This window comes from Alexandromys fortis, unplaced genomic scaffold (assembly GCF_014885135.2).
Source record: "Alexandromys fortis isolate MF-2015 unplaced genomic scaffold, M_Fortis_MF-2015_v1.1 scaffold_18, whole genome shotgun sequence".
Lineage (NCBI taxonomy): Eukaryota > Metazoa > Chordata > Mammalia > Rodentia > Cricetidae > Alexandromys > Alexandromys fortis.
In genome coordinates this window covers 8,773,499-8,845,587 of record NW_026067897.1, presented here as the reverse complement: position 1 = coordinate 8,845,587, position 72,089 = coordinate 8,773,499, and the positions used below count along the sequence as shown (strand labels likewise).

The 72,089-nt window shown below is 41.9% G+C and overlaps 2 protein-coding genes across 3 annotated transcripts in view; one reads left to right on the top strand and one right to left on the bottom strand.

The window, feature by feature from the left end:
- Ubxn2b (UBX domain protein 2B) overlaps nucleotides 1–10,994 on the top strand; it is a 31,881-nt gene extending 20,887 nt beyond the window's left edge. Inside the window, exons 6-8 of one of the 2 annotated variants that reach the window (XM_050164440.1) lie at nucleotides 619–756; nucleotides 4,372–4,533; nucleotides 6,088–10,994. In XM_050164440.1, coding sequence (XP_050020397.1) covers nucleotides 619–756; nucleotides 4,372–4,533; nucleotides 6,088–6,250 — 463 coding nt within the window. In that variant the 3' untranslated portion in view covers nucleotides 6,251–10,994. The remainder of the gene's footprint in view (nucleotides 1–618; nucleotides 757–4,371; nucleotides 4,534–6,087) is intronic. The other variant, XM_050164450.1, reaches the window with a different exon arrangement.
- Nucleotides 10,995–44,510: 33,516 nt separating this feature from the next.
- Cyp7a1 (cytochrome P450 family 7 subfamily A member 1) lies at nucleotides 44,511–54,216 on the bottom strand. The gene is made up of 6 exons (XM_050165869.1): nucleotides 54,063–54,216; nucleotides 52,295–52,535; nucleotides 50,824–51,410; nucleotides 49,773–49,903; nucleotides 47,827–48,002; nucleotides 44,511–47,049 (listed from the first exon to the last, which is right to left on the bottom strand). Exons 1-6 carry the CDS (start codon nucleotides 54,134–54,136, stop codon nucleotides 46,750–46,752), a joined length of 1,509 nt encoding a protein of 502 aa, XP_050021826.1. The 5' UTR covers nucleotides 54,137–54,216; the 3' UTR covers nucleotides 44,511–46,749.
- Between the last annotated feature and the right edge of the window lie 17,873 nt (nucleotides 54,217–72,089).

Here is a 72,089-nt window from a genome sequence, read left to right as displayed (position 1 = left end):
CTCCCAGTACTTGAGAGTCTAAAACAGGAAAATTGCTGTGAGCTTGCAGCTAGTCTGATGTATATACAGAATTCCAGGCTAGCCTGAGCCACGGTTCAAGACCCTATTTCAAAGAAACAACCAAAAATATTTAAAAATATTTAAGTTAACTTTTAAGCTATATAAGAATTTTCTTCTGCTAATTTAACTATCAATTGCTGTCTTATAATCTGCCTTTCTAAATGTACTCCAAGATTGTTGTGATACCCAAAACATTTCTATCTAGGAGTCACTAAAGAGCAGCGTGACCAGCTAGAAGAGATGGCTCCGCACTGGGTGCTTTCCCAGGGGACCAGCATCCACAGCCATCTGAAACTCCAGTCCTGGGGCCTCATCCTCCAGGGGCACCAGGCATGTACATGGTACATGTACATACAGAGAGACAAAACACTCATACGTTTAAAGTAGAAAAGTTTTCAAAGTGTCAGATAACCTGAAGAAAGAATAACTATGTGGCCCTCAATCACCATGGAGATTTTTGTTAGCATGTAGCTCATGATTTAATGCAGTCATCTCAGTGGAGTAGTGAGTGTGTTTTTTAAACAATCTTAACTAAAACTTTCTCTCCCTCCTTTTAAGAGAGATTCCCCTGGAGCTTCAGAGACTGGTCCATGGCAGCCAAGTGAATCTGGATATGGAGGATCATCAAGACCAAGAGTACATAAAACCCAGATTGCGCTTCAAGGCTTTTAGTGGAGAAGGACAAAAACTTGGAAGGTAAAATTCCTCTAGTGAGAAAAATACTTTTTTGCTCAAAATGACATTTCGTTGAAATTAAGAAATCAAAATGACTTATGAAGTAAAAATTGAAATACAAGCTATAAAGACCTTCCTGCTGGAATTAGGTGTGCAGCTTGGCTAATAATGTTAGTAGCAAGTACCCAGAGACCAGTCCTCCTTACACTCATGCGCTCATCCGATACACGCACTGCTCTTGCAGAGGATCCGAGTTTGGTTCCTCACACCCATCCATGCAGCCTGCAACTACCTGTAAAAGTCCAGCTCTAGGTACCCATTGGCACCTGCACATATGCCCACATTGCCACATAGACAAACATGTATAGAATTAGTAATGAAAATAAATCTATTTTTAAAAGCAGCCCTTTAACATATGGATACTTATTACTCTATTTTAAAATAACAGTAATTTGGCCAAGGTATGCTTGAGCTAGAGAATGACTAGAACCAAGTTCCAACCCAAGCGCTCAGGGTGCATACTTTTCCCTACTGTGCCATGTTCTCCTTTTGCGTTTTGGCCACTTTCATGTAAGTCTACAGTGCTTTGAGCATATCCCCTTCACACACTGCCCTCCTCCCTCTCCTACGAGCCCCTCTTGTCCGGATTAGGTTCTAGGCGTTTTCTGTTCTTTGTGGCTGTGTTCCTTCATTTCTGCTTCCAGTCACACAGCTTCAAAAGAGAACCTGGCAGGTGTTGCTGACTGGAGAAAGCAGTGACCATATCCCCCCAACTTTAGTGGTGTGTCTGCCATGAATAAACTCTGAGATGCTGCAGCAGGAGAGTGTGCCTCAGTTCTCTGTGCTTTGGAAGCAGCCCTTGGGTTCCGGCTCCAGCGCCACAAACCACACCTCTAATCCTAGCACTAAGGAGATAGAGGGTCATCCTCCGCCTTCTACCCAGTCTGCAGCCAGTCTCAGGCATATACTAACTCTGTTGCTAGCCTGGTCTATGAGAGGTTGACCTTTCCTCGAAGTGGAAATAGGAAATTGTTCAGTTTTAATATACAGAAAATTACCACTAGTGTGTTAATATGACGTGACTCAGTGTACATAAACTCATATTTAATCAAATAATACATTTCTAAAGTAAAAAATTGCACATAACATTTTACACTGGACATTTACATCAAGAACTATATTAAGATTTGATCCCTGGCACCAAAACTTAATAAAAAAGGAAAGAAAGAAAATTGAAACTAAAAAACTATTAAGACAGCAGCTTAATAGTTCTCATTTCCTAAGATCTCCAGCCAGCTACTGAAGTACAAAAAGGGAAATAATCCAGTTTTGTCCACTGGCAGTAGTCTAATTACAAAGAGCGTACAGGCAGAAGTTGGCCAAGTTTTCTTGTGATATACAAGTAGATAGAAATACGGAAGTCATGGGTGACAGCTGTATGTTTACAAATGGTAGCATACCCTGAGTTGAGCAGGAGTTGAGCCGATAGTCTTCTGCTGTCAGGGGGAACCAGACTTGACCCTGGCCGAGGGTTTTCAGCTGTATGATGATAAATGATGCAGCTGGAATAGATAATCTTTGTGTTCGCCTGCATGCTGCCGAGTGGAGATTCTGTGTGCCACTCGGTCATGCGGCACTGAATCTGAGGTCGGTTCGAGTTGGTCCCTAGTCCTCAGGGATGCTCCTGTCTGATGCGCAGCAGCCCCTCTGCCCTGCCTTCTCTTTCCTGCTAGTCCTGCCGCTCATTCAGCCCTCATCTTGCCTCAGCCTCTGGATCTTCTCTCTTGAGCAGCCCGGCGGTGCTAGGCCCCCTAGATCCCATGGGGCTGATCCCAGGCGCTCCCTGCTCCCTTCCCTCAGCCCCTCGTCTATTCCCGCATCGCATGCTTAAGCACATTTCCTTGCTTGACTCAGAGAGTTTCTCAGGCCGATGGTGATGGTTTTCGTGATACTTTCAGATTCCTGGTTCGTTCTTGTGAGTTTCCAACTATCTAAGAAAAGCTCAGCTCAGATCCTTTCTTCTTGCTTTCTTAAAAGTCTTTTTGTATCTCTTAATTTCTCTCTTTAAAAAGTTTTTAATTAACCTTAAAATATAAAGGGTCTATGAAAATGTAGCTGGCTGCAGAGATGACTCAGTGGTTGGGAGTTCATGCTGCTCCTACAGAGGACCTGGTTCGGTTCCCAGTACCCATTTGGGGCAGAGTCCAGCCATCTCTAACTCCAGATTCAAAGGACATGATGCCTTCCCTGGCCTCCACAGGCACAAGGCATGCTCATTATGCGTGTATATATAAATGTAGGCAAAACACTGTACACAGAAAAATCTTATTTAAAAACTCATTGTAGTGTGATGGTCGACTCACGGGGAGCTTTGCTGTGCACTGATGTTGTCCCAGCAATCGTGAGACCATAGCAGCAGGATCAGTCCTAGGCCAATCTGAGCTACAGAGTGAGACACTGCCTTCAAAGAAGGGAGAGTGACTTTGAAAGTGAACACTGAATGTAGCAATAAAACCCCAGTGTCTGTTCACCAGTAACAAACTTGGCATGGGACGGTGTTCTGGTCGACCTCTGACTCGGCTTTTCCATTGATATCGCTGCCACACCTACTCCATCCATTCCAGTTTGTCAATAACTCATTTCCGCACACCTGCTTCTTACAAGGAGACACATTCAGGTGCTCTCTACTGAGGCTCCCTTCCCGCTGTATACTAACTTTCTATTTCAGAAGAAGCTTGTCTGCCTGCTCAGAATTTTCCCTAGAAGATACTAGATGACAGAAAGACCATTATGCAGCAGCTTTCTCCTTTCTCAGTAGGTCCCTTCAAGTAGTGTAGCAACCTAACTTGAAGAACCCTTGTACCTGATGGGGTTAATCTGTACAACAGAGTGGTATTCTCTCACCAAACAAGGATGCAGGCCAGTGGGGATGGCTGACTCAGGGTCACGGGGCAGGTGGGTGAGGTGAGTGTGCCGTGCTATATGGATCATGTCTATGCATGGCCACTGGTGAGGAGAAAGGACATCTGGGTAATGAATTTATTTCTCACTAATAGCTTTGAGCTATTTCTCTTTTACAAAGCAGTATCCACTTAAGTCAGATGTTTTTAAAATTGCTTTAACAGTGTTTTAAAGTATCAGTTCAGTTCTGATTATGTAAGCAGAATTAACTTTTGAGTTCTTTGTCCCAGGCATCATCCTGAAGGACTTCATGGGATAGTAAATGCATTAAGAATACAGTCTTACAGAATTATACTAGGTTGATGTTCTTCCTCCAGTGTAGCTAGCTAGAACATAGTCGGGATTTGAAGTCTATTTTCTTTATACTCTTGGGCATGCTGACATTAAGTCTCTGGTTTCTCATTTCTCCCTGAACTGTGTGCTAAACAGTGTAAGGAAAGTTCAGAGATGGAGTTGTAGAAAGTGCAGCTAGGCTTCTGAGTTATCTGGGATTAAGTAGAATTAAAGAGGCCAAAAGAAGTAGAGAAAACTGGAAGGAAGCTGTGGTCTTGCTGGGGAAGTCCTCAGAGGAGTCGTGGTACAAGTGACTGCAGAGCTGAGGCTCAGCCACCTTCAGTGTGTCCTGTGTCCTGTGTCCTGAGTATGTGTTCTGATTCTTACATTCTTCTTTCTTAGCCTTACACCAGAAATTGTCAGTACTCCTTCTTCTCCAGAAGAAGAGGACAAATCAATACTTAATGCAGCTGTTCTTATTGATGATTCTGTGCCCACCACAAAAGTTCAGATTAGGTTGGCAGATGGAAGTCGTCTGATCCAGAGATTCAACAGCACCCACCGGTGAGCTGCTCCCCAGCCAGGGTCTTCTGTTCATCTACTGTTGCTCATCACAGAAAACTGCCCATGCTGTTTGCGTTTTTACAGTAAGCTTTTGACAGAAGAATAGTTAAAAGGATGGTGACGACCTATACACTAGATGAAATTGATGGTAATATTCATGGTAAATTATCCTATTAGTCCAAGTTTAGACAACTCCAAATATATTAGCTGTAGTTTTGCATTGTGACTAAAACTGCATCAAGTGGACTCAGACTCAAGATAGTAAGAATCTATTGGGACTTTTTCAGTTAACATATTAGTCATTATAACCTAGGATGGTGGTACACACCTGTTTCCATTGTTTGGAAGCTCAAAGCAAGTACAAGTTTGAAGTAAATCTGAGCTACATAATAAGGTATATCTCAAACAAACAATAAGTTTATGATATTCTAATCAGAACTTTTTGTTTAGCAACTTCATCTTGCATGGTGTAAGTCATTTGTGCTGTTGGTACAGTATTCTCTAATAGGCTGTCTCATTCTCTTTAATGCTCACTTGAATATATTTTCCTTGCACATAATAGTGCTTTCACTGTTCACTGGTTATAAGACCCTGATGTGCACTTGTAATGCCTGCGTTACTCTCTGCGGTACAGTTGGCGCTACTATACCATGCGAGCCAGGCAAGGGCCTGGAGATTAAAGGAACATACAAGAGACATGGGTCATTCGTGAGGAGAGAATGCCAAATGCCGCCTATTCAAGCTTAGAAAATACCTTATATACCTAGCTGCTGCACAATGGAAATCCCCCCAAGACAGGTGGGAAATTATCAGGCTCGAAAGTAAACAAAACCCCTAAGCTATGTGTGGGCAGAGGTAGCACAGGAACAAACAGTATGTTTAGCCGGAAACTGCAACAAGAAGTTTGGCCAGAAACTACAAGCGATCCTCAGTATGAACCCTTGGAGGAGGTGTAGACCTGTGGGCCCTACATGCACTTATTATGGTCTTAGTTACGTTACTAAGTATATGTGAGAATAATTTTTAAATTCTTTGTTACTATTTTTAATGATATGATTTTACTGTGTGACTATGTAGCTTAGGGTAGCCTCAGTTAATGATATTGACTTAGCCATACAAGAAATGGAATTACAGGCTTGTACCAACACACCTAACTTTTATATGTATGAATGTGCACGTGTGTGTGTATGTATGTGTGTGTCTTTCATAGTGTTAGGCTTATCCTGCTCACTGTCCACACAGATGGCTTAGAGGCCTAGGCTACCAACGGTTGTTATTTTGAAAACAATCAGACTTGATTTCAATATAACAATATTGTTAATCCTTATTTTATACATAATTCACTTAAAGATTGTTTTTGTTTTATTACAAATGTATACTCCAAAATTATTATTTTTCTTTCATAACCTGATGAACTTTCCCATCAAAATAATTAAAGTTATAGCACCTTTAAACAAAAGTTGGAATTATTTAATTTTTGTGAGGATGATTTTAGCTAAAAGTTTACATGGAAATATGCCCTTGCTACAATGAACGTTTTACTTATTTTTTCAGGGTCCTGGATGTCCGAGACTTCATAATACAGTCCCGTCCTGAGTTTGCAACAACAGACTTTATTCTTGTGACTTCATTTCCGAGTAAAGAGCTAACAGATGAAAGTCAGACACTACAAGAAGCAGATATTCTTAATACTGTGATACTCCAACAGCTTAAATAGTATTGTTCCAACCCATGTAGGAATAGGTAATGTTGTACATACTGGTAAAATACTTCCAGCATAAAAACAACCAAATTATTTTTATTATTCAGATAAATCCTGTTTTTGCTGTTGATCTATCTTCCAGTATTTGTCTCGATAAATTTAAACCACGGATAGATCTTTGAATTTTTGAATGTTTGAACTTTTAGTTGCAGGTCAGGCTTTTAGTGATTGATAGCTATAAACATCTAGGTCAGCAATTTATTATGTGCTCAGTGTTATATGTTTTCATATGTAATAATGTTTTCAGAAGTGGAAAGAACATCTTTTGGTAAATCCATTTGGTAAAATTTGCACTCAAATTTTTTAATGCAGCAATGACCAGTAACCAGTAAGGATCCCTTTTCTGTGATATATACCAGTGTCTGCTCTGAGTTTGAAATTGTTTGATCATAAAGTAATTAAGATTTTGCATATTGTTAATTTTTACATGTCGTTTGAACTATGTTAGTATCACAGAGTATATTTTGCCCTTGTATTTTATAAAATTACAACTAAGTCTTAGTAGCTGTAAAGGTCATCCGCTCCACTCTTGAGAATATGGGATAAACAGAACTTTAAAGTCAAGGCATTGCAGTCCCATCCTTCCTGCCTTGATCACATTCATTTTCTTCCAGCATTTTAACAGGGATCTGTTAAACTAGAAACATTATTGTTGGTGTGTAACACAGAATGTGTTCTTCAGCATGTGAACTCAGTCTGAGAGGCTGGAGCAAAAACTGCCAGCAAGATGGTAGTGTTTCCCTTGTCCAGGCACGTCTTGAGTAATGCGGGCAGTATTGAACAGCGGGAAAGCTTGCTTCCCTGCAGACACCATTCCATCCTTAGTACCGTGGCTGTGTACTATTTGGTTGCTGATGTAAGAAAATACAGAGCTTGTGACTGAAGTAGCAGAGATTTATTATCTTAAAAGTATGTAATCGGATATTGAAGACGAGTTTCTCTACGCTAGAATTAAGGTGTCAGTGGGACTGCATGGAGACTCCAGAGAATCATTGGCTGCTGAGCCTCCAGAGGCCGCCTGTGTTCCTTACCGTGGTGCTCAAACTCCTCTGGCTGCCAGCCCTTCCACCTCCCTGAGCCTTCTGTAACTACAGTGTGCTCTGCTTTCGAGGACGTAAAGACAAGACAGGATGCACAGGTGAACCCACGCTCATTGCCTAGCGTTAGCTTTATAGTGACCTTAATCATCCTTCAGGGTTGCTCTTTTCCACTTTAGTTACACCTTTTTGGGAGTGGGGGAGTTGATATAGTTGCTTACCACGGCCCACATTGTCTCAGAGATTCGCCTACCAAATATACTCACCCCATTCATCCACAGGTGCTCAGAAATTGCAGCGTATCACTTCGACTCACTCACCTGCATTTCATTGGTTTCAAAAGTCCCAAATCTTGTTAAGATGACCTAAATTAAGTGGAGATTCATCTCTTCATCTCTGCCTATGACACTAAAAATGAACTATGTCTTCACAGATAAATGTCAGGACAGCTATAGAATAAGCTATAAACATTGATGTGTAAAAGGCAGGCAACAGTGAAAAGCAGAGCCACTGTTACCGAGAAATCCGCAAATCAGCCAGACCTTCCATCAATGTCTAAGGCCCACCATTAACGTATGGCTCTTGTAACTTAGTCCTTTGAGTTTGGACTGTCTACATCACCTTCCTTTCGCAGAAGACACACAGCTTGTTTTTTCTTCTCATAATGTGCTGTGTGCTTTTCATTTTACAATAGCAGTGATCTGTAAAAAAAACTCATGGATCGCCTGTGTGTCATGGAGATTGGCTCCATTAAACAGGAAGCTCTTCCAAGCATCTTTCTATAACAGAAATAATCCCATCTCTAAGTTTTAGTTCTTCAGAGAAAACAGAACTGTGTCATACCCTTTTGCGTGATTGAATATGCAGACCACTTCGTTACACGTGTGGTGTGTTGCTTGTGTACACGTTTGGATGTGTGTCTGGGAGAAGCCTGAATTGACGTTGGGAGTCTTCCTCAGTCTTTTTCTACCATATTCATTGAGGCAGATCTCACTTAAACCCAGAGCTCACCACCGCAGCGGTTGGCTAGGCTGTCTCCACCTTCCTAGTCCTGGATTGTGGGCGCCCATCCTACCCAGCCCGCATGGCAAGCACTTTAGCTACTGAGCCATCCCAGCCCTTTGTGTTATCTGAGGGTTGTGCACCCACACCCTCGTTTTTCTGCTTCAGGCTTTCCTGACGATGATGTCATTTGTAAATTACTCTTAAGAGTCTGTCATGAGGTAGGCTGAGAGCTCCATAGCCCTGGTTTCTTTCTATCTGTCACCTTTTCACACAGTGTTTCTATTTCCTATCAAACTTTACGTCACCCAGAAAGAAGCAGGCTAAAATTTTCCAGAATTCCAGCTTAGTCTCAAGCTCCTCATGTCCAGCCCTGCTTTGCCTGTGACTGTGCAACTCGGCTAAGCTTGAGTTTCCAATAGTGCTTCCTCCTGCTCTGAGCCCTCAGCAGCAGAGCCTTTAACGTCACCTTTTCTAAAGACTGCTCAGCCGTCTAGACATTCTCTGGGGACGTAGGTTTTCTCTACCAATTCTGAGCTCCTTCCAAGCCCTCTTCAGCACTAGCCTGTCTACTAACAGTCTGAATAAAGCAGGCTCAGCTCTTCTGTCACCATCCTCAAAGCCGAGGCTGTATGTAATCCAAAACTGGGATTGTTGCCACCTCCTGGTTGACTAGAATGTGTTGTAAGGGACCTAGAAGTCTCTGGTTATTGCAAGGAAGCGAGCTAGGGAGTTTTGTTTTGTTGTTGTTTGTTTTGTTTTATTTTTGAGACAGGGTCTCCCTGTATATTCCTGGCTGGTCTGGCACTCTAATGAGTGTAGACATGCTGGCCTTAAACTCACAGGAATCCACCTGCCGCTGCTTCCTGAGTGCTAGGATTAAAGGTCAGAGTGACCAGTGAAGACTTCAAGTACTGAGACTGTGGCTACAACATTTCTATGCAGAATTTTTCTCAATCACATAGAGAAAAAAGATTTTCTTTAACAATACAGGCCCAGCCCTGCCTCTTTGGCTTTGTTAAATATAATGTGGGTAACAGCTGTAATTCAAAAGATTATACCTGATAATACCTGATACCACCACTTCAGAGCTATGGAGAGACCACTGTGACCTAGGGGCCAGCCTGCGTTACCGTGTGAGACTTTCTTAAAACAAACAAAAACAGATGAACTTTCACTTGGAGCAAATCAGGGTGGGCGGGATGGGATCAGCAGACGGAGCAGGAGTGAGGAGACCTCGCGTCCAGACCCATGGAAAGCCTGGCAGGCATGGTGGCCTCCTCTAGTCTCAGCATCTCGCAGGCAGAGGTGATCTCTGCACCACAGGGCTAATTAGACTAACTGAATGGGATAGCACCAGGTTAAGGAAGAGCCCCCCTTCAATAAAGAACAGGGCAAACACTGTCAACTTCAGGCCTCTAAGCATACACATGGGCTTGCGAACTAGCATGTATGTGCGTGCGTGCGTGTGTCCCAAACACACACACACACACACACACACACACACACACGCACGCACAGACTAATAGTACCATAGTCATTGTAAATAATAGGGCATTACCTGTATTAAAACAGGAAAAAAAATGTCCAAACCTTGTAAAATAACTTGAATTTTTCTTGTAGTTTTTTTAATCAGTTGTATTTAGTACCTACAAATGCTAAAAAAAAAAAAAGACTGCCATTTTTGTGTTCTTTCTGTCCAAAAGACAGGGGTGTCTGTCAGGACAAGAAGTGAAGGCCCACGTGATGATGGCCAGTCCTTTCACAGACATCACAGGCTTTATTGAGAATCTGTTTGTACTGTAGTACAGGAACATTTTATTTATTACATTTTTTAAAAAATACCAATCCAAGTTCCTACTCCCTCCCCTCCTCCCATTTCTTCCACATACCCTCACACCCCACCCCCATCTAATTCTCAGGATAAGGCACATTGCCTTGTGGAAGGTCCAAGACCCTCCCTACTATATCTAGACTGAGCAAGGTATCCATGCAAACAGAATGGGTTCCCAAAAGGCCAATACATGCAGTAGGAATAAATCCTGGTGCTCCTGCCAGTGGCCCCTCAGTCTGCCCCAGCCATGCAGCTGACAGCCACCTTCAGCGGGACTCTTAACATTTTAAATGCATCATCAGCATAAAGCAAGGTGGCACACTGAGTGGTCAGACCACTGTCTTGGGACAGCTGTTTTAAATGAGGTTGTAATAAAAAATAGTTTGCAGTATCTGCTTACAAATAATGTTTTCATTCAAACTCATTGGATGTGTTTTTTAAAAAGGATGTGCCTTTATGTGCAGCTTGATTTCAGTGGTTTACTAGGTTGCTTTGAACTTGAGTCTTTGTTTGGCTTAATTGCCCCTTGTCTGGGGGCAGAGAAGGGCCTGAGGTAAGGCATTGCCACCTGAGTTTTCCATGGTTGTTTCTGGTTTTATTCTACTATAAGAACAAATTCAGGTACCTCCTGACTGTTTGCCCCTATGTATTTCTGAAAACATTCTCATAAAGTGTATTATATTAAGATGCATTCAGTTTTCCCTGTAAGAGTTTGTATCTGTGTTGATACATCTTTGGCCAGTAGTGCCAAAAGTTGAAGAAATTTTTATAATCTGTAAAATATTTAGTGTTTCCTTGAATTTCAATTAAAGAGTTTATAAAAGAATTGCTGCATATGTAAATGTGTGTTCACAGGTCTGTGTGCAAGTGCATGTGTGTGTGCATGCATGTGTTTATATAGCCCGGAACAATGACCATGTGACTTACACATAACGTAGCTTCGCAGTTTTCCCTCTTAAAGACCACAGGGTCGTGACGTAGAGGCCATGGGGAGCGTCCTCTTCAGACAGTTCAAACTTAATGGCCTCTTTTCCTTTAGATAAATGTTTTTCCAAGAAAGCAGGAAGACTCAGGACTCTACAGCTACCTAAAGAGTTCCTTGAATGCTGCAGTTGACTTCAGAGGGAGCTCCTAACAGGAAGGACATCAGAAAGAAAGCTAGCAGTCACCACTGATTGTGTGATAGATGACACTCCCTTTTATTGCAAGATCAAACAAATGACTAGTAATTCAGTAGGGTGGACTTAAAGACCTTGCACAGAATCAGCAACACAATCATTCTTCCTGTTGACAAGCTAAGGACTGTATGCTAATAAGCAGCACAAAAAAGAGCCAACAGGTTAAAGACTAATGCTAAAAAGAAATCTCACAGTAGCCCAGAATTGAATGTAATAAAGGGTTATTTATTTAGGGGTAGACTCACAGATCACAGTCCTCTGCTCGAGCAGGGAACAGCAACCAAATCCCAAAGCCAGAAGAGAAGGCAATGGTACATTTTACATTGGCATATATAGTATAAGAGGCCACACCCAAGTGGGCAGGTAACTTAAAGGCTACTGGCTATAGGAATTCCTACAGCACCTCCCCTTTTTGTTTAAATAAGAGTTCTAAGCCTAATACAAAATTATATACAATAAGAACAGGTATCAGTTATAAAAATAAGAATTACAACCAGCGTAAACAATATCGAGCAAGAAATGTGATGTTTCAATAATTATCCTATTCTAAGGAGTTTAAGTCTTGTATTATAAATAACTTGGCCAAGGCATGAGAGGAAAATAACTACAACTATCTAGTCTTCAACCCCATCAAAGACCTGAGAAGGGAAATATTACTTGAATAAACAGGAAGTGCAATTAAGCCACTTCCAAAATATGCAACAAATGACAGAGACAACTGGCTACCTGGGCAGTCACTCAAAGTCTCATTTACAACATTGGAGCAACCAACTTTGGCTAAGTCTAGAGTAACTGACAGACCATTTTAAGAGGTAGGAAATTTTTCAAAACTGTCTTACCCTGTCTTGGCAAGATGTGACAATCTTTTTCTTGTATCCTGCTTGTCCTGTCCAAACATCATGCATTTTGTCAGTGGCCAATGCATGGGAAGTTCTTTGCCCAAAGGCCAGTTTTGCCAAGAAGAAAACAAGCTCCAAGTGGAGTATCTTTGGTGCTCAACATTCTCTCGGGAATTGATGGATGCTGCCAGAAACAATCCTGTCTCACGTCAACAGAACCCTAAGTTACTTAAATGCCATATTCTAAAGCTCTTTGAAGTGGTTGAAGATTACTTATCTATGTAGAATACAATCTCTATGTATCTGAATAACTTGATTAGTCTAACTATAAGTATGACAAACATGGATGACTATTGATCTATAATTCTTAATACCTATATAAATTAAAGACTAAGACTTCATATTAGAATATTAAACAATCTTTGAACAGCTGTGCAGCAAATGAGGACAATGACTTCAAAATTTAAACAATGTATAAGTATCTTGATCAGAGGTAGAAATGTATATTACAATATGATAAATATATTCTAAAGTTGTATCAATATATAAAATGTCTTATGCGGAGGTAGAAAAATGCATGCAACCAATATAACAAAATAACTTTCCCAAGGTATACAAATACTGTAGATGAAAATAGGAACATACTCAATATAATTTAAGTTTGTATCGACACCAATGCAAATTGCCTATAAATAATAGCTCAGAAGTATTCAACATTATTATTATTGTGAGTAAGCTCACACTAATCTATTATCCCATCCACTTCCCCCCTTTTTTAAGAGACCCCTGAGCTTAAATAATTTCCCCCAACCCCCAACCCTATAACAATTATAATTAACCCCTAAATGATGTCCCTAACCCTGAGGACAAACTTTGTTGGGAGAGGGGATGTCATCTTCTAGAATTACTTCCAGCTGTCATGGGGTGATGTTCTTTCTATGGGATCCTGTGAAAGTAAAATGATGGTTACGTTTCAAGATTACTGTCTGGTATAATTGCAAATAATCTCTGAGTATTCAGTAGGGTTTTTCTGAGGTTCCTATTTGGAGTTCTGGCCAGAACACTGTGAAAAGGTGCACCATTTTAGCACACTAAGTTGTAACCATCTTGAGCAGCTGGTACTCAAAACTGGTCTTATAGTCATGATGTCCTATCAACCAGGTGGAGTTGTTATTGTGGGGCCCCGTCTTCTTCCTGGAAACTTCAAAGATTACTGCAGGAAAATTCATTGTTCATTGTGGAAGACGTAAACATTATTTATACAGACATATATTCAATGACAGGTATGATAGAGACAAACATAGGTTTGAAGAAAAGTAATTTTTTTCTAAATCCTTTCTTTCTGTCCCATATCAGATGGTTCCTGACATGAGACAGAAACTCTGAATTTTTCTTTTAACAACATTCTTGGATTTAGAGGACAGAGTCATTGTCCAACTCCAAAGCCAGTTTTGATTTCAAAGTGAGTCATGACTATAATTCTAATTAATATTCAGAGATTCTTCCCCTCAGATGACATGTCCTCATAGATCATAATTCTCTTTGCTTGATGATCCTATCTGGATAATTATCTTTTCCTCTTTAGGCCTCTAGATGTCCAGGGTCTCTTGACTTTTTTGAAGATGAGTTTTTTTTCCTGCAAAGATGAAAACAGAACCCTGTCCCAACTCTTATGAGGTTTCCTTAGCACCTGATACATCAACTCTGTGGATGAGCCATCATTTCTCTTTCTCAAGAGATTTCTCTTTTTCAAACCGAATCTTTATTAATTTTGATGGTATCCATAACTTTTCTTTTGTAGAAACAAGAGCAAAACCCCTTCCCCAATGTAGCACATCTTTTGGCTTCCATTGTGAGGTCAACACATCCTTGAAATACACTGGCTGATTTAATTCAGAAGACTTTTCTGTTATCCAATGTCTCTCTGCTGCTGGTGTCCCTTTCTCAGCGCTAAGAAAATTCAAGATTAATAAAGCATTATGTAATCTATTTCTGGGGGTATTTTCCATCCCTTTCTGTTTGTTTAACATATCCTTTATAGTTCTATTTGATCTTTCCAAAACTGTCTGGCCTGTAGTATTGTGTGGTATACCTGTAATATGCTTAATATTATAATAAGCAGGTACAGCCTAGCACCGCTTTGGTTTTTCACCTTGGTGCTGGTAAAATACTGAGAAATATGCTTTTCTTGACAAATTAAAAGCAATTAAATCAATTCTATACATGGGGCAAGAAGCCCAGAATTCACAAGCAGGTAGCACAAACCGAACCACGGCGGTGGGATGGAGGGGTTGCACGAGCTTGGGAAATTTCCAAGTCACCACACGCACTTAGCTCCGCTATGGTGGGGGTTTTACCAAAAAAACCGCTTAATAGGTAAAAGCAAGTCAAGCAGGCGGGGGTGGGAGACTTTCTGAGCTGTGGTCCACCTTGCAGGTGTGGAGTTTGGATCCACATGTGCGCCAGATGAAGATAGATACTAAAAAGAAATCCCACACTAGCTCTGAATTGAGTGTAGTAAAGGGTTATTTATTTAGGGCTAGACTCACAGATCACAGCCCTCTGCTTGAATGGGGAACAGCAACTGAATTCAGCAGCTGGAAGAGAGGCCAGACGCATGCTTTAAATAGACATTTATAGTATAAAAGGCCGCACCCAAGTGGGCATGTAACTTAAAGGCTACTGGCACTAGGAATTCCTACAGCAGTGGGTGGCACCTGCCCCTTGTTAAACCATCTTTGCCATCCTCCCTTTCTCCCTGCGGTTTGCATTGGCTTGCTGGTGTTTCTGGTATTGGAGCATTCAAAAAGACTACTAAATGCCCTTTTGATTTTGTGCCTCTGACTTTGGTTTGTGCTCTCCTTCTCCATATAGTGTACATTCAGACGTATCTTTTAGAACTCGTATTACAAAAGGTTCCTTGGTGTGGTTTTCATATTTAACATCATCTTCCCCATTTCATTTTTGATTTTAACTTCTATGATAAAAGACTTACTTCCTTGCTAACTTTGCCACTTTTATTTTAGGATTTCAATGACTCATTTTTAGTGTTCTATGGCAATCTATGCAGTTAAAAAGTGGCAAATGTAGACAGATTTTCAGGAAATGGTTGACTTGAACATTATATTGTGAACATAGTTGAGAGCAAATGGACAGGCTGTTTTCAGTGGCTTGAAATTTTTACTGAAGTTGACAGTTGTAAGAGAAGTTTTCTGTAGATTAATGTTAAATTTAACATTCCATGGCATGAAGTATTTTTATTCATATAATAAATTTGTATACAACTACAGTGTTTTCATGTTTATAAAATGCATAATAATATTGAATCTAGGAATATCCCTTCACAACCTATATAGTGAAATGGTAGTGTTTGAAATATCGTGCACATAGGTACTCTATAGCAACTCAAGCAAATCTGATCTTATATTCTTTAATATTAAGAATGTATACCATTCATTTTCAATGAGGAGTACACATCTTAGTACTTAGTTTATCAGCTATTGAGGGTTTGCTGAGATCAGGGTTCTCTACAGGCATGTTACAGTTAATGTCATTGTATTGTACGGCTTGTCCTGGCCTCATCTTACTTAATAGATATTTTCCTCCGAGAAGCCTCCTTTTGTGCCTCAGGCACAAAAAGAGACATCCCTGTCTCCGTAGCCTGCTTACCCTGTTTACAAAAGCTGTTCACAATAATCTAGTAACTTAACTTCTGTTCCCATCTGCTAACTCTGCTGTCATTCCCCAGCATTTCAGAGAGTGCAGGGACTTCTACCCACTAGATCCCTAGGTCCTATGGCAGTACCTTACACAAGAGCTGCTCCGAGTGGCTGAGTAATAAGTCAGTGAGTCTCTGGACACTGGAATAACGATGCACTTATGTTTCTAAACAGATTCAGAATCTACCAAGAACTGATACCAGTAATAGCCGATGCTTGTAGTTTTATTAGGTTTTGAAAGGAGAAACGATACTGGAAATGCCATCTTGGTTCCTTTCCAGGACTAGCTGTGTTTACGCCATGGTTTAAGTCCAGTTCCCAATAGTTCCTCCGTGGTGGTGGGTGGAAACACCTAGCGAATGCCTTCGTGGGCAGCCTGGGGGTTTCTGAGTCCCAGTCGGTGTGTGCTGTGATTCCAGAAATGTGGAGTAAGGACGATGCTGCCAACCCCTCCTCTGGAAAAGTAACTCCGACCTGAGATACACGAGGGACGGAGGGAGATGGTCTTTACAGCGCATTCTCCTTCAAGGGTGGACTCCTTGTCTCTACTTCCTTGTCTTTGTTCTCCCTGGCGATCTGTTAATTAGAACCTTCTGTTTCGTAAACTGAGCTCTGCTCTCTGCAGCCAGCTCCGGTGGAAATTCCTCAACCTGTTTAGTGGCTTGTATTTGTTTACTCAAAAGCCACCAAAGGGGCACTAGTCACTGGCATGTCGTCTGATCCTTGTAAGTTTATATCTCCATACAGACCTCAGTGCTAAGGTAATAATACCTATTCACTTTCTTTTCTTAATTTCACATAACCATCGACTCCCCAGAAAATACGAAAGAGGGGCTAAGAAAATTTAAGCGTAGTGGATTGAATATGCATTAACATATATGTAACATATATGTAATAAATTAAAAAGCTGCAGAAAATCGGACGATAGTAGAAGCTTAATCAGATGGCACCCACTTCTACCCACTCTTGGATAACCCAGCTTGAGGAGCAATTGACCTTGGCTCCACTCTTAATTGGCTGCGCTTACAGAGTCTTCTCACGCTCACTAGGTACTGTTTTTGTTCTCTAAATTCCATCCATTGCGCAAGCTCCCACGCAAGCAGAGGCAGCAGAAATGACCTGGAGTTAACTCATTTCCAAATACCCTTTATAACCAGATAGTGAACTCTGCAAACAGGCACACACTTCGGTGTTCCTGGAATTATTTGGAGAAAGATGATGCGCAAGTCTGCTTTGCTATCCCAATGTAGATTAATAATCTCCATGGATTCCTTTTTATTTATAGGCATGCATTTTAAGTATATTTGATAAAAAAAAAGAAACTAGCACTAAAGCTCCTAAATGCAAGAAATATTCTCTCTACAGTCCTTGAGATAAATCAATTTTAACACAGCTATAGCCACAGACACCGGGATCCCTCTTTGTTTCTATTTTTGTTGTAATCTCCTTTGGGTCTAATGGAAATGGCAGTGTGTTAATGCAGAACCAGGTAGGGCCTGTGCCTCCTCAGTGAGCGCTTGCTCCGAGGTCACTGGACTTGCACTCAGTTGCAGGAGACCACCAGACAAGTCAGATTGGTTTTTGCTTCTCCTAAATTAATGTTTGAGTTGAGAGAACCCATCTTAATCTCTCAGTAACAATGATGAGAGATGTTTACATTCCTACAAGTCTGTTAGTTTATGAATTTTTATTTCATGTGTGCAAATAAGTCCCAACTTCACTTCTGTGAACAATTCTTCAAAGCTAAGTTTTACTTAGTGACTTTTAAACTTGTGGGGTAGAACGTTCATTCTTTATACTGCAAATAATATCAGATGCCCGCCTTTACTCTGTACATACCTAAACACCCATCCCCCATTGATGTGGAAGTTAGGGTTCTTTATTTTGATCACATAACTCTTTAAATCTCAGCTTAGAAACTTTCACTTCCACTAATCTTTTTTCCTGCCTATTATAAACATTCCGCATGCCCTGTTCTTTGTTTTCAGAACTGGGAATTAAACCTAGTATAGGTTGAGCGTGTGTTGTCACCGAACTGTATCACAAACTCTTTATATACTTCTAAATCTGGCTTCCCTGGGCTTTTAGATTCCTGGAAACTCTGCTTGGAACAGTAAGTTCTCCATCCTGAAATGAGTAAGGGATGGAGCCAGGTGTGGGCAGAGCTGTGCCTGCAACAGGAACAAGACAGGGGCATAGCTCTGATGTGCCATTCACTAAGGGTCACAACAGGAACAAGGCAGGGGCCTGGCTCTGATATGCCATTTACTAAGGGTTACAACAGGAACAAGGCAGGGACATGGCTCTGATATGCCATTCACTAAGGGTCACAAAGCCCTCTGTCAAGAACAGTTCCACATATAAAATTAGACTCACACTGGAGCCAGTCCAGCTGACTGTTATGTGTTACCTGGGTGAATCTCTGGAGATTACCAGTAAGTACCTTCTGAATGGCTCAGTCATGCAAATCAGTTGATGCTAAAAGCACAAAGAGCATCTAATTTTTAATTGGAGATGTATCAAATAATAGTAACTTAAAATCTTGTCTCCATACATTATTTCATATAGCCTTTCTGAGAACCCTGAAAGGTTAGAGGAATAAATACCCCTAAAGTTGTCATGTTGCTAAATGACGTCCAGAAGCACTAAGTGGGATGCCAGCCTTCACCTGTCCTGGGTGTGGGTTCTATTCTTTTGCTCTACAGTTTGGAGGTGGAAGATGAGATAGCCCCAACACAAGGCTCATTGCTGACTCCTAAAGCAAAAGACAGACTGTGCTTCCTGGAAGTTTTATATAACAGGAACTTGTAATTGCAAAGACCCAGTCTCTCACAGAAAGCCTTGTGCTTTGGTTCCAGGAGAAATGGGCAGCTGTGCTAACAGGTCAGCACAAATGATCACACCAGAAGCAGGAAGGTCGGCAAGGCTTGAGGGTTCAGTTGGCTCTCCCTATGAAAGCCAGGGCCCCTCAGCCAGGTCTGAGGGTTCAAGTGGCTCTCCCTATGAAAGCCAGGGCCCCTCAGCCAGGTCTGAGGGTTCAAGTGGCTCTCCCTATGAAAGCCAGGGCCCCTCAGCCAGGTCTGAGGGTTCATGTGGCTCTCCCTATGAAAGCCAGGGCCCCTCAGCCAGGTCTGAGTGTTCAGTTGGCTCTCCCTGTGAAAGCCAGTGCCCCTCAGCAAGGTCTGAGTGTTCAGTTGGCTCTCCCTGTGAAAGCCAGCGCCCCTCAGCAAGATCTAAGGGTTCAGGTGCCTCTCCCTGTGTAGCCAGCGCCCCTCAGCAAGGTCTGAGGAGTCAGGTGCTTCTCCCTGTGTAGCCAGCGCCCCTCAGCAAGGTCTGAGGGATCAGGTGCCTCTCCCTGTGAAAACCAGCGCCCTTCTAGAACCAGATGGAAGAAGGCAGAGACTATGCTTTCTGACTTGCTTCTGAGAAGACTTCAAATTTTATCACCCATCTTGAGGAAGAAGAATTCCAGTCTTAATGACACATCTGGAGGACAGGTGGGTCAGGAGCCAGCTACTTAGCTTGAACATGCTTCTTGGACCTTCCAGCTTCCTTTGAGGTTCTTTGCACACCGAAATGCCAAGCCTTGTGTTCAGAGCCCCCATCGTTTTGGTTTTGAAATGTTAATAGCCCAGACTAGCCTTGAACTCACTGTGTGGCTGAAGCTGACCTTGAATTTGAAGTCCTCCCACCTCTACTTCTGGGATGACAGGTGTGTGCTCCCATGCTTGGCTTTGATTTCTTAGGACTAGCCTACAGTGTACCTAGTAAAAATGCCAGACTTTTATTTTGTTCGTTTCAGTACTGTTTGAGCAAATACGCTAACTGCTGATTCGCTGTAATTTGGTTCTGTTCATTTGTGTGTGTTATTCTGGTCTTTTCAAGTTTTTGTTGTATTTCCCTCAGTGTTTATTAGTTTTGTTTTTTTTCCTAATGTTGCAATTTTATATCAAAAAAAAAGTTGTGATTGAGGAGTTGAGAAGAAGAGATAGCTCAGTTGGTCAAGTGCTTGCCACACAACCGTGAGGAGGTCAGATCTCCAAAACCTACTTACACCTGAGCAAGGTCTCGTGTCTGATCTTGGAACTCCTCTGACAAGAGCAGATTGCCAAGATGGAGAATTCCTGAAGCTCTTGGGCCAGCTAGCCTGGACAACATAGCCAGGAGCAACAAAGAGAACCAGGCGCTAGCAAGATGGGATCAACATTGAGTTTGCCCTCTGATCTTCACAACAAGCATGCCAGCACACACATATGAAACACACCACACACACACACACACACACACACACACACACATACATACACAGTTTTTTAAGACAGACTATATTTTATGTTTCTCTTTTTCAGAGAATGATAACACAGGACATGTGACAAAAACTGCATTTCTACTGCCAATATGTGTAGGAGAGGGTGACGTGAGGTGACAGCGAGTGAGGCCATGGTCGCAGTTTTCAACATCATCTGGCAGCGACTCCTTAGGACCAAGGTACAATATTCCAGGCCCTTGTTCAGGCACTGCTTAGAGAAAAGCATTATGAGTATGTAGTTGCTTACTTTCTCCACCAGGGGGTGTGCAGTCACTGGGAAAGAATTTCATGCGTCTCATGGCCTTAGCTGCTGTATTATACAGATGGGATCAAAAGTGCTTGTTAGTTCCTAGGATGAACCCAGCCACAGAATCGTTTAGCAATGCTGTATGTGACCTATGTTGTCTTCGTTCTCCCTAACGATGTGATGAACACGTCAGTAATGTAAGAATAATTTATAAAAACATCACTGCGTCACGGCCTTGTGCCCTGGGCTCTTTTCAGCGCGAACATCACTTGAATGAATTGCTTGCAGATCATTCTCCCTGGAAACCATGTAACTGCCTCTCTGTGTTCAATTTCCTCGTTATCCATTTAAATGAACTGTCATAAAATGTCGCGTTCTTTTCTTTTTAAAAGTCCTATTAGATCCCTTCCAGTTTGTCTGTATTCTGTTTTCTGGATTTCAGTTCTTGGTTCTCTTACACCTTGGCAGCCATCAGTTTTCACTACTATGACCTGCATCTCTCAAAACTAGATAATGTTGCAAATTTGTAATCACCAAGTCCAGTAGCAGACTAGAGTGGCAGAACTGCAGAATCAGTGGGGATTGGCATAGGAGTCGAACAGCCTCGATTCCTGGTAACCCCAACGTATTAGGGTCCTCCAGAGAAACGTGTCTAACACAGTGTGTACAGACACATTATGTTTATTAAATTGGCTTATAAAATCATAAGCTGAATAGCACTACTGGCGCTTCCCTTGGCCTGGAAAGCCCGTGAACCTAGTAGGTAGGCGCTCACTCAGGACAGCAGGAATTCTCGGAACAAGAGAAGCCAGGGATGCAGCCATAGACCAGTGTGAAAGTCTGGAAGCCTCCTGCAGAGTCAGTGTTAGTCTAGATTCAAAGGATGACTCTAGACAGACGCCTGTGGACAGTGGCAGGAGAGAAACTAGGCCCACTTGGGAAGAATTAAGTGCCTTTCTATTCCATCCAGCCTTCTAGAAGCTTATTGGCCGGGTCACTTCACTAACCCACACAGCAGTTGTCTGTAAATCCTCTCACAGACACTCTCAGGACTGTGCTTTGCCAGTTTCCTGGACATCTCATCCTGGTGAAGTTAATAACCAAGGTTTACTGCTGTCTTCAACTCTTAGGTTCCAATTCCCTTGTCTTCAGGAGACTATCGACACTGTTGTTTCGTTCAGTCGTTGTAGAAAAGAGTGCTGGGGCTCCTCAGCTGCCGTTACCCAGCATGTGGCTAAAGGAACTAGGGCAGTACCTTATTGTCCTCCCTGCATTTAATACAGTGTGTTTCTAATGGCTGAGATGGAGGATAAACCTTAGTGTCCTACGAGAGACGACCAGAAGCTGATGTACATGTGAGATGGACTGTTAGCCTTCAGAAAGAAAGATCCCTTGGCACTGGTGATAACATGGTCAAAACTGGGAGATGCTATGCTAAGGGAAATAAGCCAAAGACAAACACTGCACATGGTTTATGTGTGGGGATAAAGAACATGAGCTCAATGTAACAATAGGACAGTTATTACAGGGCAGGATGTGACAGGGAGGTGAGTTCATCTGCCCAGACTTAGATGGATGAGCTCTGAAGGACAATATAACAAAAAGAAAAAAAAAGTTAACTTTTATTAATACAAAATAGCGATAGTAGAGTCTAAGCTTTGGACACAGGCATGGCCCTGATACCGTAGCTCATTTACTAGCTGGGGACCTCGGCAGGACATGCAGACCCTTTGGTACCTTGTCTTACTGTCCCACCTTGCAGAAAGGTAAGCCTTCTAAGAAGTAAGAACTAACGACTGCTGGCCTGTTCCATTGACATGCTGCCCCTGAACTCATCTACGTTCTCCTGTTATTGCTTCTGCTCATTTATTCCTTGATATTCTAAAGTTCCCGTTTATTCCATTTTTATTTTCACTTTTGGTTCTTGTGTTCTTTTTCTCTCTCCCTCTCTGCAAGCTGGCAAAATTATCCTTTACCTGTTTGTGATATTAAATATCCCTATGACACAATTCCTATTATATAAATATACATTTCTCATAAGCATGAAAAATTCAATGATCCCTAACACTTTTCCACTTTATAACTCTTTTAAGACAGTATATTTTTTTCTCACTGACTTCATAACCCCCTGGCTCTTGACTTCTTAAATATAAATATGTAATACACCCTTGCACTTTCATGACGCTCTGACGTCTTCACATTTTCTTTCTCTTGCTCCTCAATGCCTTCTGGGCATTGAGGCGCCTGGAACGGATAAATGCCAGTTTTCCCTGAAGGTGCTGTGGATAAGCACATGAGTCGCTCAGCTCTCCAGGTCGGGCGCTAGGGTTCCACTCCCTTCATGCATTGTCAGAAACAGCCATAGCAACGTCTTTAAAATGATCATTATCAAATCCGAAATTATCGTGATCTTTAATCTTCAAATGTTTCAGTAATGTGTGGTCCAGTTAAGATCTGGTCTTCTCGGCCAGGTGGTGGTGCACGTCTTCAATCCCGGTGAGTTCAAGGCCAGCCTGGTCTACAGAGCAGATTCCAGCACAGGCTCCAAAGCTACAGAGAAACCCTGTCTTGAATGACCAAAAAGAAAGAAAAAAAAGACAGTTTATTTCTGGGTCAGAGGAATCGGAGGCGTCAGGGACACCACAAGAATACAACACACAGAATTCATGGGAGCTCACAGAAATCAGGGAGCCTGTAGAGGTCTGACCTATGTCCTCTGCATTTTCTAGCTGAGAAGTTTGGTGTTCTTGTGGGATTCCTGACAGTGGGAACCGGGGATCTCTCTGACTCTTTTGCTTACTTGTGTGATCCTTCTTCTACTGGGTTGCCTTGTCCAGCCTTGGTGTGGTGGTCTCATTGTAATTGCTCCGCCATGTTTGGTGGGTGTCCCTGGTAGGCCTGTGCTTTTCTGAGGAAGACAGAGGGGCTGAGTCTTTGGGAGAAGGGAAGTGGAGGGAGAGACTAGAAGAGGGGAAGGAGGGGAAACTGCAGTCAGAGTGTAATATATGAAATAATAATATTTTAAAAAAAAATCTGGTCTTCTGCCACCATACCTGCCACTTGTCTCCCTCTTGTGAGACTCTTATCTCTCTGTAACCATAATCCCCGAATCAACTCTTCCTTCTGTTAAAGAAAAACTTAGTCTTTGGGAGTAACTGACATCTAATTGGCTTTGTTTCCAAATAACTCAGCTCTGGAACTTGCATAGTTGTGTCTCTCTCTGCCTCACTATTCTCTTATTAATAATAGATATTTCTCCATATTCCACTGCAATTTATTTCAGATTTCTCAAATTTTCACAAAAAAAATACAAAAATTGTTTTGTTTAATAAATTTATGGCTTGAGCAAGCAAAGCTCTTTATAGGATCGTGTATGTGAACTTGGTCCCTCGGGGTGCTGTTTGGAGAGGTTATGGAACCTTTAGACGGTGTCTTGTTGGAGGCTATGTTACTATCTGTGACAGGATTTGAGGCTTTATAGCCATACCCCACATCCTCCTCTCATTCTGCTCCCTGTGTGTGCTGCAGATGTGGCCTCTCTTTTGCTCCAGCCACCCTCTGTCATCTCTCCCCTGCTATCATGGACTCTCCCTCTGGAACCGGAATTCAAAGTAATTTTTTTCTATGAGTTGATTTTGGTTATGCTATTTTACCATAGCAATAAAAAAGTAACTAATATCCAAACTCATCAAAGGAAATTAATTCTGATCAAGAACCATTTTTAATAGAAAATAAATAATACAGCCAAAGTAATTCCTACTTCTTTCTTTAGCAATTCAAAAGTAGAGATTAACATTTCAGTCACTAATACATGTCTGTCAGCTTTTTACATAATAAATAACCAGCGGTACCCTCACTCCCAGCGCAGCGCAAATGTTCATCTCAGTCCTGTGTGACCTGGCGAAATAAATATTGCCCAGCTTGAGAAGGACCTATAATTCCTATCTCTGCTATTTATTCTTGTGTGTCTCTGGAAAGTAACTCAGAACTCTGTCTTTGCGTTTGAAATGAACAGCAGCTAATTATATGCTGAGAGTGAGAAAACAATAAATAATACAGGGAGAGGTATATACCTGCTACCCACACCCAGTTCCCAGGGTGCAGTGACGGCAGGTGATAGAAGGGAAGGAGAGGAAGAGAAGAAGGAGAGGGAAGTAGACCTGGTAGGCCAGATGTGGCTCCAGCTTCCTTCCCTCTAATTCCTGCATGAGATCGATCCTCAGCTCCACTCCATGTCTTGAGGAGTCCTAAGCCTTTCCCAGCGTTCTCCAACATTTCCAGCTGACTTCACTTTCATGAACATTATTGACCAATTTGATGTACCACTGTCTTGCTGTCCTTTACATATGGTTCATACTCATGCTTGAATAACACAGATATTGAACTTGGAAATTTCTGTGATTTTCACGTGCACTCTATCTTGAAAAAAAAAAAAAACAAAGCCTTGGAAGTGAACTACGTGTGCTTTCTTTTTCTTGGTACCTTTGCTAAAGGCAGACTGTAAGGAAAGGTGAAACTCTGTATCCATGGAAACAACGTCAGTAGCATTCCTGGCATCTCTACTTCTAAAGTCCCTGTGGGCCATCCCTAGGGATATCACTTTGTCCGCCTTCCTCCATACCATACTCCCAGACCTCTGCCTTCAGGTCTGAGTTCAATAATCCCAGTTTAGAAGTTACATGATTCTTAGAGCTCCAAAATCAGTATTAGTTCAGTTTATTCTTTTCTAGCCCTACTCATATACTGAGCCTCTAACCAAGTACGTTGATATCCCTAACAGAAGCGGTGGTACAGGAGCAATTCTGTAAAAATCAACTTGCCTTTTGTAGAAGTTGTCGTAAATAGCATTTGCCCTCACCAGTTCATAACGGTTTTGTTTCTTACTCTTAAGCTGTAGCTATAGCATTACTGGGTCCTTTGGTTTGGCATTTCATCTGATTAGAACTGTAAGCCTAAAACTAAAAAAAAAATCACCGTAATATAAACATTGAGTACTCAAAGGATCAAAGCTACAGGTAAGTTTAGTCTGGTGCCAATGTTCTGCCTTGGAAAGGCCTTGTTAAGCCCAGTTCAAGGTCTGTTCTTATCAGTAAACAGCCTTGATCTTAGATCTGGGTCTGTGTGTAACACAGGACTGTGTTGACTTTGGAAACCACACAGCCTAGCTCTTTAGTTACCAAACTCTTGGCATCAGTAAGCTATCTAGCACACCTTACTCCTGATATGTCTTTGTTCTAATAGATATCACTCATGAATCTGCCCACTTGTGAGTCTAATGTATGAAATTTGAATTTCTAAGAGGTGATTGGAACAAATAAAAAATAATATTGTCAGTTCAGGCAACAACCTAGCTGTGTACAACCAGTGATTTCTTTGGGGTTTATGTTTCAAATCTTCTGTAGAACTCAGCCTGTCACCAGAAAAGCATATACCAGTGTGAAATGGACCAGAGTATGAGAACATTCATGCTGTCCTTCCTTGAACTGCCTTGCGGCTAGAATCAGTTGAAAAACCAAGAAGAACAGCGTGTGCCTTGGTCAGATGCTTAAAACCAGTTTTGGGTTACATTTCACTAGCTCAGCATGCTAAGCTGAGCTCATCAAATTACATACTTGAATTTACTTACTTCCTAAGGTCTGTGATTCAGGCAAGCGTCGGTAGAAACAATGCAGTAGGGAAAGAGTATGAGCATAACCAAGTCCTGGGGTTTCGTCTACGATTAGCTAGCTACCAGTGACATCTCAGACAAACCTTCTCCCGTGTGAAATCTTGAACATCGTGGTAAATGTTTGTGCCTGTGGTCTACTGCATTTGGTCCTTTGATTTGCCCATTACAATTTACAAACTAGGAGAGATTTTGCTTGTATTTTATTTTCTTATTCTCTAGCGATTTCATATGTATATAAGGTACTATGATCTTATTCTTCTCCCATTATCTCTCATCCTCCATTCACCCCAACTGAACAAACCCCTTCTTCCCAAGTCCTCCTATTTTCACCTTTTTTTTTTAAATCGTTTACTTCTTAATGGATCGGCCTTTTACAATAATTTGGAATGTTGCTAAAAAAATAATAATAAAGTCTCCTACTAGCAATTACCATGATCCCAGAGGCATCTCCCAACGTTCCTCTCAATATTTAACCATTTATAGAGTATGAATTAGAAAGCCTACATACATTTCTGAAAACAGAAGGGATGTTGATCTGTCCTCTTATAGCTGCTTTCAACATTGTGATGTTTGAGATTTTGTGAGGATTGTCAACAGCTATAGACAATATATTTTGCTTATTCAACTTTGTCTTTAATTAAATGGCGTGTGGGGCCTTCTCTTTGAGAGTGCTTGCCTGTGGTTACCTTTAGTTCGATGTCCAGTGTTTCCATCCTAGAAATGTCTAAACTCTGTCCTTTCGTCTTCAGTTTTGAACTGTAAACAAATGTGTTGGTGTTTAGAAGTACCGTTTGGAGACACAGTGAGTGTATAAGTGAGCTCGACTCTGGACTCAGAAGATGAGATCTTTATGATCCTGAGGTTTCTTTCATAACCTAAAATTTTACAAAGTTGCCCCACTTCTGCCTCACAGCCCTACCCGTGCAAGAGGAGAGAGGAAACCCTAACTACACAGCCCCATGAAGATACCACCTTTTGTCTGCTACAGCTTCGTTTCCTCTTAACTTTACATCACTCCTTCATATTTAGACCTCAGTGAGCATTTCTTAAAGCCAGGGTGCGTTCTGAGAGTCACAGATCTGGGTTCTGGGTGCAGGCATTGTGGCAGCTAGCACAGCAGGGAATTGCCTTGCTTCTTATTTGAATTGAGTATACCCAAATATCAGCACAATCCTATTTCCCTTTGTTGTGGACCCATTCCCCCTTGCTATAAGGCTTTAAAAACACCAACCTGGGGATGAGGAGATCACTTGGTAGGTAAAGTACTTGCACGTGTGCATAAGGTCTGGCGTTGAGCTTCCCAGAATCTGCATAAAATCTGCGTGGTCATGGCCACCTGACTGTGATCTCAGCACTCACAAGTTAAAAACAGATGGCAGAGCAAACAGCAAAGTACCCAGGGCTAGCAGGAGCTATTTCATGGCGAATTGTGGGCATTTGAATGGGAAGAAATAATAACTCTGAAGTAATTAATATTTACATGGGCATCCAAGATAAATATTAATATTCAATTAGTCTCGCAGCCTCTGGCAGCTGTGTTTATCTACTTTAACGTACGGCGACCATTTATCCTCATCTTCAGTCTGGCAACTCACAGTTGATCAGTTGATTTTTTAGGTTCACCTTTCCTTGTGATGGTCAAAGTTTTGCAGATGGCAGCAACAACACGAGCAAGCTTCTGGGTCTTTCTTCGTGGAGCTACAGCTTACACAAGCTCACTTTGTCAGCATTGGATTCAAGCCACTAGCCGGGGTAACTTAAGTATGAGGCGAACAGACCCTGTGGCTGGGAGCTCTGGGGTATTATGCCCAGAACAGGTAACTACAGGGCAGAGGGAGTCATCAGTTGGCAAGCATGCTGGTACTAGGAGAGCTAGGGCCTCCATCGGGTACCAGTATAAAGTCAGCTCATGCCATGTTAATCCTTCAATTCCCGGCTTAGTCAATGAGCAGAAAGTCCTTTTTTCGGGCTTCCATTGTGTCCACATGCCACACTGCCTTTGCCTAGTCATCTGTTGATGTGCATTTACATTGTCTCCTTGTCTTTGATGGTGTGAACAACGCTAACATGAAGGGAGGAGTGCAGCCATCTCCTTGACATGCTGATCTCATTTCTTTTGAATACGTACCCGGAAGGGAGGTTGCTGGACCACACACTGCCCTCCAAACCGTTCTCTGTCACAGCTCTATTTGGTCACCTCGTCTTCCCAAGAACACGCAAGAGTCCCCTTTCTCAACACACTTATCAGAATTACCGTTCTCTTTTTGAGAGGGCCCTTCCTATATGTAGTTTTGTGATGTTTCCTTGATGAAAGTTACTACTGAGCTCATGTCTGTATAGTTGGCTCTTTGTAGGTCTTCTTTGGGAACTCTGCATTTCAGGAACAGTGTCCATTTTCTACTTGGGTTCCTTATTGTCATATTTATTTATGTGTTTGTTTGTTTGTTTAGATAGGCTCTCATGTAGGTCATGCTGCCTGACACTATTGTAGCCCAAGTTAGCATCAATTTAACTTTCTATACTGCCCGAGCACTAGACTTACAGCATGTTCCACCATGTCTATAGAGTTATAGCATGTTCCACCATGTCTATAGAGTTATAGCATGTTCCACTACATCTGTAGAGTTAAAACATGCTCCACCATGTCTAGAAAAATTCTCTATTTTCTTCCTTCTGTGTTTGCATTCCTAATATATTTAGAGCATTACTTTTTTTTCAGAAGCAGGATTTCCAAATATTTCCTCTCATTCTTTAGATTGCCTCTTTAATCTTTTAATCGTGTTTGCTTTGTTGTATAGAGCTTTGTAATTCAGTGCAGTGTAATCCACTACCCCTGACTCTTTTTTCTCTTTTGTTATGAGTGTGTGTGTGTGTGTGTGTGTGTGTGTGTGTGTGTGTTTTACCAAAGCCACTACCAAAAGCTTCTTCTCTACTTTTTTTTCTAGTGGTTTTTTCAGGTTTAGACCTTAAAAGTCTTTATCAATTTTGAGTTGATGTTTCCGTGTGAGGCCAGATTTTAGAGTCCACTTCCACTCTCCTACATGTGGGTTTCCAAGTCTTAAAACACTGGTTGCGGTGCCTCACTGTGTTCTCACCTGGAAGACAGCAGAGCCCCCTGGTGGGATCCTCACAGTCCAGTCTCCAAAGCTCTTCAGATTTGACACCTCGATCCCATTTCTACTCAAGGAAGGCTCGGATAAGAAGAAAAGGACCGCTCCCCCTTCCCTTAACCTCTGTGTGCCAAGAATTTCAGAGTGTTCCTCAGATCAGGTCTTTGCAGTGTTTCACCAGGAATGCTGGTTGAAAATTAGACGGAGCTTTTGGTTTCCCAGTATCTTCAGCGTTTTAGTATTAGACCTTGGTAATCGGACCCTGTGTTTCTAGACAATCAGAAGTAAACATTACAGTTTCAAGAGAAATAGACTGCTTCTAGAAGGGCCCTGGGCCCAAAGTCTAGGATTAATTATCTTCTGCCTTTCGCTCTTGTCTGTGAGGTTGTGCCCTGGGACATGCTAGGGAAGAAGAGGACCCAGAGCAGTGACGGTCTACTCATGGAATAGTCTCTCCTCACCTTATTGTTACTAAGATTGTAGTCAAGAGTTTGAAAAGAAGCATCCCATGCATTTGCTTACAAACACCTTTCTAATAATTTTAGAACTCAGGTTTCTTCTCAGCTCTTAACGTGGTTGTAAAGACTGTGAGATTTGAAGTCAGACTCTCTGGGCTCAGAGCGTTACTTGGTCACATATGATGTAACTTTAAACTACCGTCTCCTTGCCTGTAACATTACATCATATATAGGGTGCACAGGACAGTGGACATGACGAAGGCGCGGGGTGCAGTGACTACCATGTAGTCATCAGGAGGTGCTCTTTCGTGAGTCATGAGTTTTCATTACTGGCAGTTGCATGGGTGTTTGGCTCTAGCGAGGAGGCAGAGCTGTCCCCTAAGATCAATAATGACTTGAGGGGGCATATTTACTTTGGCTTCAGTCCTATTGGAATTCTGTAACCTTGTACTAATGTGGACAGTTCTCAAATACAGTCTTCCTAAAGGGCAAAGTTAAGAGGTCCCCCGTACCCGATTTTGTTCTCAGGAATAGGGTGGGTTCCTGTTCAAGGCTGCTGCTCTGGGTAAGTCTCCTCACGGAGGAACACTGGCTTACCTCATCCTGCATCTCCTTTCCACTCAGGCCTGGGCTTTGAGGGGACAGTGCCACTCGGCCTGAATCCACATTTATGACTGTGTCATTACTGATATTGAAGCATTTACTTCATCTTTTGGTGCCACCTCACACAGATAACATGTTTAACATGAATTTCCCAGTGTATGAGCCAGCGCAGAAAGTTCCCCATGCCAGCTCCAGAGTGCTCAGAAATGTGCTGTGTTAGACAAGCCCCGTCAATGACCACTCTGACTTCTGCGAGGCTTACCCAGTCCTCCGAGGGATTTCAAGCGCGTCTTTCTATTATTAACCCCCTGTGGTCAATGACCTATTGTTACTTTCTAAAGATGAAGAATGGACACAGAGAGACGGGAATCATAAGAATATCAAAGTGGAGGAATGGAAAAGTGAATGCGGGTTACCCATTCTGTCACCCAGCGTACAGTCTTTGGATGGGACAGCCTCCAAGTCGGCTCTCTGGCTCCTTCATTTTAGGAGACACTTTCTGGAAGAAGGCTGAAACTTCTGACCTCTTTCTGTTGTTCCTATTTTGTTTTTGATTGCAGGGTCTCATACTATAGCCCAGTGTGACCTGGAACACATGCTGTAGCCCAAGTTGGCCTTATACTCCCAACAGGGCTCCTCCCTTAACCTCTGAAGTGCTGGGATTATGAGTGTAAGCCACCAGGCCTATATATAAAGGACAGAAAATAGCAGAAGTGATAGATGTCACTCTGAGGTTAGGCTCTCGCCAGATGTCACAGTGCATTCGTATCTCTCTGTCTCTGTGTGTGTCTCTCTGTCTCTGTTTCTATTTTTCTGCCTCTGTCTCTCTGTCTGTCTCTCTCTGTCTGTCTCTCTCTGTCTGTCTCTCTCTCTCTCTCTCTCACACACACACACACACACACACACACACACACACACACTCCGGTGCCTCATTACAGGGGAAGCCAAGGGCTACAGAGACCATGAAGAAAACCGTATAATTGAACCCCCAGCAAAGAACTCTGCAAATGAATCCACATGGGACTCCTCAGCCCCAGCCTGTCCTTTTGATGACTGCAGCCTCAGGAGAGACCCAGAGCCCAGCTCTGCATTCCTGAAAGCCAGAGTTGATGTTAGTTGGGGTACTGTGTTATGGAGAGCAGTAATGCAGCCACCGGGACATAGGGCAAGGTTTCTATTAGCTTTAAAACATCATAAGGTATCACAATAGACAATGACTTCTCAGTGAAGCCTATGGTTAGCTGGGGGACTAATAAAAAGGATTAGTTCTGCCTGCTTCATAATAATGTTTATAACTTTTGAGGACTTTTTAAATGTTGAAATTTATTTACTGCTTCCTTTCTTCAGGAAAGCCATTTGTCATGCATACCTTGCTGGAGTTGTGTGGGCGGTGGGTTTAAAGAGAGGTGATTGGGCCCCATCTCCCAGGTACCATGTGCTGTGGCAGTGTGACGTCACCCAGTGGCAGCCCAGACCTCCCTCTCCTGCTGCTCTTCCCACTTTTTCTTCACTTTCCTTCTGTTATCGTCTCTTTCTTTCTGGTGCAAGAGCAAGAGTAGGCAGACCACTAGCAGTCTTTCTTTCCTGACACAGATTAACTTTCTGGCCCACTCCTATGATCCTTCTGCCTCAACCTCCTAAGCATAGCCTACCAGCAGAAGATGGAATATCGGTGTACTAGTCAGGGTTCCTACGGAACAGAACTGATAGAATAAATGTAGCTATTGGGGCGGGGGGGACTCCTAGACTTGTTTACAGGACATGGTCTGGGTAGTCCAGCAATGTCTGTCTCACAATGGAAAGGCTGAACATCAAATAGTTGTTCAGTGCTCGAGCCTGGATGTCTCTGCATTTGCAATCTGCTGCTGGGGTTCTAGGGGATTTTTAGAGATCCGCTGATCTTCAGTCTATGCTGGAATCCTGGAGAAGCTGGATTAATACTAGATGTAGCAAAAGGATAGATGAACTTGCCAGCAAGAATGAGACTAAGCAGGCAAAAAGCAAAGTTTACTTTTTCTGTCTTTTCTTTGGGCTGGCACCAGAAGAGTGACCCAGATTTATGGTGGGTCTTCCTTCTTCGAATAATCTGATGAAGAAAACCCTCAAGGGAGCACCCAGCAGTTTAGATTTTAATTGGTTGCAGATAGAGTTAAATTGATAACCAAGACTGATCATCACAATAGAAAAGGATGAATAACAGTAAAGACCATACAAAACCTACTATAGTAGAAGCTTCTTAAAATAAATGCATGAACAGTAAAGATCATACAAAACCTACTATAGTAGAAGCTTCTTAAAATATATGCATGAACAGTAAAGATCATACAAAACCTACTATAGTAGAAGCTTCTTAAAATATTTGCATGTACAGTAAAGATCATTCAAAACCTACTATAGTAGAAGCTTCTTAAAATATTTGCATGTACAGTAAAGATCATTCAAAACCTACTATAGTAGAAGCTTCTTAAAATATATGCATGAACAGTAAAGATCATACAAAACCTACTATAGTAGAAGCTTCTTAAAATATATGCATGAACAGGTATAAAAATAATTAAAATGAACTTCCCAAAACATGACGTGTCAATGTCCCTACTAGATACCACAGGCTAACAAAAAGCCCAGCGCCAAGGAAAGGTTACCTCTTGGAGTTGTTAACAGCTGAGTTCACATAGTGCCAAACATCACAGTCTATTGTCAGTACTCTGGATTGCTATGGTGGCTGAATGAGAATAGCCCCATAGATTCATGTTTGAATCCTTGTTTCCTGATTGGTCAAACTTTTGAGAAAGATTAGGAGGTGTGACCTTGTTGGAGGAGATGTTTCCCTGGGGGCAGGTTTTGAGGTCTCAAGCATCTTGCTGTGTTCTCAGTGTCCCTATCAATGACTCCTGCTTGCAAATCAAGATATGAACTCTCAGCCATTCTCACCACCGTGCCTTTAGTGCACCACCGTGGATTCTAGCCCCTCAAACCATGAGCCCAATTAAATGCTTTCTTTTGTAACCTGCCTTGGTCGTGATGATTTCTCCCAGCAAGAGAACAGGAACATAAGACAGTTAGCCTCTGGATCTTGAGAGTAAATCCATGTTGCTGAAGATCCATCATACTTGAGTCATACAACAACATGGAGAAACCACGCTTGTGCTGACCTGGAAGCTTCATCCCTACTTTCATGGGGCTAGATAGTGCCAAGCACATAACTGAAGGAGAAAAGTAATCCTTAATCTTGCACAGGTGTGAGCCGTGCAGACTCCAGCAATGGCTGGCTTGGGAAGAGAGGCCCACCGGTGCAGTAGTGGCACAGATGTTATGGAAAGGATTTTTTGTGATTGGATCTACTGTCCTTCCCAGGAAACGGAAACCCTATCTGGCATGATTATTAGTATGAGAACATCTGGTCACAAGCCCTAGGGGAGAACCTTCCCAGGAAACGGAAACCCTATCTGGCATGATTATCAGTATGAGAACATCTGGTCACAAGCCCTAGGGGAGAACCTACTACTATTCTGCTGAGTGACATGCATTAAATCCACCCACAATGACGTAACATTACACCTACAAACCCATGCACCTCCCAACACTCATCAGATAGGCTTCTATTTGTAGTCGATGTCAATTAGCAGACCTATGCTGGTCAAGAAGCAGAGAATGGAGGCGGTAGAATGCTCAGTCCTGGATGGGTAGTCTACATCACACCACTCTCTGAAATCATCCACACATAACCTGAATATTTTCTGATAAATTTTAACATAGGAATGCTGCAGTGTCCTTAAGTAAAGTCTTGAAAAATCTGGAAGTCATTGCCCTGGGTTGCTTTCTGGTTTTTATGTGTATGAGCCTTTTACTTACATGAATATTTGTACAGCATGTACATGCTTCTTGTGCCTACAGAGTCCAGAAGGGTGTTGCTGAATCCCCTAGAACTGGTATTACAAATAGTTGAGAGCTGCCTTATGGGTGCTAAGAATCAAACCAGGGTCCTCTAGAAGAGTAGCGAGTGTTCTTAACCACTGAATTTTATCTCTCCAGCCACCAACCTGGTTCTTCCTTCCTTCTTTCCTTCCTTCCTTCCTTCCTTCCTTCCTTCCTTCCTTCCTTCCTTCCTTCCTTCTTTCTTTCTCTAAGTCCTTGTCTCACAGGCATGGAACCAGCCCATAGAGTCTTCCTTTTCACACTGCACAGTTCTGATCACTCAGAAAGCTGCCAAGCACCCATCACTTGGTGTAGGAATTTGTGGTAGTGCCAGCTGACAGGTTTATGTACATGAGCTGGGCCCAAGCCTTGAAGACACCTGGCCACTCCAAATAAGCATCTTACCTTAGCTCTTTGTGGGAGATATGTTTTAGAGGGGAATCAGTATTTGAGTGATAAAAATATCGTGGTCTAAGAAATACATCTCTGAATAAAAAGGATATACTTAATCTCTATTTCTTCTCTAAATCCTTTGGTCTGCTTCACTTTTAATTCATCATCTAAGGTTGGGGTAATGCTTTTTCTCTGCTCTTCTATCAATACAGAATACTAGTGTGTGTGTGTGTGTGTGTGTGTGTGTGTGTGTCTCCATCATGGCCCATTGGGACTAAGCTTTGGTTTTAGTTTGTACATTCTCACCAGTCGGTCATCTCTTTCCCAATGTCCTTACGTGGCATTAGATTTAAAAACTTTTGATTTACCAATGATATAGCAGTGGTTACATCATTTCGCAATGATAACAAATGTGAACACTGTGTAAGCTGCTATGGGCTCTAGATCTTGTGCCAAATTTTCAAACACCATGAGCCAGCATTGGAGGACATCCAGCGAGAGGTTTTGGTTGGGATCAGCAAGCCCTAGGGTTGATTTTCAGGAGCACTCTAGCAAGCAGAGGTTTGATAAAGGCTAAGAGAGCAGATGAGTAAAACAAACATCTTTAAAACAAAGCAACCCTTGGCTGTTTTGTGAGTGAGTAATCCTATAAATGGCAATTAGCTGTCCCTGAAAGGAGCTGGCCTTTAAGAACAGGTCACTCCAGGTCTGGCTGCAAAATGGAAAGAGTCATCTTTATTCACCTCTCAAAGAGGAGCTTCCACCACCGATCTGCCCATTGAAACATCCAGTGCACCCTCAAAGGAACGGCATATCTTACACTTATGTCCACTTACACGTGAGCTAGAATGAGGTACTTCTGCATTTGTCAATTAATCAGACAAGACCGTGAGTACTGCAGCAGGGACCGAGTCTTTCTGCTGCTATAAATTGCTTCTGCCGATACTGAGGCTGTGTGTCCTATGCACTCCCCGGTCCTTAACTCTTTCCTGAACAAACAGTAGACTGCATGAAACGAGACTAGAACATCAAAGCGACATAGTGCATGCTCATGCTCTGACCTCATTTCTGAAGGTCAGCTTAACTCAGCTGCCCAGTGTGAGCTATTCTGGTTGCATAGGTGTTGAGTAGTTGGGGTGCCATTGTCTACTAACTTCTAATGGCCTCTCTGCCACCATATAAGACAAAGTCCCTAGGAGAGATCCCTGCTTACCCAGAAGAACATGGGAGTAAGAGGATCCCTAGATATGTATGAATATCTAGACTTGCTTTTTGTAATCAAAAAATCATTGCCCATGTTGTCTATCAGTTTCCCAAAATCTTCTTTGTGCCCTTTGGTCCACATCTCTCTCTTCCCCCTCTCCTTGGCCTCTGGTTATCCCTTTCCTACTCATGGCTTCTATGAGTCAGACTTTTTTGTTAGAAAGAAAGAAAGAAAGAAAGAAAGAAAGAAAGAAAGAAAGAAAGAAAGAATCTTTTTTAATTTATTTATTTCTTTATTAATTAATTAAAGATTTCTGTCTCTTCCCCACCGCCGCCTCCCCCAATCAAGCCCCCCTCCCTCGTCAGCCCAAAGAGCAATCAGGGTTCCCTGACCTGTGGGAAGTCCAAGGACCACCCACCTCCATCCAGGTCTAGTAAGGTGAGCATCCAAACTGCCTAGGCTCCCACAAAACCAATAGGTGCAGTAGGATCAAAAACCCATTGCCATTGTTCTTGGGGTCTCAGTAGTACTCCTTGTCCGCTATGTTCAGCGAGACCGGTTTTAACCCAGGCTTTTTCAGACCCAGGCCATCTGGCCTTGGTGAGTTCCCGATAGGACATCCCCATTGTCTCAGTGTGTGGGTGCCCCTCTCGCGGTCCTGAGTTCCTTGCTCGTGCTCTCTCTCCTGGTGCTCCTGATAAGAAAGAATCTTAATGGGATGGAGAAATGGGTCAGTGATTAAGGCAATTGAGAACATCTGTTGCTCTTGCAGAGGACCCAAGTTCTACTCTTAGCACTATGTTGGTGGTTCACAATCATCTGTAGCTCCAACTCCAGGATATCAAATGCTCTCTTTTGGCTTCTCTGGGCACCTCCACACGTTAACACACTCACACATACACAAATAAAGAAAAAAAACAAATCCTTCTTAAGATATTTTTAAGACAAGTTAGAGGAGAAAACGTTTATTTTAGCTCAAAATTCTTGGTTACAGCCTATCATACAGGGAAGTCGTGATGTTGGGAACTCATAACACTTGTGCTGTATCCACAGTCAAGAGCAGAGAGAAGTGAACACTGGCACACTCACCAGCTTGCTTGGTACTGAGCTAAGTTTCTCTACTCTTATACATGCCCACAATATAGGTTGAGTCTTCCTATAACAATTCACAATCAAGACAATCCCCTACAGATGTGACCACAGACCAACCTGACTTATTACGGAGATAATTCCTCCGTAAGACTCTTCCCTGGAGAATGTAGGTTGTGTCAAGTTGTCAGCTAAAATGTGCAATTACTCTCTAAATTTGTTGGCTTTTCCTGTCTTTCTTTTGTTATGCCTGCACCATGAGCTCCCCAGAAACCACCAAGAGTCAGAGTTCATATGCAAAAGCAAAAAGCCTTTATTGCATGCTCAAGCGTGGTCTCTCCAGCTGTTGGATCAGAGAGCCCTAAGTTTAGTTGAGGCAGGGTTTTTAAGGAGTGAAGGATGGGAAAATAACTTGAAATTTATGCCCTGGCAATGCTGAAACATGCATGGGCACCCAAATATGGGCGGTTCTGTTGAACGTGTCCATATTGGACTTCGTGGTCTAAGTTGAGGACGACTGACCAGTTCTCTTCCTCAAGAGAGCACCAGATCTCATTGGTTGTAATTTTTGTCTGTGTTAGCCACATGGCTTGGTACCTTTTACAAGAGAGGCATTCTCATCTTGCTTCCTCTGTGTCTGGGTGATGACTGCAGACTGAGCCTTCTCTTTTCACAGAATTCTCCTATTCTGGTCACCCCTCCTATATTTCCTGTCTGACTATTAACCAATCAACATTTATTAAAACAATATAAGTGACAAATCTTTACAGGGTACAAGACTATTTATTATCCCACAGCAGCTGGTGACATTATCTAGGGAAATAATAGGAGCTTTAGGACTTAGGGATTAGCTGGAGTAAGTAAATAAAGAGCACGTTTCTTTAAGTCACTTCCTGTGGTCTCCATCACTTCCTCTTTCTTTCCATCACACAGTGAGAAGATTCTAACATGCACTCCTACTGCCATAGCATTGTGCCTCTACACTGGCCAGGGAACAATGGAGCCATGGATTGTGAACAGAAGCCTCTGATTCTCTGAGACAGAATAAATCCTTCCTCCTTTGCTTGTATCAGGCATTTTGTCACTGTTAACAAAAAGTCCAGTAGAATTGGTCATTTGTGTTCTTGGTGATTTTAGAACACTCGCCCACAGTAACTTCTTGGTTATTTCTTGAAAAGCTCCCAGTATTTGTGAAGGAAATAAAGCTTCTCTTCTCTTCAGTATTTTAAGAGATAACATACTGAAGGGATTGAACATGATAGAACTCTCATCAACTTCATACCTAGAATTTAATAATTCAAAAACAGTGAATGACCAAATGTGGTTTTCTTTCCACATATTTGAATGTCTCTGATCATAATGAGTCCTATAAAGGATATGACTGGTGTTATCTCCAGTTCCAACAAGTTTAGCTTCCCCCCAACTACTGTGAGTGTAGACGATCCATTTTGAAAGAGGAATAATGAGAGTTGGTCTAAGTCAACCTGTTACATGGGTACCTACGGTGGGACAGGCTAAGTCAACCTGTTACATGGGTACTTCTGGCAGGACAGGCTAAGTCAACCTGTTACAAGTGTGCCTATGGCAGGACAGGCTAAGTCAACCTGTTACATGGGTACCTATGGCAGGACAGGCTAAGTCAACCTGTTACATGGGTACCTATGGCAGGACAGGCTAAGTCAACCTGTTACAAGTGTGCCTATGGCAGGATCAAGCACTGATTGGTGAAGATTCCTCTCCTATCCATTCCTGAGCCCTTCAACCCAAGTCTTGTGGTAGCTTACTTCTTTCTTTAGAAAGTAATGGAGCATACCTCACCAATCACTGGATTGTTCTTCTTGGAAGTCTCATTCCTACTCCAACACAAAAGAACAACTCCAATATTCCTAAAGATTTTGGGGGGAGTATGATTATTCCCCACTGAAAGGTGATTTGGTAATTGGGGGCAATGGAAGGAAGGAATGCTGGCGTTAGGCTGGTGTATTTGAACACTCAGTCCCTAGCAGGCAGCAGTATTTTGGGAGATTTTTAGAGCCTTTAGGAGGTGGGGTCTAATTGGAAAAATCAGGTTGCCGGTGAGTAGGCTTTGAGGTTTTAGTGTGGCTTTACTTCCAGCCCAAGCTACTGCTTCCTGACTGGCATCCTGTCACGTGTAGGTACTGCCAGCACCCGCTCCCAGAGACCCCACACTGTAGCTGTCCCAGCTACCTTGCTTTACCTCCGGTATGGACTTCATCCCTCTAAACCTGGAGCCAAAATGAAGCTCTCTCCGCGGGGTGGAATCTGTCAGTATCCTGTCACTGCGATGAGACACGGGACTAATTCAGTGATCATCTCAGCTAGTTCCTGTGAGAAAGGCTGGAAAAGAGCGAGCCTGGCCCCACAGCTCCCTGGCTTCTGGTCTGACTGTGTGATCTTCCCTTGAGCACTGCTCCTGCCAGGCTGCGCTTCCCACTCTTGATGTAAAGGCCTAAATTGGCTTCTGCCTGTTGTTCTGGTGATGTAGGTCCCATTTGTAACAAAGTTTACTTATTAGAGTATATTCTTGGCCTCAAATGCTGTGATCCTTAGAGTCTCCTCAGAACACATGGTGGGCTGTGTAAAGAGCTGAGCTGAAGAGGCTCCTGATGTTATTTCTTGGTAATAATCTTTACTGTAAGTAACTGACTTGGCCTATTTATGATAACAGGAGATCTATGTGGTTAGCGATAGTCCAAACCTATCTCTCAGCCCTAGAAAACTGTACTGTGACTAGGTTTTATCAGCATGCCCCTAACTAAGCAAAAGCGTCATTATAAGTAGAAATTCAGCTTGGCTCCCCCAGGACATTGAACATTTCCTTGATACGGAGTAGAGGACAAATGGGCTGACTGTGTGGAGAAAGGACTGTCAAACTCCTGCTGGCCTTGGCTCCACCTCTCATCTTCTAACAATGCTGCTCTAGCCTTCTTCTCTTTCCTCCAAAGCCTCCAACAGTCTCCTCACAGTACAGAGCCCTCCATGTGCCCACCAGCTTTCGGTTAGTAATAATCCCTTCTAGGCAGGCACTGTGGGCACCTGCCAGCGGTGTGCTCAGTTCTGTGTGTAACTCTTTCCCAATATTTTACTAGGAGGGGAGATCAAATAGAAAGAAGCGGACGGTTTCCTAGTAACGCCACCAAACAATGCTGTACTTGATGGAGCTTGGACCACAGCGAAAAACAGGACAGAACGCCTCCACACAAATCATTTGTTCATTCTGCCTGGTCTTCAGTGCTTAAACCCCTCACGTGTGTCTGATATGAATAGGAGCCCTTTTCGGCTGGGCAATGAACTATGATTAATATTCGGTGGGAAACTAGCATTCTTGGCAGTGTGTCCAAAAACCTGAAGAAGGAAAGGCACTTAGAGCCAGAGAGACAGTTGACTCCACATGGTGGCCACAGAGTTGGTAGAAACATTTGTCCTCTATCTTAGAAACACCCAAATGGCCTTTGTTATACACCATGGTAGCCTGAGGGCACATGGTCTGGGTGCTGTCCCTGTGATCCTGATCATTCCCCTAACCATCTTCCCAAGGAAGAAGGAAGAAGGAACCATCTTCCCACTTCCTCCCAAGGAAGAAGATGAACACCAGAGCTAGTGATAAGGCTGTGTGATAGAGTGCCTGCCCGGCATGGTTAAGGCCTTAGGTTTGACTCCAGCATAGTAATTAATCAATTAACTAATCAAGATATAATTTAAACTTTCTAGTGAACATTTCTCTACTTTTTTTGTTAATTTTTAAGAAAATAGCTAAGATTAATTTTATTGCTTTGATACTTAGGGTTCTAAACAATAGCAGACAGGAGGATGGCCTAGGAACACTGCCATCTGTATGCTATAAAGACATGCTTGGAGTCCGTATCTTAAAGGAGCCAAAGCCAACTACCTGACTAGCTGAACATGCACACACCGTTAATGGCCCATTTGTTCTATCTTAACGCCCATCTCTGCCTCAATGTTCCTGATGAATACAAGTCTGATACCAGCAGAAACTAATATGATTTAGTGATTCAGAAAGTGCCTGAGCTCAAACATCTCAAAATGAGATACGAGTACAAGTGGTGATACTGAGAGATGACAGTAGACATGTCATAGTCCTGAAAATGTGGCTGACCACTTGACCAGTGGTCAACCACAGGACTGAACTCCAGAATGATTGACAGTCTTCCTTCCCCCATATAATTCATTAGCTGCATAAGACATAAGGCAAATCTCTAGGATACCAGTCTTTTGTCTTCTCAGTTTGCTGTCGGGTTTAAAATGTACTTGCTGTCTCTGCTCTTTGACTTCTGTAAGTGACAGATAACATGGATGGAATTCCCATGTCTGAAGCACCATCCAAACACTGTGTCACAGATCTTGTAAATTTAGAGATAGAAATTTATTTCTCTGTAGACGGAAGTTTCTGTCCTGCCCAGTCCCATAGCTGTTCAGTCCCAAATAAACACTCAGAGGCTTATATTAATTATAAACTGTTTGACCTATTACTCAGACTTATTACTAACTAGCTCTTACAACTTAAATTAACACATAATTCTTATCTATGTTTATGCTTGGAGCCTTTTCTCAGTGAGGCATTCTCATCTTGCTTCATCTGTGTCTGGCTGGTGACTGCATCTCTGCCCTTCCTCTTCTCAGAATTTTCCTAGTTTGGTAGCCACACCTATACTTCCTGGCTACTAGCCAATCAGTGTCTTATTGAACCATATGAGTGACAAATTTTTACAGTGCACAAGAGCATTATCCCACAGCATTTCTCTAAATTGTTCAACAGAATATTGCCCATTCTTTTTGTTATATAAGCATACAAAACATATACATGTACACACACACACACACATACACACTCCCATCCACTATTCGCTTCAAGCTGGTAATACAATGTTCCAATCCATCTGAATTAAATGAATTTCACTGCTTCTCTTGGCAGAGGAGCAGAGGGCTGTGCTTCAGCATCATGTTGATGCAGGTGGGAAATAGTCAACCCCACCAACATCCTTGAGAGCTCCACACCCCTGATTGCTCCAAATGATCCAAGAAGCCAGACTCAGAATGACAAATTGGAAACTTGAAATCACAAAAATCATCAAAGAAAACCTAACCCTCATCACTTTTCAAACCATCTGGGGGAGGGGGAAGAAGAAAGAAAAGGAAACACAAACAATTAGTGTCAAACTAGATCAAAACACAAACTAGATCAAAGTGGAGGCTCATTGTGTTTTCTTGACTTTTTTCCAAAGTTAATTTTCTCTATCAGATTCACAAAAGTGTGCATGAGTCTAAAGGCCACTTGCTTGATCTACGATAACTGTTGTCAAAGCCACGTTTTAATCAGTTTACTACTGCTTACTAGATAGCACTGAATGAGAAAGGGCTCTTTGAAATGAAGTTAACACCGTAGACTGTGTCTTCTTCCTTTTTACAGCAAAAATGAGCATTTGGGACCGGTAGTGGACCCCAGTGATAAAGTGCTTGTTTGGGGGGCTGGAGAGATGGCTCAGAGGTTAAGAGCATTGCCTGCTCTTCCAAAGGTCCTGAGTTCAATTCCCAGCAACCACATGGTGGCTCACAACCATCTATAATGGGGTCTGGTGCCCTCTTCTGGCCTGCAGGCATACACACAGAATATTATATACATAATAAATAAATTAATTAATTAAAAAAAATAATAAAGTGCTTGTTTATTGTAAGTGAGGCCCTGAATCTGATACCCTACACCAAAGGCAAAAGCTTTTATCTAAGTGCAGTAATGGAAAAATTCTAGGCACTATTTGTTTCTAATTATTTGATTTTTTTCATAGATTTCAGGGCAGGCACATAATGGGCAATGCACAGTTAGATCAGTGCAAATACCATGTCATGGGCTAATACGTGGTTTTGAGAGCCCCACATGCCCTATTTTTGCACTATGAAAATTTTTAAGCAAAATCACTTTTCTGCTCACTGAACAGCAGCTTCTAACTAAGGCGAGATCTGAACTACATGACTGTAGATGGCTGAGAAGGTCTCAAAAGTTGCACTGCTGCCATCTCACGATAGAGTGGGATGGAATTGCTAACAATTCGTACAGATGGAGAAAGCTCTGGAGGGAAGCTCCATTACAAATGCCATCCATTGCTGAGACCAAAGCTAGAGCTTCCATTTTCCTGCCTTCAAGACGTATAACCACAACCCCAAGAGCATCACAAGACGGCACAAGAATCCACTCATGCTGTTCTGTGAGTGGTCGAAGAGACACCTTATTGTCTGAGGTGAGGTGAGGATAAGACAAAGCTGATTTGTGGAAGCCCGTCTTGGTTCTCAGAGCGCTCACAGTCTCCCTGGCCCCCTTGACCAGCTAAGCCTAGGCTGGAGGGCCCATACTCTCTGACCGAGTGATGTTCCCTGCCAGTGGAGACCTGGGGACAAGAAAGGCCTCACAGACTGTGCTTATTGTGGCTTATCTTTTCACTGATAGGAATTAAGACAGTCTGCCATCTGGGCCTCCTGCAGATCTTGACTCTGAAGCAGAGCAAGCTGGGTTCTAACTCCCACAGCTCTGCCATTTGTACATTACACTGGGACAGAGGACCAATGACTTCCCTTCCCAAAGTCTCCTTCTCTTGTTGAAACACAGAGGTGACAGGAACCTGAGCCTCAGTGTGGAGACTGAGATGTCACGTGTCACATACACATGTGGAGTCTACACTGGATCCCAGGAGACCTCAGAAAGCTTCACGTTCCTTTTTCTCTTGCCCATTCTGCCTTATATTAGGCTATCATAATATCATTATTAATTATATTTAGTTGGTATAAAACAGGATTTATTAAGATATTTTAACACATACATATTCAATTATAGAATTATTTTTTATGTAGATACCTTTGTCAAATAAAAATTTTTCTCTAAATTGAATAGTGTAGTCTTTAGTTCTTAAATTAGGATATAAACTGTATCCACAGTTTTTTTAAATGAATTCCCCTCATGTTCTTTAAATTTTTCCAGAAACTGGCACATTTTTAAGTTAATAAATTAAAAGTAGCATATAGGGGTTTGTTATACAGTTAGAGCTGGTAAATACTTGGGGGTTTTTGACTTTGTTCTTTTTTTTTTTGACGTTTATCTTGTTTTGTTGTTGTTTTTGTTTGTTTGTTTTTTCTATAAAGAAACTGATTTTTGAAGTGCCAAGTTTTCTGTCCTTCTTGTCTATGCTGCAGCTTCCTGGCTTTTCAGTTTCACAGCAAGAAGCTATGGACACTAGACCAGTAGGCAAAGCACCAACACACAAACCGGCACCCACGTAAATGCCAAGAGGGCGTGGCTACTACCGGCAAATCAGGTGCTCAGGAGGCAGAGATGGGCTCTGGGTAGTTGGCTAGCTATGCTAACCTACACATTGAACTCTGGTTCAAGGGAGGAACTCTGCCTCGTATAAGGTGGGGAGTGACAAGAAAAACACTCAACATCCATCTCTGGCTGTCACACACTTGCACACATGTGTGTACATGCCTTCACCACACACATGCCTCTACACAAATGCTTACCACACACACACACACATACACACACAAAGAAAGGAATCACACATAATGCAAAGAAGTAGGCATATGATATCCCAATAAAACTTTACTCATTGGTGTGCCAGTCTGCATTTTACACACTTCATATATGACACAAAATGGTCTCTTTTGCTTTTCTTCTAAGCATTTAAAATGTAAAAACATTCTTAACACTTAGGCCGCACAAAAGCAGAAAGAGTACCTTTGGTTCATCGGCTACCAATTGTCAGCCATCACTGCACAGGACGAAAGACCTGGAACCAAGACATCACTATGACACCCATCGTTTTGTGCACGGAAAACACTCTCTTGAAAAGCCATGGAAAGGTATAAAGGTGCATTCAATTCAAGGACTCATCAAAGTTACTTGAAAAACACATTAGAAATTCAATTTAATGTAGATTAGTATATAACAGAATTTTGTTATTCCTATGCCTCATCTAAAGAATTTAATTTTCTTGATATGGAAAATAACTTCCTAGAAAGGGAAAAGCAAGAGTTGAGTGAGGTCAAAGCCTGCTCAAGCTATGCGGAGAGCTCCAGCCAGCTGCCTCGCTGTCGGACTCTGTCAAACGTAAAGGAAAGGAAAATATCCTGCCTAGGTAATAGCTCCAAGCTAATGTTTAGTGATAAGATTTTAAAAGTTCTAGGAGTCTTACAGATGCAGCTCACTATTGGAGGACCTGCTGAGCATCCACTGGACCACGGCTCAGTCCCCCACACAAAAACATTTCATTGGATTTTCTGTAATCCTGGGGAGACTTTTAAGTAAATGATTATTTTGAAATTTTTGGGTTTCTTGAAATTGTGAATATTTTAAATAAATCAGATAAAATTTTTTAACTTATCAGTAGATGAATAATTTAAACTTTCTTTTGCAAAGTTTAAAACAAAAACATGTTCAATTCTGAAAGGTGGATAGTTTTTAAATTACTAGATGTTACAATTTTTTTTCTTACAGTTATAGTACAAGGAAAAAGATAAATATAATTTGTATAAAAATATATGTATGTATGTCAGTAAAAATGGCACAGCTAATAACACTCTTAAAGAACATTACAATGCGTTATTGCACTCGGTATTTAAACACTATTGTTGATCTTCATCTACGAGGCATTTAGAGATAAAACATGACATCTTAAAAGAACATATAATGTCAATTTGCACATTTTAGTTAAATAGCTAAAATAGACCATTTTGAATGGTCATTTCCTTAGAGTTGATTTTAAATCTCATTTACATTAATTCATAATCAATTATAACATAGAATTGACTTTATTAATTATATTATTTATTTATTTTTCAGTGAGACAAGGTCTTATTCTGTAGCCCTGGCTTGCCTGGAACTCACTCTGTGAACCAGGCTGACATCAAACTCCCAGAAATCTCTGCCTCTGCCTCTGCCTCTGCCTCTGCCTCTGCCTCTGCCTCTGCCTCTGCCTCTGCCTCTGCCTCTGCCTCTGCCTCTGCCTCTGCCTCTGCCTCTGCCTCTGCCTCTGCCTCTGCCTCTGCCTCTGCCTCTGCCTCTGCCTCTGCCTCTCCAGTGCTGGAAAGGCTTAAAGGTGACAGAGGTGAGGTTCTGAGGAAATATAAAGGAATCAGCGGTGGGTTCTGGGGAAGTGCTTTTTAATCTCTGAGAATCGCTCTTCTCATTGGTGTGAATGATGAAAAAAGAAGAGAGATAGGCAGTTGAAACACCGGAATGAGGATTTCCAGCAACAACCTCTTGAAACATGACAGGAAAGTGCTATACTCCCACAGTGTCTCCAGAACGGTAGCATTGTTGTCAAAGCTCTCACCATTAGGCAGAGGAAAGGCTGGATAATCTTTTTTTTTTCCTTTAAGCAAAGTATGCTGTGATCCCTTAAAACCTTTTTATAATATGTGCTCACACCTGAAGAACCTACTCATGAAAAATAACAATTTCACTAAAACGTGAATTTGAAGCCTTTTCATAATTAATCAATAGTTTTCATAAAAATATATTTTACGAAATTATTAAATATGCAATTTCCTTAGGAAAAATCCTGCTAATTGTAATATCTTCATTTTGAAAATAAAAACAAAAGACATTGCTTCTGAGAGTGATGAAACTCAGGCCTCAGCTATCTGAGCACTCAGAAACCAGGCAGCAAGAACAGAGAATGGTACCCTGAGTACCAGTTCTTTTCACAGATACAGTCAGTCCCTGGGAAGCATCGGTGAGCATTTGTCCCAAGGGCCTGTTTAGTGAGACTCTCTAGAGTCCAGTAACATCATCCAGGGTCCTCTTCTTCCAACCACAGGTCACAAATGTTTCAGTTTGTATTTAAACTCAATATCATGTAATGGTGGCAGAATTCCCAAGCCTGCCCTGGACTGATCGAGAGGGGGACACTGGACAGGGCTCTCTACAAGTTCCAGTTCAAAGCACGAAAGCATCAGAATCAAAAATTGCTTGATCTCTTGGACAGCAAATAGTCTTCCAGGGCATATTGTAGCTCCAGATCCAAATGGCATGTAGAAACACTTCAGTTTGCTCCCATTGCTGTAGAAGGAGGTCTTTGCCTTCCCGTTCTCGTCAAGGTATCGGTCATATTTAAAAGTCTGCAATACGTACACAAGAAGCCAATGAGCTATTTTGATAGAAATTTGTCTCATTCTTGACCAAAGAGTAATTTTCTTCTAATAACTCTGTCCTCTGTGAGTTAACACACACCCAGCCTTGATCAAGGTAATCCTGGAAAGACCTTATCAAGAGTTGGTGGCCCAGAAGCTCTAGATCCCTTCTGTTCTGCCTGGGCACTTGTTCTTTTTTTTTCTTTTTTTTACATCTTTTTTTAATATTTCTTTATTATTTATTATGTATACAATATTCTGTTTGTGTGTATGTCTGCAGGCCAGAAGAGGGCACCAGACCTCATTACAGATGGCTGTGAGCCACCATGTGGTTGCCGGGAATTGAACTCAGGACCTTTGGAAGAGCAGGCAATGCTCTTAACTTCTGAGCCGTCTCTCCAGCCCTGGGCACTCATTCTTTAGTTAGGCAAAAGAAGCAAAGGATTCGAAAAAGATACTAAAAGAACCAAGTCAAATGCATTACCCTCCATCAGTGTGGATTTGGGAGAGGGTCCTTTTTAAGGAAAAAGAAAGGTGGTAGCTTTGCTATGGCTGAGAACATAATGTAGCAGAAAGCATGAAATGAAAACTGTTCAGGCTAAACGTTCAAAACTCTTTCCTCTACCCAAAGTTTCCAAAACAAATGAGTCTTTGCTCTAATGAAGGGGCCAATCCCTATGGCTTCAATGAGCAAATCAAAGCTGGAATTAGAAATCCATTCCTCATTCAGACCTGGGTGGCTGTCACCTCAATACAGAAACTTACCAGAGGATCTGGGTAGATTTCAGGATCCAAATGCATTAGCTGCGGGTAAAGAGCTATGATGTCATCTTTTCGGATGCTATAGGAACCATCTTCCAGGTGTAAAGTGAAATCCTCCTTAGCAGTCCGGATATTCAAGGACGCACTAGACAGTCTCAGCGCCTCTTTGATGATGCTGTCTACATATTGTCAAATAAAAGAGCAAGAGAGGAGGAAAGGGAAGAGGGTGGAGCAGGGGAAATGACAGGGAGGAGAGAAGAATTTGCATATTAAAAATATTTCCGAGTTAATTTCTTTTTACGTTGATGGGTGTTTTGCTGCATGTACGTGTGTGTGCAACATGCAGATGACTGATGTCTACAGAGGTCAGAAGAAGGCATCATCAGATCCTTTGGAACCGGACTTAGGATGGTTGTGAGCCACCATGTGGGTGCTGTGGGTCAAACCTGGGTCTTCTGAAAAGGCAGCAAGTGCTCTTAACCACTGGGCCATTTCTCCAGCCCTGGATTTATGCATTTAAAAACTACATAACATGAAGTCTGAAACACTTCTAACAACCAATATACAAAATGAACAAATACAGGCTAACAAGTGAAAGCTTCCTAAGCTGCTTCTGTTGCCACTGTGATGTTCTTCGTGACTCAGCTGTTCTGAAATTTATTTTCAATCTAAGCATCGAAGCCATTGGTTCTCACCCTGTGGGTCATGACCCAATTGGGGGGTTGTTGAACGACCCTTTCACAGGGGTCGCCTACGACGATCAGAAAACACAGATATTTACATTATTATTCATAACAATAGCAAAATTACAGTTATGAAATAGCAATGAAAATAATTTTATGATTGGGGGGTCACCACAACATGAGGAACTCTATTAAAGAGTTGCAACATTAGAAAGGTTGAGAACCGTTGACCCAAGTTAATAATCTTTTGATACAATACAATGTTCCTCACCATCAATGGGAACTAGATAAACATCTCTCATTTTATAGAACGCTAATCTTATTTCTGTAGGACCCTAAGCAGCTGATAAAGTTGAAAAAAACTAGTAATCAATTTTGCGTGAATTATTGTTGACCCTATTGGGAATGAAACATCTCGATAGAGAAATGCCTTTCCAAGCATTTCATGAGTCTACCACTCCGTGCTTAGGAGATCCCATCCATTATCTGGTGGTGTGCAATGGCACCCTGCTTCTAGGTGTAAAGGAGTGCAGGAACGGAATAGACCTCAGAGCTGCTGAAGTCTCAGAGAGTTTCCCTGTGCCTTTCAGCCTTGAGCTGTCAGCTGCCTTGCTCCCAGGCTTCACGCCACAACTGTGTCTGCAACCACACGCGCTTAGCCTTTTCTTTACGAGTGAGAGAAGGGAGGTGTCCAAAGCAAAGTGACAAGCCCACCCCCCCCCCCAAACCAGGCAGCAGGCAGTGCTGGATCTAAGCTCTTTCGCTTCAGAGAAGCTAAATTGTCCTCGAAGTACACACGGGCTTCTGTCCTTTACAGAAGAAAACTTAAAAAGAAGGTTGTTTTATTATAAACACGCGGCACTTCTGTATTCTAGAAAATACAGAGACAGGGAAAGAAAAGCCTTGACCCCACCCCACAAGCCAATCATGCTTTCTTGATGGTACCTTGTTCACACTTAGTTCCAAGCTTTCTTAAAAACCCCAACTTTATGGAGGCAAAGACTATCAAGGAGGCAAAGGACGTGGAACAGCTGAGTCTCACAAGTCCCATGCCCATGTTGCCACTGTTCCACCCTGTCTGTGATCCAGTTGTCATCCCACCCTGTGGGTCTCAGTTCCTCACTTGTTAGATAAAAGTGGAAATTCCCTAGTTAGCAGACGTTGTGGGGTTGTAAGATACTTGGCGTAGTATTGAGAACATAATACAGTGTGTGGTGAGCACTGTTACCGGTGACACATGAATGAGGGGTAGAGTAGAAAACACACCTAGGACCGGCAGGTCGTTCAGCTGCATTTGATCCAAATAAATAGTGTTCCCTTCACAGCTGGGATTTTGGCCAGCGCTCTGCAATGCTCCGTTCACTTCTTCAGAGGCTGCTTTCAATGCTTCAGGACTCCTGTGAAAAAGGACGTATGGAAATCATTCAGAGATCAGCAAGTAGGTAAGAACTCCTTTTCTTTTAATGAGTAAGCAAAGGGGCATTGTCCTTTACTTATACTGGATTCTGAACGGATTCATATCCTGGGACTCAGGAAGGGGCATTAAAGGGGTGTTGCTATGTAAACGCAAAGCTTTGGTGAGCTCTCTATAAATCAGTGGCTCTAGTAAGGGTGAGACATTCATGCGATGACTATAGTAATTCAGAAGAAATGTTGCATCTAACATACAATTACAATTAGTTGCCAAGTAGAATTCCAAATTGCTCTTAAAATGGCTTCAGAACATTAATGTTTTGCTATTTATGTTGTTATCTTTGAGCTGATAAAGGACACTTCCATTCAGTACGTGGAAGTTTGCTGGAGGCCGTTTGAAATCTCCTTCACCTGATTACAGTAAACTGAACCTGGGGAATGTTGGGCCAACAGTAGTCCTTTAACTTAAAATACGGCTGCAGTTCATAGATGATTTGAAATTGATGTGAAAATAGGGATGTTCAAAATTAGTAAGGCATGATCTCTGCCTCATCACATCTGCAAGCCTGTCATCATTTAAAATGCTTTTATCACGATGAAGACTGCAGTCATGGACTGAATTTGACATTAAGAGGAACTCTAGGAGATTAAGAGCAAGACTGGACCAGGGGGCCTGTATTGACAAGTGCCAGCCATCCAAGTTCTGTGGCTTCTGGAACATCCCTTTCCGTGGGACTGTGTTCCTACAAAATGCTGCTTCTGTTACGCACATTTGTTAACAGGGGCACTGAGTATCACACTCTTGACTGTTAGCAAAGAAAGCTCTGCTAGTCTTTGGGGGCTCTTAGTTAAAATTGTAATTTACGTCACTTTGAGTAATGAAAACACTTAAGTTGCTAGTCACCTGATCATCTGAAACAGGCTCCAGAAGGTTGCAGGAATGGTGTTTGCTTGAGATGCCCAGAGGATAGCGAGGTGCGTCTTGGCCTTCTCTGCGTCATCAAAGGTGGAGAGAGTGTCATTGAGAAACATGCGCAGACTGATCAGTTCAGAGACCTGTTCCCTCTTAGAGAGGTTCTTATGCTTCAAGCCCTCAGCCAGTTTTTCCCGGGCCTTATGTGCCATCCTGAACAAGCGAATAGGGAGGCCTGCCACCAGCGCGGGAAAGACTTGGTCAAATTGCTTGAAGTTGTCAAGGTTGTTGAGAATAAGAGCTCTTTGTGCATCTGGCTTTGAAGTATCTCTACCAAACAGAGTTAGATATCCGGCTTCAAACATCACTCGGTAGCAGAAGGCGTACATCCCTTCGGTGACCCAGACAGCACTCTCTGATTTAGGAAGACCAGGAGGCCTCAAGGTCAATTGGAGGTTTTGCATCATGACTTCAGAGAGTGAGTGCAAAGCGTCTCCCTGGAGGGTTTTGGCGAAAGTGTTGTTTATGTTTTCCGTGGTATTTCCATCACTTGGGTCAATGCTTCTGTGTCCAAATGCCTGGTAGAAAAGAAAAGCCGTGAAAAAAAGAGGGGCTGAACCTGCGCTTGCCAGGGATAGGAGACGGCTGAAGGACAGACTGAAGGTGTTCATACCCCTCCGCCTGGGTTTCCCATAGGTGATTTCACAGCACATCGAAAGGCAGGCCAGGACATACTCTTTCTTTAGGTGGAGTTTAGACCCCAGCTTTTCAGGGAAGTTTCTCTAGACTGTCCCACCAACTTTGATGTCAAATTAACGTGATACTGATTCTTTTTTTTTTAATTTTTATTTATTTGTTTATTTATTAAAGATTTCTGTCTCTTCCCCACCGCCGCCTCCCCTTTCCCTCCCCCTCCCCCAATCAAGTCCCCCTCCCTCGTCAGCCCAAAGAGTCACTGATTCTTTCTTTACCTTTTTAGTCTCTGTAATTGCATTTAATTTACGTAATGACAGATATGTCTAGTATTTTATTTCAAAAATTCAGTAAGTGTTGTTTTCTCTAGAAGAGAGATTCTTGATAATATCTAAATGATGCTTAAATATACAACCCTCTTCTTAACGACCGAAGCATTTGTGGGCATGGATGTGGTAATAGGCATGATGAATGTTAAGTTTGCCAGCATTCTACCCTGAGTGTTGTATAGACAACACTGATGTTAGCAATCTGTACCTTTCTTATTCATATACAGTGTCATCTGGCTCACGAAGTGCTTACAAAGTGATCAATTTGTATATGTCATAATCAATGACAATTTTACATCTACCTTGAATTTTTAATACTTAGTACTGAGACTTCCTGATTGTATGTTCCCTCTATCCTACAATCTATAACATCAGAATAACTAAATAAACGAGTACATTAGCAGGCTAGGAAACACACAGAATCTGTATAAACTAGTTACCTTCGCAGAAGTCGTGTAATGGAATTTTTTCCAATCAAAATATTTTCCATGACTTAACACCTTAGGGTATGACGAGGAGTTGGTGACGAAGTGGACGTATCTCCCCATTAGTTTGCAGGTAAAAACATGGCCGTGCTTCCTTTGATTTGCTCTCAGAAACTCGAGAGGATTGGACCCGAATTTCAGAGCGCAACCCAAGTACGGGATCAACCCGTTCTCCAGAGGAGGCTCACCTGCTTTCCTGGAAGACAGATTTGAGGGGTTTGGAAAACGACATGGTTAGCACTTTTATGAAAGCCAGGCTTTCATAATAATTTCAAGCTTCGTAACTACAGTTTGCAGATACCTCTTTTACTAAAACAGTGGGCTTTTTAGCCTACTAAGATATTGGTGAAGGTGATTACCAAAGCTGCCTACCCATCAATCCATCCGCCAGCCCATCTCTCGGTCTGTCTACCACCACACATACATATGTCCGCTCATCAAGTCCTCCTTAGATGGTTTACTATGTCTATGTCTGACTGCTTTTCCCAACACAGAGCCAAAAGTGTCAGCAGAGCCAACAAGATTATTGATCTCACTGTAGAAACTAAGCTACCGTCTAGTGCTTAGACCTGCTCAATGAATCATTTGCCCATATGCCTAAAATGTTTCATTTTTTTTCCTGTTTGTGAAACCCCAAATAACAGAAAAGGCTACAGAGCTGAAGTTTTTAAAATCTTCATAGTTTAAAAATGCTGGCATTCTGGTGTCTGGAGGTGCGGCTCAGTGGTAGAGCTCTTGCCTAGCACAAGTGGAACCTTCCATTTGATTCCCAACTCTAAAAAGAAGGAGATTATTATTCTGTGATGATATTTGAAGAGAACAGGAATCCCATTTGAAAAATTAGATTATTATAAAAAATCAAGTTGGGAGGAGTAAGCATTGGTAGATCATCAGTTATAATTCACTAATCTTTAGCTCTTTAAATGTTTTATTTTGGTTTAGTTTGATTTGGTTTTTTGAGACAGGATTTCTCTGAAGCTTTGGAGCCTGTCCTGGCACTAGCTCTTGTAGACCATGCTGGCCTTGAACTCACAGAGATCCTCCTGCCTCTGCCTCCCAAGTGCTGGGATTAAAGGTGTGTGCCACCATTGCCCGGCTCTCTTAAAAGTGTTTTATTAGATACTAAAAACTTAATTATTTTCCAACAAAAAGCTAGTTGTTTTTTGTTAGGATAACTAAATTGATTTTTCCTGTCTTAGCATTAAGATAAGCTGCTTAATTAAAACTGGAAACTATCAGGCATGAATTATAATAACTCAAAGGGCAAAGAAGTTTTTAAAAGTAAGAGAGCAGACAGCAGTCTACCTCGCTGAAGATGTGCCTGGGTATTCCTGTATTTTAATGCTGACGTAACAGAAAGCTCATATGCACACATGCTCAGCAAGTGCAGCTATTCAGTTCGTGTGACAGAAAGAACCTTCCAGATTTCACCCTTGCCAATGCACCCTTCCCAGCTCAGGTTTGCTCCACACATGCACACACAAACATGCATTTATACGTTTTTTTTAGTTATGTTTAACAAGATCTGCATCACCATCGGTGTATACAAATATTCAAAAGGAAACTGTCTACATCTTTTCAGGGTTAGCCAAAGAAGTCAGGCCTTAATTTTGAAATAAAAGATACTAATGAACTAGTACTATTTTTAAAACTGTGTAATAGTGAAGGTAAAGAATGCTAGAAATAAGCTAAAAAGAAAATTAAAGAAAAATCCTTTCCATACCTTCTCCTTATGCCAAAGATAACCCATATGACGCACACCACAGCAAGCCCCCAAATCAAAGAGATGGTCATCATTTTGCAAAGCAGGAAAAAGTCCCAAGGGGAGAGTCTGTGCTTAGCCAGGTAAGACTGCCCCTGTGCAGAGGCTCAACCTAGACTTTTTATATGCATAGGACCATGATTCAATAGCTTGAACTTCAGTGACCAAAGCAAATAACTCACTATTTGTCCTCCTATTAGAAAACAGAAAAAATAGTATCACCGGGCCTTGAACTAAGTCCACAGTATCAGAAGAGGCTCCAAAACAAGCAGAGCACTGCAATACTCGATAAGCTGGAGGTCTGTCCCTCGTGTGCTGACATAACATTCAGGCCCAGAGACACAGCTAGCATCGTGCTTCTGCGTGTGGAAAAAGGCAGACTTAAGCACCCTACAGATGTGCACATCTGTTAAAGACACCGAGTGTGATGGAAACTGAAACAAACAGAAGCTTTTCCTCATGATAGTGGTTGTTTATGTTGTTCCCTTGCGGGGAAATTAATTTAGATAATTTTCCAGGAATATACCAGTCCAAAAGAATGAGAACTGGGTGAGACAATTTTCTTGTTTATTTGCTTGGTGTTTTTACAAACCCACAGGTGTTTTGTGTGGACTAGGACGTGTTACTTACCTGCCGTCATCTGTAGTGGCATTTCATTTGTATTTTAATAACTAAAGCTTGTCTAAAGATCAGAAAAGTAAAACATCCACACTGGCCGGCCTTACAGACCAGGCAGCAATGAAACATACCTCCAATCCCAGTAGCCACAGCTCTCAGTTTCAGTCTCAGTCTGAGGTTTCCTGGAGGCAGGATCACCATTTTCAGACAGAGGTTGAGGTAAGAGTCAGTGGCTGACTGTTTTAATTTTCTGATCTTCAGGCAAGCTTTATCTATTAAAATATAAATGAAATATCACTACAAGCATCAAAAAAGAACACTTCTCAGGACCTCATCTTCCAGGTAGCCATAGCTTATTTTGAGAAAACAATCTTTACCAATCATTACTTGTAATTAAGATGTACTTTACTTCAAATAAAGACTAAAACGCTTCTTGGCAGAAAAGTCAATACAAAGCCATGATTTACCTCTTATACCACTTGCACTATAAACGGCTATGCATCCTCCCAAACTTTATCCAGTGTAATCTTTTGTTCTGTGCTGGGAATTGAACGCACGGCCCTACTTCTCCAGGGCAAGCACTCTACTACCAAGTTACACCTGAGCTCCCTGTTTGACACAAATATTAATCGGGCATTTTTTTATGTATTCCAAAAACTCTTTAAAGATATTCTGGCTTTAGGTATTAACAAGATAGGAAGGTTCACTACTCTCATGAAGATTCTATTCTAATGGGGAGACCGGTGGTGAAATATGTGTTATACTGCTCAGAATGAGGTGGAGAGGGCTGCTGAGGGCTGAAGGCCACTTGAGTGCATTGAGCAGAGAGACTTTTCCGAAGAGAGGACACTTGAGATAGAGTAGCAAAGGAAGAGCATTCCCAGAACAGGGAACGTCAAAGGTGGAGTTCCTGAGTGAGGGTGAACTTGACGTGCTAAAAAACAGAACAAAGATCTTATCGTTTAGAGCCAGGTGAAGAGAGTGAAGACAAGAAGGTGGGCAAAAGCTGGCTCGTGTAAGGGATCCTTGGGAGTGGAGAGGATCTTGGAAGGCAATAGGTCAGTATACTATTGTAAACTGTTTGAAATCCATGGGACAATGTCAACTGGATGTAAGAGTCTGTGATTAGAAGAAGGAAGAGCATTGGAGGTGTCAATCTCAAGCCATCAGCATTGGATAGATATTTAAAGGCAAGAGATCCTCACCTGGAAGAAAGAGAAGCCAATGTAGTAAGCAGACTATGGCACCAGACCACAGTACTCGCTGTTTCTCAGTATCGGTCAGAGAGGCAGAAGAAAGGACAAAGATAGATAAATGTACATACATATATGTCTCTAGACACATACCTACATGCAGTGTACACACACATAAAAATCATGACTTAGTACATGCTTGGAATTCGACCACATAAAGTTATTCTACAGAACAACTCCGTCGACTAATTTCCTAACGATGAACATTCAAGTCCTTTCTAACTTCTGCTCTGGACTCCACACCTGATAGCTTTGGCCTCCCTAACAGAGCCCACAGATCTTTATTGTGTAGTTTATGACCGTAATCATTAGCATCCGTTTCTACACGGCGGGGTATGTTTTCTCAGAATCTATTGAGATTTCCTAATGCTTTGTGCACATTAAATATATTTCTATTGCTTTTATAAAATGACATACCTTCTTCTCAATGGCTCTTAAAGAGCCTATCCCTTGGGCATCCATCACCACAGAATAACTGAGGAAACAACAATCTCATATCTAAACAAAGCAGCCCTCCAGAGTCGCCTGTTCCATAAATCACAGCAGACAAAAGCAAGACAGGAGAAGCCATGTGTGGCCCCTTAGTATTCTTTACAACTTCCCATGAGTCTGTAATTCTGTGAAAATACAGAGGTCTCAAACTGGGAAGGGAAAATCACTTTCATAGCCTTGGGAAGCTTCCCGCAGGCTGGTCTTCTTATCCACAGTCAGAGCAGTGCGAACTCTTCCTCTGGGGCCCGGCTGCTGTTTATCTTGATGTCACTTACCCTGTCCTTTTCTGTTTTACTCCCTCACTTGTAACACCTTCCAACGTCAAGCACCTGAGCACACATACGGATACATACACCCGGGACAGTGAAGGCTGGAAGATGCAAACACACAGAGACAGGTACACAGGACAGTGGGGACTGGAAGATGCAAACACACAGAGACAGGCACACAGGACCATGGAGACTTGAAGATTCAGATGTCAACCCTGTTCTTTGTTATGCATGGGTTGTATCTTTTCCTTCTGAGAAGTCCCATTTGCTGTTGTGTACTCACAAACAGCATCTAGCAGATCTAATCTGAAGCTGAATTTTTTTTTCTTTCTTTTTCTTTTTTTCTTCAAGACAGGGTTTCTCTGTGTAAGAGCCCTAACTGTCCTTGGAACTAACTCTTGTCGACCAGGACAGCCTCGAATTCACAGAGGTCCTCCCGCCTCTACCTTCCAAGTGCTGGGATTAAAGGCATGTGCCACCACCACCCAGCTGGAAATTCTAATGCTCATTGCAGTTGTGAAAACTACCAGTAGACTTCAAGGAAATGTCTAAACAGTTTTCTGATAAATAAGGTGCACACAGTTTCATGCCTGTGTATAATGACCTCTTGGCGTGATTTTAGCATAGCCCCTGGTTGTGCAGTGTTCAGTGAATTCTGCCTCAATGTGCAACTTTTTTCCTTACCAGCTGTTTCAGGTGGTAAAATGTTATTAATTCTCTCTATGTGTGTCTCTCTGCCTCCCTATCCCTGTCTCTATCTCTGACTCCCTCCCTGCCTCTCTCACACACAGACAGAGTGGCCCCTATTGCATGCCAGGCCCTGCGTAGAACTGGGGACACAGGGTAAACATAACAGTGACCCTGACCTATGGAGTTTCTCTTGCAACAGTGTCGGCAGGTGTCCTAAAAGACAGGGTTATTGTTCTCAGAAGACCTGGCATGCCAAGTTGAGTTTATTTTAACTCTAATCCCGCTTTCATGTGTCAGGTTCTTCTTCATTTGTGAAGGATTTTATAGGAGACCATAAATCCTGCTGTTTGGAAAAGCTTGAGCTCGGCCTTAGAGAATACAAGGCCCAGCACCCCTTCATCATAAACAAAAATGGATAAAACAGGCTGGAGAGACGGCTCAGCAGTTAAGAACATTTGCAGAGGGCCCCTGTTTGGTTCCTACCACCCACACAGGAGAGCTCACAATGGCCTGTAATGTAACTCTAGCCAGTAAACCCGATGCTCTCTCTTCTAGCCTCTGGGGACATCTGCACACAAGTGCTGTACACTGACCCATACAGGAACACACACATATATACATAAAAGAGAAATAGTTTTTTTTAAAAAAGAAAGAAAGAAAGAGAGAGAGAGAGAAAGAAAGAAAGAAAGAAAGAAAGAAAGAAAGAAAGAAAGAAAGAAAGAAAGAAAGAGAAAGAAATCGGTAAAACATGGGAAGTTACACTGGCGGCGTAGAAGCGCAAAGGAAACACTGGAGCGGTCGGCATGCAAACACTGGCGGCACATTTGATTTAGGTGTACTGTCTACCACGACATCCTGTCTATCACTAGCAGAGCTGAGGGGAGAGCCCGGTGGTAGGAAAGCTTGCCTAGAATATGCGAGTCGCTAAGTTCCGCTCCCAGCGCTGGAGAGAAAGAGGAATGCAGTAAACAAAGAACACACAAAGCAAGCTGATTGCTTTAAATACAGTGAGCTGCTGAGGCGGTCAAACGGCTAAGTCACGAGCTTTTCCTGACGAACTGCTTTCCGAGGTCACAGTCATTATGAAGGAGCACAGCTGAACTGAACTGAGGTGGTTCTTTGCCCTCTCCAGGTCTTCAGAATCAAAACTCTGTGCGATGTACCAATCTCAGAGCCAGTTAGCACGCGGGCAGGCAGGAACAGGGCGGCAAAGCATCCTGTGATCACTCGGGGCTTTCATAGTAAGTTCTTGGGAAGTAAGTCTATTTACTTTGAGCGAAAACCTTATGAAGCTATAAAAAAAGAACAACCTATGTCATGACAAAATAATTGTCTGATTCTCAAGATAAGTTTAGCCAGGCAAGGTAGCACATGGTTGTAAACCCAGCACTTTGGGATGCTGAAGCGGGAGGATTGCCATAACTTCAAGGACAGCCTGGACTACATAGTTGGCATGTAATCAGCCAGGATTATATAACAAGAACCCGTCTGGAAAGAAAGAGATATGATTTTGAATCCTGAATTCCTTAGCTTAGAATGATAAGTACGTAGTAAAGCTCAGTATAAAAAGTAAGTCACTGGCAACTGGAGGACATTGTCCCTTGCCACCATCTAGCGATACACTAAGTAGTTGTTATTTCACGCACTGTGATCACACTAGCTTATCCTGCCTTGTGAAAGGCATTTCTTAGATGCTGGAGATGCAGAGATAAACAGACAGAAGGAGCCCCTGCGCCCCATGGGGATACAGCCCATCAAAAGCTAGGAGAAACACGGCTTGGTTTCTGGCATTATGTCTATTATTAGGAAAGGTTAAGCCAATGCGGTTTTGTGCCAAGCCCTTCGCTGTCTTCCCTCCCTAAACCACATGATAGCAGTGTGAGAGGGGCTCAGATGGCTGGGTTCTGTAAGGATCTGGCTCCAAGCCTGGGTCAGTCTCTGCCGTACTGTACTGCATCCAGAGAAAACGGCATTGCCCAAGCTACCGGAATCAAGGCTAAGGCTCTGCTTTTGTGATAATTCCCACCCCAGTCTCAGCCTAGTCTACAAAGCTCAACTCTGCCATCAGCTGATGGAACTGAGTCAGCCTCACCGCAGAGGGGGTGGGTGGGTGGAGGGAGACAGAGACACGGAGATGGAGAGAGAGACAGAGACTCAAAGATGGAGAGACACAGAGAGAGGAAAGAAAGAAACAACGAAGGGCCAGATCTATCAGAAGTAGATGGTTTTCTTACTTTCTTGATAATGTCCTTAGATGCGCGCAAGATTTAGCAGCAATGGAATGTAACTAATGTATCTATCCTGACTGCTTACTCTTTGTACGTCACGTCTACGATATTTCTTAGTCCTCGCCTAAGATTTATACTTACATTTTGTTCTTGTGATTTTTAATTCTTTTGCTCTTAAATTTAGACTTCTGATTAATTTTGTGATCGTTTGTGTATATGATGTGGCACAGGTGTCCAATTTCATTCTTCTTAATGTGTAGAAATCCATCTTTCTCAGCACCGTTTGCTGAAAAGACTTCTTGCCTTATTGAAAGCTTTTTAAAAGATTATTTTATCTTATGTGTTTGAGTGTTTTTCTTCTATGGATATCTATGCACCAACCACATCCAGGCATGGTGCTGCTGGAGGTCAGGAGAGGACACTGGCTCTTCTGGAACTGTTGAGACTGCCATGTGGTGCTGGGAACTAAATCTCTCTACCACCACCACCCCCCACTGAATGTTTTTTTTCATATTTGGCTAAATCCTTCCTTCCTTTCTTTTTTCCTTCCTCTCCCCTCTCTGTTTTTAATTAATCGAATTTATTTATTTATTTTACATCCTGACCACATTTCCCCCTCCCTCTCCTCTCATTTCCTCCCCCCACCTCCCCTCTGCCCACCCCCATCCACTCCTCCTCTGTTTCTGTTCAGAATAGGGCGGGTCTCCCATGGGTACCGACAAAGCGCGGAATATCACGTTGAGGTCAGACTAAGCTCCTCCCTTGTATTAAGGCTGGGCAAGACAACACAGTATGAGGAATAGGTTCTCAAAAGCCAGCCAAAACATTAAGGACTCCCTGCTCCCACTCTTAGGAGACCCATAAGGAGCCCAGCTACACAATTGTAACATATATGCAGAGGGCCTAGGTCAGTCCCATGCAGGCTCCCTGGTTGTTGGTTCAGTCTCTGTGGGCCCCTATGAGCTGAAGGAGGGGCTGAGTTTATTTTATACTGCTGAACTGAACACCGAGGCAGGTTTAGCTAATCTGAGTAGGAGGTCTCTGTAGGGGAGCAGTCTCAGGTGTCTTTCATCTCAGATCTGGGAGGGATAAATGAGAAAAAACAAATGAGACAGCTTTTTAGTGACACAGGGAATTCCAAATCCTCTCCTTAGTCCTTGGAGAACACCAGTCTTAGAAGCAGTGTGTTGCCGTTAGCTGTTGAGTACAGAGCCCAAAGATTTTTCGGTTGGGGGAAAATTTAGTCTACCTGTCCTGGCAGGATGAAGATGATTGATTCATAGGGAAAAGGCAAGACAATGTAAACCACGAATTTTTCTTCTTGGGGCTGGAGCGTTGGTGCAGTGGTTAAGAGCATTTGTCATTCTTGCAAATGACCTGAGCTCATTTCCAGGGCTCACCCTGTGGCACACAAATATATATACAGACAAACACTCATACATACAAAATAAGAAAAGAAAATCTAGGGGAAAGGAAAAACTGGTGGTGTTATCTTAAAAAAGAAAATAGATTCTTATTTCATATAATACATCCCAACCACAGTTTCCCTTCCCTCAAATCCTCCCAAATACTCCCAACCTCCCCTCTCCTTCAAATCTACTTACCATCCATTTCTGCCAGAAAAGAGCAGGCCTCCAAGAGACAACAACCAAACACACAAAAAAAAGATACAATAAGACAAAGCAAAAACCCTCATATTGAGGTTTGACAAGGTAAACCAAATAGGAGGAAAAGAGTCCCAAGAGCATGCAAAAGAGTCAGAGACACACCCACTCCCACTGTTAGGAGTACAGAGGACCTGGTGCACATCCATACAGGTCCCATGCTTAGTACTTTATTCTCTGGGAGCCCGTATGAACCCTCCTTAGATGATTCAGTTGGGCCATGTTTTCTTGGTACTCTCCATCGCCTCTGACTCCTACAAACTTTCCTTATCCACTTCAGTAGAGTTCCCCATCTCCTAGGGGAGGAACTCAAGGGAGACCTCCAATTTGGACTCTGCATAGCATCTGGCTGTGGGTATCTATACTCGTTCACAATCTGCTGTTAGAAGAAGCCTCTCTGAAGACAACTAGGCAAGGCACCGATTTATGGGCACAACAGAATATCACTAGGGATCATTTCATTAATATTTATTTATTTATTCATTTATCGTGGCCTGCCTTGTTTGGTTCTATCCTAGGTCTCTGGGCTAGCAGGTCTCTGGTTCCTGACCATAGAAACAGTGTAGGGTATGAGCGCCCTCTTGTGGTGTAGGCATAAAGTTAAACCAAACATTGGTTGGCCACTTGCACGAGTTCAATGTCACCATTGCCTCCAGCACATTTTTTTCAGACAGGACAAATTGTACAAATTGTAGATGGAGAGTTTTGTGGCTGGGCTGTTGTCCAGATTTCTTTTTCTGTAGACACCAGAAAATGGAAAGATCTCCCATGCTCCTGGGTAGGTAGAATTAACATAGTAAAAATGGCAATCTTACCAAAAGCAATCTACAGATTCAATGCCATCCCCAGCAAAATTCTTCACAAACCTCGAAGGAACTCAACTTCATAAGGAAAAGCAAAAAACTCAAGATAGCCAAAACAGTCCTGTACAAGGAAGGAACTTCTGGAGACATCACAATCCCTGACTTCAAGCTCTACTACAGAGCTACAGTACTGAAAACAGCCTGGTATTGGCATAAAAACAGACAGGAGGACCAATGGAACCAAATCGAAGGCCCAGATCTTAATCCACACATCTACAAACACCTGATTTTTGACAAAGAAGCAAAACATATAAAATTGAAAAAAGCATATTCAACAAATGGTGCTGGCATAAATGGATATCAACATGTAGAAGAATGAAAACAGATCCATATCTATCACCAAGCACAAAGCTCAAATCCAAATGGATCAAAGACCCAACATAAAACCAACCACACTGAACCTCAGAGAAGAGAAAGTGGGAAGTACATTTGAATGCATTGGCACAGGAAACCATTTCCTAAATATAACACCAGTAGCACAGACACTGAGAGGAAAATTAATAAATGGGACCTCCTGAAACTGTGAAGGTTCTGTAAAGCAAAGATCACTGTCAAGAAGACAAAACAACAGCCTATAGAATGGGAAAAGATCTTCACCAACCCCACATCAGACAGAGGTCTGATCTCCAAAATAAACAAAGAACTTAAGAAACTGATCATCAAAAGAACAAATAATTCAATAAAAAAAATTGGGATGCAGACCAAAACAGAGAACTCTCAACAGAGGAATTTAAAATGGCTGAAAGACACTTAAGGAACTGTTCAACATCCTTAGTCATCAGAAAAATGCAAATTAAAACAACTCTCAGATTCCATTATACACCTGTAAGAATGGCCAAGATCAAAAACACTGCTGACAGTTTATACTGGAGAGGATGAGGGGTAAAAGGAACACTCCTGCATTGCTGATGGGAGTGCAAACTGGTACAGCCACTTGGGAAATCAGTATGGCAATTTCTCAGAGAGTTAGGAAACAACCTTCCTCAAGACCCACAATACCACTTTTGGGTATATACCCAAAGGATGATCAATCATACCAGAAGGACATGTGCTCAACTATGTTCAAAGCAACATTTTTTGTCATAGCCAGAACCTGGAAACAACCTAAATGCCCTTGACCGAAGAATGGATAAAGAATATTGCACAAGAGAACCTAATAGCAATATTAACTCCTGTATTGTGTGTACCTGTCATATTCATTTGTGTCACAGCATGAATCTTGAAGCTCGGATAAAATGCAACTTTTTGGCCATGTAATCTCTCATGACACCCATAACCGCCATAACTCATATTCTAGTCATCTTTCCCCCTATACCTATCTAAAGCTAGTACCTACTTACCTGCAAAATACAATGGATGCAGACTCTTTTTGTATTTGTTTTTTTAAGATTTGTTTTATGTTTTAATTCTGTGCATACGAGGGTGGGTAAATTCTCATAAGGGACAGTGCTTGCTGAGACCACAAGGAGATGTCAGGTTCCCCCCAGGGCTGAAATTATTGGTAGTTGTGAGCTGCCTGATATGGGGTCTGGAAAGTAAATTCAGGTCCTTTGTAAGAGCAATAGATGCTCTTAACTGCTAAGCCGTTTCTTCAGCTCCACTGATGGAAGGATTTTAAGAACAATGGGGCCTTTCATACCCCAGTTATGCATGAACCAAAGAAATAAGAGATGGGGATCAAAGATCTATTTAATGTCTCCAAGTTTGTTGTCTCACACACAAGAAAGATAAATGGTGTAGACTTTCATGGAGATATGCAAAGTAGAAACAGGCTTTATAAGAATTGCTGTAGTTGTGTGGTGGTGGTGCACACCTTTAATCTAATCCCAGCACTCAGGAGGCAGAGGTTAAAAAAAAAACTGTCTCAAAAAAAATCATTGCAGGAAAATGAGAAATTGAGGAAAAGTGAAACTTCCAAGAACAAGAGGGGTTTCCAAGAGAGATTAAAGGTCATTGAATTTCCCTTTTGGGGGGTTTTATAGGACCATGGCAAAAACTTGGCAAAAACTGAGGTAATCTCTGTTGAGACTGGTTTATTTCCTGCATTATCATGAGCTGAGCCAATGGAGGTCTCACACATTCTCCGCCTACCCCCACCCCGGCCAACCCAAAGATATGCTCATGTTCTGTTTCTGTGCTTGAAAGTGGATTAAGCCCCACTATGTTCATCTCTGGCTCCAGAGACTTGTCTTTGACCATGCCTGTTTGGTAGATTTTAGTTTCTTTGACTCTCTGACATCACAGGTATCTCAAGTGTGTTATTTATATTAACTCTCTTTGTTAATAATAATAAATAATGTAAATAATAATAAATCGCATGACCAGTTCATAGCTTCACTGTGGCAGATAGTTAACCCTAACTCTGCCACCAAGATCTAGTCACCATCTTTCCTGGTCACCTCAAATGCATCTCTTTGTCTACAGGATGGTTAGAGGTGCCTTGTTAGTAGATATCCTCACTGACAATTACAAGGGTCACATTTAGCTGCATTAGAAGCAAAGTTATGTTATTAAAGCATTAAAGATAATACTTCCTTACCTTTATTCCTCAAAGGCTTCAGGGGAACCAACAACCTGCTGCTGCTACTGTCTTGGGGTGACCCTTCTTTTATAGTTCCAGGTGAAGGGACTGGTATGGCTGATAGGCTCAGGTGCCTGCTGTTTCTGATATTTGCAGGCGTCAGATTTTTGGTGTAGAATAATTATCAGTCTGTGCTTTCTTGTGTGCTGGTGAATAGGGGTTCCTCACTTGTGTCAATGATACATAGCCATTGTTCCCTAGCACTAAAACTCAAAACTGAGATTCCTAGGTCAAAGCTGTTGTTTTACAAAATGGAGTAACAACTTACCTACTCCCCTCTGTCCACTCTCTGAGAGAAAGAAGCTCAGTAACTCTTTAGCAAGACAAATCACATAGTCCTCTTTTTATATGAAGCAATACACAAACCTTGATATGGTATGTGTCTTTCAGGCGACTTGTCAATTAGACAATCGTGTGTTTTCCATTTATGCCCAAGCAGCTAAGTCTGCATGTAAGTACTCTGATTGCTCACTTGGTGAGCAAAATTGAGTCTGTATATTTGCCAATGGTTTGCAGAAGGCATCAGATACTATTTTGAGTTCTTCCTGGATTGTTTTAGTAACAATGCCTACATGTGTCATACCCACCTACATTACTTCTTAGATTCGACCATGCCCTGATTCAGGTAGGTCACTGTCTGATATTTCTTGAGTCATTCTCTCATTGGCAATTGGAAGGTTAACTCTATACCTTCTGGATCTATAAACATCTGGGCATGTGATCACGAGGTGTGATTGTAACACTGTGGTGGTTTGGATGAGAATGTGTCTCCCGTAGGATCAGATGGTTGAATACTTTCCACTCAATTGGCAAACCTGTTTGAGCAAGTTTAGGAGATAAGGCCTTTCTGGAGGAAGCCTGTCATGCAACACATTGGGGGTGAGTGTTGAGGTTATTAGGGTGTGCTATTCCACAACAACACACCACCGGTTTGCTCTCTCTGCTTCTTACCTGTGGTTTGAGATGTGAGCCCTTGACTCTCAGCTTCCAGCTCTCGCTCTTATATCTGACACATAATGCCTGCTGTCTCCACCATTATGAACACTAAACATAATCTGGAACCATAAGCCAAATAAACCCTTCCCTCTGTGAGTTATCTTGGCCATGTTATTTTATCACATCGATGGAAAAGTATTTCTTATTTCATTGACTTATGATATTCTATCATTATAAACTTTTCTATATTCAAAACATGTAGATATACTTGTAAAATATATGGAGTAATAATCTGTGGTTGCAGTAATACCCTCAATTACGTAATAAACAGATGATAAATGTATATGTATTTTCTATTTGTCTATGTAAATAATATATATATACACACAGATATGTATATACATATATATGTATATTTAACAAAATATTCAGTTAGCCAATATCCTACAGACATGCATATCTGTACTTATGATGTTTAATTCTAATTGTTAAATTGACACAATGTAAAATACCTAGGAAGAGATTCTCAATGAGGGATTGCTGAGGTTCTCAATGAGGGACCATCTAGGTCAGGCTGTTTTGTGGCACTTATGCAGGGTTGTCTTGATTATTAAAGTAGAAAGACCTAGCCCACTGTGGGCAGAATCATTCCCTAGTAACAGATACTGAACTGTGTAGGTGTAGAGGAGTATTGAGTCATAATAGGTGTGGGTGCATCATCTTCTCTCTGTTCATGACTGTGTGTGTGAGTAGCCACTCCAGTTCCCTGCCTTGATGTCTTCCCAATGATGGACTGTAATTGAGCATTGTAAGTAGAATAAAACCTTTCAATCTAATTTCTTTCTGTCAGGATATTTTATCTCATAATACATCACTATAAAGTGTGTTATTTCAATCTGTCCCACTGATAAGTTCCACATTAATTAAGTGGTTAAGATGGCTTCACCAAGACTTTCCACTGCAACATTTTCTTCTTCCACTGAGGAAACGCTATAACCACCACCACCACCACCACCACCACCACCACCACCACCACGGGAAACAATCCAGTCTCATCCAGTGACTGCTTGATTCTCAGAATAGCTAATTAACTGTCATCCCCATGGTGTCCAGGACCCACCCTCCCTCTTCCATGACTCCCAGGCACCACCACTGCTTCTTCAGGACAATAGCATGCTAATTTAAAACAAATTATTTACCCACTATATCGCAGTACCTTTACATCCTACATTCGGTCTTGAATAGTGTCTACTGCTCTAGTTGGCAGCATAAAATTGGAAAAGTGGGGGCCTAAAAATGAGACGGGCTGAAGTCTCTTGCAATAGCCAACTTTGTTAAGAGCATCAGGCAATTTACACTCTGAGGGGTAAGAAGAGTCACCTGGGTAAATGCACAATCACGAAGACGAGCTCCACACGTGGCAAACGTGTTTTTTTCCATAGAGGCATGTGAGAAGCAACAGTTGAAGTAAAACCACTCCTGTCTGATACACCCTGGGAGTGGCATGAAAACACTTTCCAAGAACAATTCTGTGTTTTGAAGAAAATGAGGTCACAAGATTCTTGCCTTGTTTTCTTGGAGTTTTCTCACAAGTACTCAGGATTCTCCTGGCATGACTCCATTCTTGGACCTTGTCCCAACAGAACAGCACTAAGATAACGTTTTTAGAGTTTGGAAAGGTTAGAACATAGCAATCAGGGTGTATCCCAGTTAGAAAATGCTATCAGTGGGACATAACGATTCCAGTGTATCCATAGTATTTTGCTATGCAAAATTAATGACCTTGTCTGTGTGAGCCTCTGTTTCCAGATATTACTTACCTATGATCCTATGCATCCACATTTGAAGTGGGCCCAATGAGAATTGTACAGATTTTTCAAGTTAGGTAGCTTTGAATGTATCTCGAGTGCTAAATTAAGAGCATTTATCAGGTTTGTGATTTATTTTGCAATATAAAACCTTCAAAAACATAACTGGCTTCTAGGATCCCAACTGACCATTCCCACATTGCTGGTAGCCATTGAGTAGGATTCTTCTCATCATGCAATTTGTTTAAATTTTATTTGCCTAGATTTTATTTTCTACTCTCCAGTTGTTAACTTTTGTAGGGAGAGGTGAGCAAATACTTAACCCAGTCAGGAAACGAACAACAGAACACAGCAAAGATTATGTTCAACGTTGTGAGCCCATAAGTTCATTGGGGTTACTTCCAGGAGAATAGTAAGGACTTATTTAGGAAAATAGATAACTCAAATATTGCATCACCAGAAGGTCCACCAAGCATGGGTGACTCACAGACTCTAACTACGGAGCTCTCTGCAAGAGAGCTTGAGAGGTGGGAAAGTCTACTCGGGCAGCTGAGCTGGTGGGATGTCTCTCTACCCAGCAACTGTTTACTTCTTCTACAGCCGTGGGGACCACCTTTGTGAAAACATTTCAGAGTTCTGTGCCTTGTGCCTTGTTTAGTTCCTGAGTCTCAAGAGGCTCCTTCCTCTTCCAGAGAATGTTTCAATTTGGAAGAAATTGCTCAACAAAAGCAACAAAATTGTGTAGTACATAAAGTACATTTGGATATTCATAAGTACATTAAATGTATTGTTTTATTATGCATTTCTATTCAGACGTTTCTATTTTAGATCACTAGGAATTATAATATCAAAAGTCACTTTATTTTTATTAAGTATTTTTTCTCAGAATCTATCAAGTTGTCCATACAGTATTTTAATATTATTAGAAAAGAAAACATAAATGGCCCATTTCGATATATTTCCTGTGCTAGTAATACAAGATCCAGATCCTAGAGTGTAAATTTGAAAAAGAAGAGTATTTTAGCTCACACTTAGATGGTTCAAGGTTGAGCGGCTGCCTGTAGTGATGACTCCTTGCTGCCGAGTCTTCAGGCAGTATAGTACATCACAAGACAGAGAGCAAGTGCTGTGTATATGTGTGCCTCTTCGTGTCTTTTTTAATCTTATAAAGCGACTCATTTTCTGTCCTGAGCGCTCCACTCCTACGATGTCATGTCATTCAAACGCTTTCCAAAGACCATGCCTGGCAACACCGTCATCACAGTAAATTTCCATTCTCTCAGTACCTCACAGTGGGAATTACCTCCATCATGAGTTTTGGAAGGGGCACACTATTTTCAAGCAAGGAGCACACCCAGTTGTTACTTAAGTAAGATGTGGGACATAGAACAGAAGCCCCTGTGTATTCTTCTGTAATCCACTGAAGATTACACTTTTGTTTCCTGGCTGCCCAGACCTGAATAATCTCACAAAAACTATATTAATTACAACACTGTTTGGCCAATGGCTCAGGCATAATCCTAAGTAGCTCTTACATCTTAAATTAACCCATTTCTATTACTATATTAAGTATCACCACTAGGCTTACCAGTAATGTTCTGGCATCTTTTTCCTTCGGCAGCTACATGTCATCTCCTGACTCTGCCTTTTTTCTCCCTGCACTCAGTTTAGTTTTCCTGCCGACCTATATTCTGCCCTGCCATAGGCCAAAGCAGCTTCTTTATTAACCAATGGTAATAAAACATATTCACAGAATATGTTTCTGTGATCATTTCTGTGAGAAAGATCATTCTTTCTCAATCCTTTCCCTGACATTTTTCCCCACCTGCTAACCTGAATTTGATTTTTGTCTGTTTTGACGTTGCTTGCATATTTTGTCATGTGTTTATTTCTCCATAAGATTGTTCATGCCTAAAACACTTTTTGTAAGACTTTTACATTACATGTATAAGTTCCATAGATTACTTTTTCTTATCATTTGTTCTTTGAGATTCCACTTTGTCTAACATGTGTAACATGTAGACATGTGTAACATGTATTAGTCTATTTTAACCACAGCTTAATGTTGACTGAATGGCTACAGAAAATGTTCTGTCCACTTCCGGTGATATTTTCAGTACTACATTTTTCCTGTTTTATTGTGTTGTATTTTGCTTTGTGTTTATATGCAATTTAGGGTTGTTGGATCTAGTAGATAAAAGATACACAATTAAATTTGAATTTCACAGACAAAAATAATTTCAAGTATTTGTTGCAAACATTGTTCTTGCAAGAATTTTTTCTAGAACACAGTAGAAATTCTATGTGGGCACTGGGCATGGTATTACAGGCCTGTTACCCCAGCATTCCACACATAAAGCAGGAGATCATGAATTCAAGATAAGTCTGGCCTACATAATGAGATCCTATCTCAAAGAAAACAAGACAAATGCTGCATGAAATGACAGCAGATGCACACACAAAGGGTAATTAAAATGAAAGCTCAAACAGCAATTGATTTTACTTATTGATATAGTTTGTTCTGTTGAAGTTTATTAACTATCCCGTCTTATACCATCCCCATTCATAAAAAGCCAAAAACATGATTATACTACTAAATGCGTTAATTCCACCCCGTTACTAATGTGCCAAGCAAGCCCCACAGTTTGAAAAACACCGTTGCGGGATAGGAAGCCAGGAGTAGAATGCTAAATCGTAGGCATTGCTTTGGGGGCTTTTTAGAACTGCTAAACTAGTCTCCAGCGTGAAAGAAATGAAAGTCCTAAGGAGCTGCAAAAAGTTTTGCTCTCTTCAAAACTTCTCACGAAAATCCCTCTCCTCAAAGCAAAACCCAAGACAAGAACAAAAGTTTTTCAGCGCACGGACTAATAAGGCTAAAATCTCACGACTGTCAGGGGTTGCCTTGCTTCAACGCACATGCATGTCGCTGGTTACCACCGAAGCATATAATCCTTTTTGTACTTGTTGATCACGAGAAGGATGACCTCAGTGAATGCCAAGTCAGCCTCTGAGTTTCCACTGGGTTGCCCGCCTACTTAGTACACTGTGTTTCTGTTAGTCATGTGTCACTTAATTTGCGACATCTTTTCATTTGGTTTCTATGGAGATTTTTTTAATGTACAAGTATCTCAACATGGCCAAATCTTCAAATCTTTGAAAATATTTAAATATTTTAAAACTGATATCTACCTTTTGCAGCTTACTATGTATTCTAGTTTGCTTTCTTTTGCTGTGAAGACCAAAAGCAACTTGGAAGGAGGACTTATTTCGTGCTATACTTCACAGTTCATCATAGCGTGAACTCAAGGCAGTAACTGCACTGGAGGCCCTGGAAGACCCCTGCTTACAGACATCTCTCTGTGGCTTGCTCAGTTTGTTTTCTTATAATCAGGATCACCTGCTCAGTGGTGGTACCACCCACAGTGGCTGGGACTCCCACACAATCACTGATCAAGAAAACATCCCCACAGACTAGGGACCCACAATCTGAGGGAGACAATCCTTCAACAGAAGGCCCCTATTCCCAAGTATCTCTATTTGTGTCAAGTAGATGAGACTATGCCAGCTTAGTCTGGTAACAAGATATGCTTGACTGTGTTTACTTTTATACACATGATTTTGGTCTGCCTTAATTATTATTAAACTATAGCACAATGCCTGAATGATGGTGAGCACTTAACTGTGGTTATATTTTATTTGTATTTTTTTTTTTTTTAATTTTTTCTTTGGACCAGAGTGCAAAGATAAGCCACTAGAGGCCAGGGAGTGGTGGCATGGCATATACCTTTTATCCCAGGTTTATTTAGCCTATAATCTCACAAGAAATTGACAACTTGAATTATATTAATAGATTTTTAAATTTTCAAGCATATCTGCCTTCCTCAAAGGCATCATTCTTGAAAATAGAGGTTTATTTACGGTAAGGACCAAACACAGGGCCTCATGCATGCTAAGCTAGTGCTCTACACTTACAACTTAAAATATTGAATTTTATTTGTTAACATTTTAATAGATTTTCATGTTTCATGGTTATAATTTTCTTGATAGTATCTTTTTCCAATACTATTATCTGAATCTGGACATCAGGAAGTGTCCAGGACATTCAGTGCTTTAGAGATTTTGGAGATGAAGTTTTAATTATGAAACTGCCAGATTCGTTTCCATGCTGGGAACAAATCTTTGCCCTGGTCTCTTTAGATGTTTAGCCTCTGAGTGAATTTTGTTTGTTTGTATAAAAGAAGATCTTAAACGACACCTTTACAATCTCAAGGTTTAAATTGTGTGTGAGACGTGTGTGTTGGGGGGAGCATTCTTGTACCACACAGAGGCCAAAGAACATGCCGGAGTCTGTTCTCTCCTCCCACCATGTGGGTCCCTAAAATAGAAGTCAAGTTGCCATGCTTGGCAGCCAGGACCTCTACTGACTGGCTCAGAGTCTCGAGTTCTTTGCCGAGAAACAGCGAGCAGATGCTCTGCACAAGACGGGCCCAGAAACTGAGACGTGTGTGTGTGTGAGCTTAGCTCGCCGGAGACCTGCAGGACCCATATGCGGAAGTGAGGCAGGCAGTCGGGAAAGCAGTGAGGAT

What these genes read in the sequence shown, in the direction of transcription:
- Cyp7a1 (XM_050165869.1), bottom strand. Translation starts at nt 54,136, where the DNA reads ATGATGACCATCTCTTTGATTTGGGGGCTTGCTGTGGTGTGCGTCATA. An exon ending in ATCTTTGGCATAAGGAGAAG is followed by an intron (nt 52,536 to 54,062) that starts GTATGGAAAGGA and finishes TCTGTCTTCCAG; the next exon opens with GAAAGCAGGTGAGCCTCCTC. An exon ending in AGCCTGTTTCAGATGATCAG is followed by an intron (nt 49,904 to 50,823) that starts GTGACTAGCAAC and finishes CCTTTTTCACAG; the next exon opens with GAGTCCTGAAGCATTGAAAG.